Source organism: Chiloscyllium plagiosum, chromosome 22, assembly GCF_004010195.1.
Source record: "Chiloscyllium plagiosum isolate BGI_BamShark_2017 chromosome 22, ASM401019v2, whole genome shotgun sequence".
NCBI lineage: Eukaryota > Metazoa > Chordata > Chondrichthyes > Orectolobiformes > Hemiscylliidae > Chiloscyllium > Chiloscyllium plagiosum.
In genome coordinates, this window is record NC_057731.1 from 5,652,496 (window position 1) to 5,724,584 (window position 72,089).

The window sequence follows — 72,089 nt, forward strand, 5'->3', positions numbered from 1 at the left end:
GTGTAAACAGTGCAGCAGTTAACTTACAGACTCTGAGGAAATGCCTGAGTTTTATTTTTAAACACAAAGATCCATGGTCAGTTCAATTATTCTCTTGTAAGAGATGCATCTTCAAGGGCTGGAGACCAAAGTAAATTTATAAGGACATGGAAGTGAGAGTTGTATATTACCCATAGCTGTGAAATAGGTCAGAACTTTATCAGCACTCAGAACTGGTATATCATATACTTTCTGCTTGTGGTTTTAATTTAATAAACCATGATATTTTTCCTCATTACATTTAATTTTTCTCTCTCTCTATTTTTCATCCTACTTTTATTAATCATTTTCTTGCCCTAAGCGTAAAACATTCCAATCCTGAATATGGATGTTTCTGACCCCACCAATATATACATCAATATTTTACCTTCCTGTCCTAAACTGTGATTCATTCCAGATCCTGCAAATTCCAAAGCTTGGGACAACAGTTCGTACCTCTCCCCCAAGAGATTAGACGCTGCAGAATAAAGCTTGGCAGCTCCAGAGTAAGACAGCTCTGCAGAGTGATATTAATTGAGGGTGGAATGTTCCTATTTTTTTGGATCGATGTGAAGGCGAGTGTAATAGGTGGCGACTGACACGCCATCCTGGCTGCTGGACAAACCTGACCAGTTGCCTATCAATGAGCTCACTAAGAGCGAACAAACGAGCCAAATGTTGCTGGCCTCTAGGTCCTAAAGTCTGCCAGTTCACTCTTACTCCTTGGAAGATCCAGTGGTGGAGGAGACAAATCAAAGGCAAGGGCAGGGGTGGCTTTCAGACTACAGAGACTTTGATTGGCCCCAGATTGATAAGGAAAACCTGAAGAAATAATAATGAGGTTAATAGAGCATAAAGAAGCTAATGAATCAAAACCAAGTATTTATCATTTATTTAGGTATTAAGAGCAATATACCCTTTAATCAAATAATTGCAGTTCCATATAAAGTCAGAGAACAAGATCAACACGTGACAAAATACAACTAGTGAATAATTACAATTACTGCAAATCGATGTGGTTACACCACAGTTATTTAATTTAATATATCTATTACTTAGCAGATCAAATAGTTAGTTAAAATGTAATCTAAGTTCAACAAATACATAAACTTGAATTGATCTTTCAGCCTTCCTGAAACACAGGGGAACTGGAGAATTGCAAACACTACACCATAATTCACAAAAGGTTAGAAGGGGATCATCATTCAGTTTAACTTTGGTGATGAGGAAGCTTATGCAAACAAGATAAAGCTAATATTTAAATAGAATAATGTGATTAAGATGCACTAACATGGATTTGAAAAGGGAAAATTGAATTTCGCTAACTTGCTGGTGTCTTGAAGAGATTAGACATATTGACTATCACAAAACAGACTTGTAAGAAATGTTAAAGAATAGAATGCAAGAGACAGTAGCAACATGGAAACAAAGCTGGCTGCATGACAGGAAACAGAGAGTGATGGTTAACGCAGATTTTTCAGATTGGAGGATAGTTCAGAAGGCAGATCCCCCAGCATCAGTATTGTAGCCATTGCTTTCCTATGTTTAAATGATCTAAATAAGACCACTGATGTGATAGAGTTATAAGCAGGGAAACGGACCCTTCGGTCCAACTCATCCATGCTGATCTGATATTGTAAACTAATCTCGTCCCATTTGCTGGCATTTGACCCATATTTCTCTAAACCATTACTAATCAGATACCCTTTTAAATGTTGTAATTGTACCAGCCTCCACCACTTCCTCTGGCAGCTCATTCCATACATCACTCTTAGTGAGAAAAAGTTGCCCCTCAGGCCTCTTTTAAATCTTTCCCCTCTCACCTTAAATCTGTGCCCTCTAATTTTGGTCTCCACCATCCTGGGCAAAAGACCTTTGCTATTCACCCTATCCATGTCCCTCATGATTTTATAAGTGTCTGTAAGGAAGAGGATAGTATGGATCTTCAAAACTACTTTGACAATTTGGTGGAGTGGGAAGGTATATGAAGGAGCAGCACAATGGCTTAGTGGTTAGCACTGCTGCCTCACAGTCCCAGGTTCGATTCCAGCTTTGGGTGACTGTCTGTGTGGAGCTTGCACATTTTCCCCATGTCTGCATGGGTTTCCTCTGGATGCTCTGGCTTCCTCTCACAGTCCAAAGATGTGCAGGTCAGGTGAATTGGCCATGTTAAATTGCCCATCATGTTATATGCATTAGTCAGAGGGAAATGGGTCTGGGTGGGTTACTCTTCAGAGGGTCGGTGTGGACTTGTTGGGCTGAAGGTCCTGCTTCCACACTGTTGGGATTCTAATCTAATCTAAATCTCAATGCAGAGAAGTATGAGGTGATTCATTCTGGTATGTGACACCTCGAGAGACAACATAAAATAAATGATTCAATTCTAAAGGGGCCACAGGAGCTGAGAAACCTGGATGTATGTATCTATTACAGCTTTAACGACAGGTCAACAAGAGAGAGAAATTATTGAAGCAGAAAGTATCCTGAATTTATTAACAAGGGCATAGTGTAGAAGATAAAACTGATTCCATTTAATTTGTATAATCACTTGTTAGACTTCACCTGGAGTATTGTGTACAGTCCCTGGGCACCACAGTACAGGAAGAATGTGAATGCTTCAGAGAGAGCTCTGAATAAGTTTATTAATATGGTTCTGGATTGGGAAATTTCCATGCCCACTCCCTCAGCACTGACCCTCCAACAGTGTGGAGCTCTCTCAGCACTGACCCTCCAACAATATCCCCTCCCTCAGTGCTGACCCTGCAACAGTGCAGATACCTCAGCTATGAAGAGAGATTGGAGAAGAGGGGCCTTTTCTCCTTGGAGAGGTGAAGGCTAAGCAGATTTTAAAGTTGTGAGAGGACTGGGCAGAGTTTGTAGGAAGAATTTTTCTCTTAAGATATTTGAGAATGAGAGGGCACAGATTTAAAATGATATGCAAAAGATGAAATAAATGAGGAAAAAAGAGTAATTCAGATCTGGAATGTACTGCCTGGAACTGTATTGGAGGCAGGTTCAATTGAAGCATTCAGGAGGGACATTCAATGATCATTTGGATAGAAATATGTGCAGGGGTAGAGGGTAAAGGGAGGAGATTGGCACTAAGATTCAATGTTCCCATCGAGAACTGGCTTGGACATGATAGGCCAAATGGCCTCTTCCTGCTCTATTACGCTTCTGTGATTTTAAAGCAACCATTCACTTGTTCACTGATGGGATGTGGGCTTTGTTGGATGGGCCAGCATTTACTGCCCATACCAAGTTGCCCTTGAGAAGTTGTTAGTGAGCTGGTTTCTTGAACTATTACAGTTCTTTGATGCACAAACATCCACAATGTCATGATGGAAAGACTTCCAGTGACATTGAAGGAATGCCAATATATTTCTAAGTCAGGATGGTGAGTGGCTTGGAGATGAACTTGCAGATAGTGGTGTTTCCATGTATTTGCTGCCTTGGTCTTTCGAGACGGGAGTGGTCTTGTATTTGGAAGGTGAATTAATGACAAAACAAGATTACATATGATTGACTGGACAGGTAATAATGTCTTACAACTGTAGCACTTTTGGTTTTGGAGAGCACTATGATACCAAAAAAGCACATTTTCAGAACAGCCCAAAAACACAGCTGTAGTTAAGTGTCTACATCACTAGAAACTTCACTTCAGAGTTATTGAGCCAAGTTGTATACTCTGCAGGGCATCAAGAAAGGGAGATTTACCTAGATACAGTGTATATGAATCCCTGAGGCGTCGGGAGGAAGAATGCCCCATTTTCCATCTTGGGACCCTTCAAAATATGGCATCAATGTCGACTTCACCAGTTTTCTTGTCTCCCCTCCCACCACTTTATCCCAGATCCAACCCTCCACCTCAGCACCGCCCTCTTGAACTGTCCTACCAGTCCATCTTCCTTCCCATGTATCTGCTCCACCCTCCCATCTGACCTATCACTGTCACCCTCCATCTGCATCTACCAGGGCCACTCAGCTCCTGACCTCATTACAGCCCTGGTTCAAACATGGACAAAAGAGTTGAATTCCAGAGGTGAGGTGAGAGGGACACATTCAACTAGTGTGGCATCAAGGAGACAGGTGACCGGAGACTCTGAGTGGGTCCTGCCTGGCAACGTTCTGGAGGCAGTAGGAGCAGATTGGAAGCAAGCTAAGAGGAGGAGGTTGGGGACCTACTATGGCAAAGCACTTAAGGAATACTGTTGAAATTTTAGTTTTAGATTCGATTAGATTCCTGACAGTATGGAAACAGGCCCTCCGAAGACTAACCCACCCTGACTCATTCCCCTAACTGATGCACCTAACATGATGGGCAATTTAGCATGGCCAATTCACCTAACCAATTCACCTAACCTGCACATCTTTGGACTGTGGGAAGAAACTGAAGCAACCAAAGGAAACCCACGCAGCCACGGGGAGAATGTGCGAACTCCACACAGACAGTCGCCCGAGGCAGGAATCGAACTCGGGTCCCTGGTGCTGTGAGGCAGCAGTGCTAACCACTGAGCCACCGTGCCACCCCTTTCTTTAGTTTTCTAGTTTATGTTCAGAAGGACTTTAATGTTAACTATTACCTCATTTCTTTATTTTTCTATTTATATTATGATGGTCTGTAATGCTTAATTTTTTAACTTTGTTTCTCTCTTTTATGACTTTGTGCCTAAGTTGTTTGTGCCTTGGTACCTTTGTACCTGGGATGGCGCCTTGTGCGGTGACATTGTATATTCTTTACTGTACTCCTGTACCTGAGTACATGCGACTATAAAATTTAAATCATTATCTATTCAAAGAGCTTTTGGAGACCCTTGGAAACAATGTGCAGTAATAAATATAACATTGCAGCAAGCAATTAAAAAAACAATGACATGTTGGAAGTTTTTCATTGACAGATAATTGGAGTACAGGAACAAGGCTTTGGTACAGAGCTTTGATGAGACCACCCACCTGTGTTAATGTGTATAGCTTTGATTCCTTTACAAAAGGAAAACATTTGCCTTTGAAAAGTACAACAAAGATTTATTAGATTGATTTCTGGGATGAGAAGGGTGTCCTATGATTAGAGATAAGTAATGTGTGCCTATATTCTGTGGAATTTAGAAGAATGACAGATGATCTCTTTGAAACCAGTAAGATTCTGAGGACATTTGACAAGATGATTCCTCTCAGGTAGAGATTCTAGAATGAGGGAGCATCATAGAATCATAGATTCCCTACAGTGTGGAAACAGGTCCTGTGGCCCAACAAGTCCACACCAACCCTCCAAAGAGTACCCACCCAGACTAATGCACCTAACCTGCACATCCCTGGGCACTATGGGCAATTTAGCGCGGCCATCTTAGATAAGAGTTGGCCATTTAGCAATGAGAAAAGATTGCTTCCCGTAAATGGTTGTAAATCTTTGGAAATCTTTGCCCAAAGGGGAAATGGATATCAATTGTTGAATATGTTCAAGGGTGGGATTGAGAGATTTTTGGTCTCTTAAGGGAATTGAACAATATTCTCGCTAAACTGCAATCCTTGAGTTCCATGTGCAGGCTGTGCTCAAATTGGCCTCTTTAATTTGGTGCCTTTGTGATGTGAAAGAAATTCTAAAGAAATTAAACCAAATTGTTCCAGGGCAACAGCACATCTACCATCAATTGTTGCAAAAACTCATTTTATTCACTAAAGCCTTTTTGGGGAATAGACACCATTGTCCTTACCTGGTCTGACCTACATGTGACCCTAAAAATCACAGCAATCTGGTCATTCTTAACAGCCTTCTCAAATGACTTCGAGAACCACTCAGTTTTTAGAAATGGCATCAAATTTTGATTTGATCTACTACTGTCATGTATGCCAAAGTACACTGAAAAGTGTTGTCTTACATGCTTTACAGGCAGATCGTACAAGTGCATCAGGGTAACAGAACAGAGTGCAGGATACAGTATTATAGCTGTCGAGAAGGTGCAGAGAGAGATCAACATGCACATTAAAGAGGTCCATTCAAAAGTCCGATAACAGCGGCAAAGAAGCTGTTCTTGAACCTTTTCGTACGTGTATACAAACTTTTATATCTTCTGCCCGAAGGAAGAGGATGGAAAAGAGTATAACCGGGGTGGGAGAGGTCTTTGGTTATGTAGGTTGCTTTCCTGAAGCAGAGAGAAGTGTAGATGGAGTCAATGGGTTGGGAGGCTGGTTTGTGATGGTCTGGGCTGTGTTCAAGACTCATAGAAAAGTCTAGCACAGAACAGGCCCTTCGGCCCACAATGTTGTGCCGAGGATTAATCCTAATGTAAAATAAAATAACCTAACCTACATTCTCCTCAAGTCACTGCTGTCAATGAGCATGTCCAGCAGTCACTTATATGTCCCTAATGACTCTGCTTCCACCACCACCACTGGCAATGCATTCCATGTGCTCACAACTCTCTGCATAAAGAACCTGACTCTGATGTCTCCTCTATACCTTCCTCCTAATATCTTAAAACTATGACCCCTTGTGACAGTCAATCCTACCCTAGACAAAAGTCTCTGGCTATTGACTCTATCCATGCCTCTCATTTGCTTGCATACCTCGATCAGGTCACCTCTCTTTCTCCTTCTCTTCAGAGAGAAGGGTCCAAGCTCAGTCAACATCTCCTCAAACGACAGCCCTCCAGTCCAGGCAGCATCCTGGTAAAACTCCTTTGCACCCTCTCCAAAGCATCCACATCTTTCCTATAGTAGGGTAACCAGAACTGGACACTATTCCAAGTGTGGTCTCACCCAGGGCTTTGTAGAAATGCAGCAAAACCTCGCAGCTCTTAAACTCGATCCCCCTGTTAATGAAAGCCGAAACACCATATGCTTTTTTAACAATCCTATCCACTTGAATACCAAGATCCTGCTGTTCCTCCACACTGCCAAGAATCTTCAAAAATGCATCACTTCACATTTATCCAGGTTGGACTCCATCTGCCATTTCTCAGCCCAGCTCTGGATACTGTCAATGTTGCGCTGCAACCTGCAATAGCCCTTGATACTATCAACAGCACCTCCAGCCTTTGTGTCATCGGTAAATTTACTAACCCACCCCTCAACCCACTCTCTGCCTCTGTCAGCCAACCAATTCTGAATCGAGACAGAATAGCCAAATCTCCCTGTATCCCATACCTCCTGACTTTATGAATGAGTCTACCATGGGGAACTTTATCAAATGCCTTGCTGAAGTCCAAATACACCACATCCACTGCTCAACCTTCATCAACCTGTCTCATCACCTCCTGAAAGAACTCAACAATTTCCTGTAGTAGGGCAACCAGAACTGGACACTATTCCAAGTGTGGTCTCACCAGGGTTTTGTAGAGCTGCAGCAAAACCTCGCAGCTCTTAAACTCGATCCCCCTGTTAATGAAAGCCGAAACACCATATGCTTTCTTAACAACCCTATCCACTTGGGTAGTAACTTTGAGGGATCTATGCACTTGAATACCAAGATCCTGCTGTTCCTCCACACTGCCAAGAATCCTGTCTTTAATGCTTTACGCAGCACTCAAGTTCGACCTTCAAAAATGCATCACTTCACATTTATCCAGGTTGAACTCCATCTGCCATTTCTCAGCCCAGCTCTGCATACTGTCAATGTTGCGCTGCAGCCTGCAATAGCCCTTGGTACTATCAACAGCACCTCCAACCTTTGTGTCATTAGTAAATTTACTAACCCACCCCTCAACCCACTCTCTGCCTCTGTCAGCCAACCAATTCTGAATCGAGACAGAATAGCCAAATCTCCCTGTATCCCATACCTCCTGACTTTATGAATGAGTCTACCGTGGGGAACTTTATCAAATGCCTTGCTGAAGTCCAAATACACCACATCCACTGCTCAACCTTCATCAACCTGTCTCATCACCTCCTGAAAGAACTCAACAAGATTTGTGAGAGATGACCTGTCCCTCACAAAGCCATACTGACTGCCTTTAAGTATGCTATGCTTTTCCAAGCAGTCATAAATCCTATCCCTTAGAAGTCTTTCCAAAGCCTTGCTGATGACATATGCAAGACTGCCAGGGATTTCCCTATTACCTTTCTTGAAAGGACGAACAACATTTGCTTCTGTCCAATTCTCCGGTACGACTCTTGTAGAGAGTGAGGAAGCAAAGATCTTCGTCAGCAGCTTAGCAACTTCCTTTCTTGCTTCCCAGAGCAGCCTAGGATAAAACTGGTCTGGCCCTGAGGACTTACCAATCTTAACGTTTGCCAAAATTTTCAGTCCATCAACTTCCTCAATCTTGATTTGTTCAATCCTATCCCCCAAAACCACAAAGTTCTCATTCACAACAAGGTCACATTCCTTAGTGAAAACTGAAGCAAAATATTAATGTAGGATTTCCCCTTTCTGCACAAATTCCCTATGCTATCCCTGACAAGAGCTGAAAATGTGTTGCTGGAAAAGCGCAGCAGGTCAGGCAGCATCCAGGGAACAGGAGAATCGACGTTTCGGACATAAGCCCTTCTTCAGGAACGTTAAGATTGTTCCAGCAACACATTTTCAGCTCTGATCTCCAGCATCTGCAGACCTCACTTTCTTATCCCTGACAAGCCCTACCTTCTCCCTGATCATTTTCCTATTTCTCAGGTATGAGTAAAATGTCTTTGGGTTCTCCCCAATCCTTCCCAACAAGCCATTTTTGTGCCCGGACTCACTGTAGTTTCTTTCAGTCTTGGGCAGAGCAGTTGCCGTACCACGCTGTGATGCATCCAGATAGGATGCCTTCTATGGTGCATCTATAAAAATTGGTAAGAGTCATTGTGGAATTACTGAACTACCTTTGCATCCTGAGGAAGTTAGAGGCATTGCTGTGCTTTCTTGACTATAGTGTTAACAATACATACGTCCCACGAAAGAATAAAACTAACATTAAATCACAGTATATTAGTCAACTTAGTAACATCAGTAGTTCTCTGGTATTAGCGTATTTCATTTCCACTTCCATTGATGAATATGCTATAATTGAGGACCTCCAAAGTAAAATAATTTTAAGTACTTCGGTCAGTCGTTTTGCAGTTGATGACCTTTCTCTTTTTTTCTCTCCTTTGCAATCTCCCGGGAGTGAGAAGGCTTAAACAGGAAGGGGCGAAGAAGAGGGCAGTGCTTACAGAGGGGCAGGGTTGACCTCAAGGCATTAAACTCTCTCCCCCGTTTGCGGCGAGCGAGAGTCTCCAGACCGAGAGAGGAAGCTTTTAGGATCAGGCTGCAGGGGAGAACACCATGGTTCTGACTGTCTATCTGAGCGCAGTTGTTCCCCGACTGATTTTTGTGCTGCACACCGTGTTAGCGGTTTGGAGAGTGACTTTAGTGAAGAATGATCCCATATACTGGCTGCTGCTGCTTTTGATCTTGTTGACACTCGTCGAGATGACCGTCACTCTAACCATCCAGAAAGGGAAAGATTACAGCGGGTAAGGACGACTCCTGATGAATTGATCCATTTATATATAAATTTTAAAAAAAAAGAAACTGATTAAATTGCGAAGAACAACCTGCTTTTGCATTTGCTTAATTGTGGTCATTTGTTTATAAATCATTGTAATTATACAGATCCCTGTTATTATACAGTTTATTTACTGTTGTAGACTAGCCCAGTGCAAACTGCAGCTAACACTAACGGTTGCTATCCCAGACCGAGATTCAGGCTCCCGCCAAAGGGAACGCTTAACCTCGACAAACCACACAAAAACCTCAGGGGCGATTCCTACCTTGCACCTTTTAAATTGGCCTGCCAAAATTTATCTGAGGGAAAATCCTGTCGTTTGGGATGAAAATTCCTCCCCCTTCACCTTTCACCAATTTAAGGCGATGTCTGTAAAGGGCTAAGAATGGATCTCAGCAGTGGAGGGTATTCCAAAGTTGCATGTTTTAAACATCTCATTTCTAATTGACACGTTGCAATTGAAGCTGCCAGAAGCGATTCAATGTCACCCCGAGAAAACCCAGCCGGCAGCTGTGAGATGGATCGACATGGAGAAAACTCAGCTCACACATTCTCCAGGCCATCAAGGGTTAAATTCTGAGGACCGAGTTGCATAAACTTTGGTTTGTGTGCCCTGGAGTTCAGAAAGTTGGGCTGTGGATTTCTTAAGATTATACACGAAACGGTAGAGAATACATGGGGAAATTATTACCTCTGGTGGTAGAATCGGGGACCAAAGGATATCTTAGATTGACCAGGCAGAAAGCTGGACAAATAAGTTGTGGAAATCTGGCACCCTCTCCCCAAAAATGCTGCATCAACCAAAGTTTTCAAAACTGTGATGAACAGACTTTTCTTCTGGGTAAGAGGACACGAAATAAGGGCAGGTAAATAGCTACATTCAATCAGGTAACACTTGCTTGATGGAAACGTTCCTTGAAAATGGGGTCTCAGGTAGATAGGATAGTGGAGGTGTTTGATATGCTTTCCTTTATTAGTCAGAGCATTGAGTACAGGAGTTGGGAGGTCATGTTGTGGCTGTACAAGACATTGGTTAGGCCACTTTTGAAATATTGTGTGCAATTCTGGTTTCCCTCCCATCCAAAGTTGTGAAACTTGAAAGAATTCAGGAAAGATTTACAAGGATGTTGCCAGGATTGGAGTATTTGAGCTCAGGGAGAGGCTGAATAGGCTGGGGCTGTTTTCCCTGGAGCGTCGGAGGCTGAGGGGTGACCTTATAGAGGTTTGTAAAATCAAGATGGATGTGGATAGGATAAATGGACAAGGTCTTTTTCCTGGGGTAGGGTATTCCAGAACTAGAGGGCATAGGTTTAGCGAGAGAGGGGAAAGATTTAAAACAGACCTAAGGGGCAACCTTTTCACACAGGATGGTACGTGTATGGATTGAGCTGCCAGAGAAAGTGATGGAGGCTGGTACAATTACAACATTTAAAAGGTTTCTGGATGGGTATATGTATACAAAGGGTTTAGAGGGACATGGGCCAAGTGCTGGCAAATGGGACTAGCTTAGGTTAGGATATCTGGTCAGCATGGACGAGTTGGACCGAAGGGTCTGCTTTCGTGGTGTACATCTCTGTGACTCTATGACTTTATGACTGTATGGCTTACTCCTATGTTCCATTGGTTGTGTTTCTCCCTTGAGTTCCAGTTGTTCATGCGAATCTCTCACCTTCAAATATGCAAGATAAAGTTAATAATGCAATCAAATTGGGCAAAATATGAACTTAAAATGACTACCAGAAACTTGTGGGGATGGAACTGGGTTTTGCCGGTTCTGTGACGCAGGAGTTGTAATGAGTCAGCAGCCTCTGTTATACATCCTTGACCTGATACTGCTGTGATCCCATTCTTCACTATGGACAAAAGTCAATTTCATTCCTTTTGTGGTTAGAAATGATGAGCAGTTGGCATGGTTACTCATGATATAGTGATGAAATTTGAGCTATACCAACTGGCTGAAAAGAATTGGATGAAAAGATGGGTTTATTAAGGCAACTTGAGGCTACAGCATTTGGGTGATAATGTAATTCAAAACTGTCAAAAGTAAAGTCAGGTATTTTTCTAAGCAGCAGGAGGAAGTTCCATTCTCTTGAAAGGATGTACCTACATCCTGTTGTAAAATTACAACATTATTTTGAAAACATGGAGAAAAGTCAAGATACAACTCTGTGAAGTATATTTTGAAGGGTTTTTCCGGTTTGATATGCATAATGGCAGGATATCCACATAAGAAATCAATATAAGGATGATAACACAAGCCAGGCTTATCTAGTTAAGCAATTGATAGACCAAAGTTGTCTAAAATGCTTCTCACTAGTTATGTAAAAACAATGACTGCAGATGCTGGAAACCAGATTCTGGATTAGTTCATCCCCTCCCCCACTCACCTATTGTACTCTATGCTACTTTCTCCCCACCCTCCTCTCACTTATCTCTCCACACTTCAGGCTCTCTGCCTGTATTCCTGATGAAGGGCTTTTGCCCAAAACATCAATTTTACTGCTGCTCGGATGCTCTTCCAGCACCACTAATCCAGATTCTCACTAGTTATGTCAATGTATTAGGAATCCAGATATAATGAACTGCATTTAGAATTTACAAATAGAAAAAAATGGCATGGTTACTGTCATTGGGCATGTGATCTCAATACTCATATTTGCAACAGAAAGTGAACTTGAATGTTTTTATAGATTAGCTGAAAAAATGGTAAGAGGAGAAACAATGTCCTTGTGTTTTTTTCATCTTTGTGTTTTATTTTCTTGGTTACTGAACAGTGCGAGTTGTTTGTCAAGTAAATACACATTGTGATGTACTTTTAGTTATGATTGGTAAGTGTGTGTGAAGTGTTTTTCTTAAGTAAACTGGATGAAATTGGCACCATAGAAGAGACCACATCTTACATACTGCTTGCCTCACTTAAAGAAGGACATAAAAGGAGGCCATTCCTAGGTTTACTAGATTGAGACCTGGAATGAGTATATTGTTTCTGATGGGGTTTAGAAGTGTGAGGGATGACTTGATTGAAGGCTGTTAGATCCTATGGGAGTTGATTTGCCCAGTTGACTGCATAGTAGGTTTGCTGAGCAGAATAATGATCAACAGCACAGGATCTGTTTCTGTACTGGTTGAGGTCACCATGTAGACCCCACCTTCTTAACATCACCCCTCACCCGAGGCATAGTGACCCTCAGGTTAAAGCACCACTAGTCATCTCTGTGTAGTGAGAGAGCAGCCCTATGGTTCTCCGAGGCTACGCTGACTTTATCTAAAAGATCCTGAATTGTCTTGAAAAGGTGGATGTAAAGAGGAAATTTCCTCCTGTGGGGGAGATCAGGAGTAGGGAACACTGTAATAAAATTTAGATTAGATTACAATGTGGAAACAGGCCCTTCGGCCCAACAAGTCCACACCGACCCGCCGAAGCGAGACTCACCCCTACCCCTACATTTACCCCTTACCTAACACTACAGACAATTTCGTATGGCCAATTCACCTGATGCTGCACATCTTTTGGATGGTGGGAGGAAACCGGAGCACCCGGAGGAAACCCACGCAGACACGGGGAGAACGTGCAAACTCCACACTGTCAGTCGCCTGAGGCGGGAATTGAACCCAGGTCTCTGGCGCTGTGAGGCAGCAGTGCTAACCACTGTGCCACCGTGCCGCCCAAATTAATGTTGCTCTTTTAGAGATAAGGGGGAATTTGAAATTTCTGTTCTTGGGGTTTTGTGATATGGTCACTTTTTATCTCAGAAGGTGGTGGAGGCAGGGACACTGGATATTGTAAAGACAGACAAATAGATTGTTGTTAGGGAGGAGATTCAATGTTTATCAGAGTGGATGGGAATGTTTGTATGTTCATGTGCACTTCCGGAGTGGGGCATTGGGAGCAGAGGGAATTGAGAGCAGAGAGAATAGGGAGTTGGGAGGGAAGCAGTAGGGAATTGGTAGGAGAGGGAGCGGGGAATTGGAAGGAGAGGGAGTGGGGAATTGGGAGAAGGAGCAGGGTATTAGGAGAGAGGGAATGGGAAATTAGGAGCAAAGGGAGTGGTGACTTGGGTCCAAATGAATGGGACATTGGAAGCAGGCTTACCAGATCCTACCCACAAATAATGAAGACAAAAGTCAAATCTCTGCCTGATGATTGCTGGAAGTTACTCTGCTGTTCCTATTGGTCAGAGTCTCCCACTTTGGTCTTTGAAAATGAGAGAGCTTAAATTTTAAAAATCAAGCACATACATTTTGCAAAGAATATACGAGACCATAAAACGAAATCATTTATAGCCTTCTCTTTATAATCAATTGTCCTTTTCTATCTCCAATTTCTGAAGTAGTAAGGTCTCAAATTGAAGAATGAAGTAATTCTTTTTGAATGATGATGAGATAATGTTTTTCACAGGCTACCTCAAGAAGATTAAACTGTCTCCTCTATCCTTTTACTTGTTCAAAGCTGTTGAGATAGAGAGGTTGCCAATTGAACATTTCACAGTTGAGGTTGCTAAATATTGTTGGGTCAGGGTTTTTTTAAGAGTGTGGGACAAGACAAGTGATGGAATTAAGCTACAGATTCACTGTGATCTAAGTGAATGATAAAACAGGTTCAAGCAGCTGAATGGCTTCTTCGTGTTCCAATGAGCAGCACTAACCAGTTACTTCTCTGCGATTTTTTGATTACCCATGATTTAAACAACCTTTAAAAAAAAACTCTGAAAAGATTGATTGAGACAGCCTGGATTTGGAGCACACCAGTATATTTATTAGATACCTTCCATCTCGGCTTCAGACTGACCCACAAATACATCCATAATAAGTGTGTCTGCAGCATTTACATTGGATCCCTGGAAATCTGCGAGCTACTTCACAGACGCCTTCACAACCCATGCTTTGACAAGGGAAGCCTTTTTAATTTGGGTATTCAGATGCTATTTTCTGCAATTGGTAAAGCAGCTTTGAGATGCTGCAAGTTGAAGGAGTAGATATAGAGTGGCAGAAATGTACAACCTATGGGCTATGCTGAGAATTACTAAGTGTCTACTTCTCATGCAACTTGTGTCATAACCTCATTATGTACGGTACTCTTGGAAGAAGATTTCAGCTAGAATTTCAGTCATACACTAAGTTTGGAAGGTGTGCCTCACTGAGATAAAAGTTTATATGTGAGAGGAAATGAAAGGATTGCCAATAAGTAAAGGATAGGTTGACCATATGCAATCTTCAATCTGCCTGTTACATGGTGAGATTAAAGACCATAAGATGTAGGAATAGAATTTAGGCCATTCAATGAAATCATGGATAACTTGAAATACCTCATTTCAGCTTCCCTGCCTTTTCCCCATAACCCTCGATTCCCTTACTGGTGAAACATTTGTCTGTCTCAGCCAAATTAGTAAAGAATTTTACTCTGCCAAATTTCTTGGAGTACGATGATATTTCAAAGATCCTAACAGCTGAGCTTTATAATGACAAGAATGGTATGAAACCAGTATGAAATGTGGACAACTACATTTTACTATCTGTCTGTATAAAGATCAAAGGCTTGGGAAGTGTGGAATAATTATTAAAATGAGCTGCACACAGGTTCCTGGCATTTAAAGGTATTTGTTTACTGTTGGCAATAAGCTGACTTTTCTTAAACATTCCTTGTCTCTCCAAATGCAAATAAATCCTATCTTTCAGAATCACTTTCAATAACTTACCCACCACCGAAGTCAGACAGACAGGGGTATAATTCCCAGGTTTCTCTTTACTCACTTCTTAAATAAAAGCACAACATTACCCAGTCTCCAGTCATTTGGTACCTCACCCATATATTTCTGCAAGGGGTCCTGCAACCTCTTCCCTAACATTCCCACAAATTCCTGGGGTATACTTGATCAGGTCACAGAGCTTCATCCATTCTTATATTTTCTAAGATCTTCAGCACCTCCTCTTCTGTAATGTGAACTGTTTTCAAAACACCAATATTTATTTCCAAGTTCTCCACCCTCCACTCCTTTTCCACAGCAAAACCTGGTGCAAAATATTCATTTAAAATCTCTCTTATCTCCTGAGATTCAACACAAAGACAACCTCTTTCAACTATTAAGGGCCTCTACTCTCACTGTCTTGCTGTTAATGTACTTGGAGAATCACTTTGGATTATCCTTAACCTTGTTTGCCAAGGCTATCTCATATTCCGTCTTTGCCTTCCTGATTTCCCTCTGAAAAATATCGACCCTTACTGATGACAGTCTGTACGTCAGCAAGTTGAGGATCTATTTGCAGATAGGGAGCAGAGCCCCAGGTCTCGGAGTTTGGAGATGAGGTTTGTTGGAATTATGGTGTTGAAGTCAGAGCTAAAGTCAATAAATAGGAGCCTGATGTAGGTGTCCTTGTTATCCAGATCTTTCAGGGATGAGTGTAGGGCCAGGGAGATGGCATCTACCATGGACCAATTGTGATGGTAGGCAAATTGTAGCAGATCAAGGCAATCTGGGAGGCTGGAGTTGATGAGTGCCATTACTCACCTCTTGAAGCTCTCCATAATGATGGATGTCAGAGCCACTAATTGGTAGTCATTAAGGCATGTTGCTTGATTTTTCTTTGACACCAGGACGCTCGTGGTCTTTTTGAAGCAAGTGGGAACTTCACATTGTAGTAAGGTGAGGTTAAAGATGTCTGCAAATACTCCAGACCCAAATCAACATAGTGAACTTCAACTTCTTTCCATAATGTCCAAGCAACTTATTCATCTGTATCCAACTGCTACAAAGAATTTCACATGGACTGGAGCACGGTTTAGGAAAATAGCTTCCCACCATTAAGATGTTTTCCCTGGAGTGTTGGAGGCTGAGGAGTGACCTTATAGAGGTTTACAAAATTATGAGGGGCATGGATAGGATAAATAGACAAAGTCTTTTCCCTGGGATCGGGGAGTCCAGAACTAGAGGGCATAGGTTTAGGGTGAGAGGGGAAAGATATAAAAGAGACCTAAGGGCAACTTTTTCACGCAGAGGGTGGTACGTGTGTGGAATGAGCTGCCAGAGGAAGTGGTGGAGGCTGGTACAATTGCAACATTTAAGAGGCATTTGGATGGGTATATGAATAGGAAGGGTTTGGAGAGATATGGGCCAGGTGCTGGCAGGTGGGATATCTGGTCGGCATGGACGGGTTGGACCGAAGGGTCTGTTTCCGTGCTGTACATCTCTATGACTCTATAACGAGAGAAATGCATTAAAAACCGACCTTGCCAGCAATGCCCTCACCCAAAAAATAATTTCAATTGATAACAAAAGGGAATATGAAGCTTGAAAGCAATCTAAGTTTAGTTGGAAGACCAAGATAGTAACAAAGTTGATGAATGAATAGCGCAGATAGAAATAAATAGGTTTGATTCAGAGAACTGGTTGAAGGATGAACAAGACTGGGACAATTCAAAGTTAATTGACATTTTAAAAGATTAGGAAGAAAGGAAAAGGAGGTGAGGTAGATCTATTAATAAGGGACAAGAAAGACATCTTGGCTCAGAAGACCAAGATGTAGAATAATTTGAGTAGAATTAAATATCAAGCAAAAGAAGTGAAAGTAATTTATAAGCCCCCTAACTGTTGTTATTCTGTAGGACAAAGTATAAGTCAAGAAATAATGGGAATTTACAAGAAGGTAATGCAACAATAGTGGGTGATTTTAACCCTTGTATACATTGGACTTCTCCACTCAATAAAGAAAGTCTTCAAGCTGAGTCCCTACAAAATACTGGACGCAGCTTATTAAGGCAGTACATAGTGGAAACAACCAGGAACAAAAGGCTATTTTAGACCTGGTAAATTATAATGAGACAGGATTAATTATCACAAAGCAATAATTCCTTAAGGGAAGACCGATTATTACAGATTTCACCTTCAATTTGAGGGTGAGAAACCTGGGTCTGAAACTAGAGTTTTAAATGTAAGTAAGGGCAATTATAGTGGTGTAAAAACTTTAGATTAGTTAAAGTAGATCGGAATGATAGATTAAAAAGTAAGATTGTAGCTAAAGTTGACAGGCATTTAAGGATGTATTTCATAAATGTGAACAACATACACTGTTTAGAATGAAAGCCTATGAGAATGATGCATTTGATTTTAACCAAAGAAATTGAGGATAGAGAAACTATATATAAAGCTGTGAGGATTAATGGTTTGCCAGAAGATTGGGAAAATGTTAAAAATTATCAAAAGGTGAATAGAAAAGCAATAAGGGAGAAATAAGAAAATGAGAATAAACTTGTTGAAATAGCAAAACAAACAATAAGAGTATCTCCAAGCATATAAAAGTAAAGGAGTTGCAATAAACATTCAAGAGCACCCGGACAAATATATGAATAGGAAGGGAATAGAGGGATATGGATCCTGTAAGTGAAGACAGTTTTAATATGGAAGGGCAAAATGTGTTGGCGCAGGCTTGGAGGGCCGAAGGGCCTGTTCCTGTGCTGTATTGTCCTTTGTTCTTTTGTTCTAAACATTCGTCTCTTAGAAGACTGCACTGGGAAATTAATAACAGCAAAGAAATAACAGATACTTGGAACAAATATTTTATATCTCTCCTCATGGTAGAAGATACAGAAAATATCCCAATAATTTTAGAAAACCAAGGGTGGTTATGGTCGGGGATTTTAACTTTCCAAACATAAACTGGGACTGCCATAGTGTTAAGGGTTTAGGTGGAGAGGAATAAGTGTGTACAAGAAAATTTTCTGATTCAGTATGTAGATGTACCGATTAGAGAAGGGACAACTCTTGGAAAATAAGGCAGGTCAGGTGACTGAGGTGTCAGTGCGGGAGCACTTTGGGACCAGCGACTATAATTTTATTAGTTTTAAATAGTGATGGAAAAGGATAGCTAACTTCTAAAGTTGAAGTTCTAAATTGGAGAAAGGCTAATTTTGATGGTATTAGGCAAGAACTTTCAAAAGCTGATTCCGTGCGGATGTTCGCAGACAAAGGGACGGCTGGAAAGTGGGAAGCCTTCAAAAATGAGATAATGAGAGCCTAGAGACAGTATATTCCTGTTAGCGTGAAAAGAAGGGCTGGTAGGTGTAGGGAATGCTGGATGACTAGAGAAATTGAAGGTTTGGTTAAGAAAAGAAGGAAACACATGTCAGCCATAGACAGCAGAGATCAAATGAATCCTTAGAGGAGTATAAAGGCAGTAGGAGTATACATAAGAGGGCAAACAGGAGGGCAAAAAAGGGACTTGAGATAGCTTGGCTAATAGGGTTAAAGAGAATCCAAAGGTATTTTATAAACACGTTAAGGACAAAAAGGTAACGAGGGAGAGAATAGGACCCCTCAAAGATCAGCAAGCAGCCACAGGAGATGGGGAGATACTAAATGAGTATTTTGCATTAGTGTTTACTGTTGAGAAGGACATGGAAGATACAGAATGTTGGGAAATAGATGATGACATCTTGAAAAATGTCTATATTATAGAGGGGGTGGTGCTAGATGTCTAAAAATGTATACAGGTGGATAAAACCCCATATGTGATCAGGTGCACCTTAGAATTCTGTGTGAAGCTCGGGGAGTGATTGCTGGGTCCCTTACTGAGCTAGAGGTGAGGTGCCAGAAGACTGGAGGTTGGCCAACGTATTGCCGCTATTTAAGAAAGATAGTAAGGAAAAGCCAGAGAACTATGGACTGATGAGCCTGGCGTCAGTGATAGGCACACTGTTGGAGGGAAACCTGAGGGATAGGATTTACATGTTTTTGGAAAAGCAATGACTGATTAGGCTTTATGCATGGGAAATCACGACTCATGAACTTGATTGAGTTTTTTGAAGAAGTAACGAAGAGCATTAATGAGGGCAGAGCGGTGAACGTGACCTATATAAACTTTGGTAAGGCGTTCGACAAGGTTCCCCATGGGAGACTGGTTAGCAAGGTTCGATCTCATGGAATAAAGGGGGAACTGTTAAGTTCTTTTTATTAAGATTCTTACACACTTGATGCAACTGCAATATGCCAACTTCTATGAATAATAGCCAAAAATTTATGAAGCAAGTACAAGTTATGGAGGAACTCTTAACTTTTTTTTTATTTCAAAAATATACTTTATTCATAAAATATTTTGATGATCTGCACAATTGGTCATGCTATACATCCGTAAACATTCCATTTCTTGGTACACAGAGACAGAGTAATCATTCATATATACAGGTCTGTACCATTACATTTTTAGCTGAGGCGTCAGCAGAGCCCAAATGACTGCGTGGGCCCCCTGTTCTTCTTCAGGCAGGCGGTGGTCTTTCCCCACCGCGCCTTGGCGGCAGCTGCCCCAAGCTTCAGTGCATCCCTCAACACGTAGTCCTGGACCTTGGAATGTGCCAGTCTGCAACACTCAGTCGGGGTCAACTCCTTCAGCTGGAAGATCAACAGGTTTCGGACCGCCCAGAGAGCGTCCTTCACCGAGTTGATGATCCTCCAGGCACAGTTGATGTTCGTCTCGGTGTGCGTCCCGGGGAACAGGCCGTAGAGCATGGAGTCCCGCGTCACGGCGCTGCTCGGGACGAACCTCGACAAACACCACTGCATTCCTCTCCAGACTTCCTCTGCGTAGGCACATTCCAGAAGGAGGTGTGTGACAGTCTCCTCCTCCTTCGAGAGCAGCGTGCGGTGCGACTGAGAGTCCGGGTGTGCATAAAGGATCTCACTGGCAGAGCCCTTCTCACCACCAGCCAAGCCATGTCTTGGTGCTTGTTGGAAAGTTCTGGCGATGAGGCATTCTGCCAAATGGCTTTGACAGTCTGCTCAGGGAACCGCTCGACAGGATCCACCCTCTCCTTTACCCCAAGGGTCTCAAGGACACTACGTGCTGACCACTTCCTAATGGACTTGTGGTCAAAGGTGTTTTCCTTCATAAACTTCTCCACGAAGGACAGGTGATATGGAAAGGTCCAACTACTCAGAGCGTTCAGCGGCAGCGAGGCCAGGCCCATCCTTCGCAACACCGGGGACAGGTAGAACCTCAGTACATAGTGACACTTGGTGTTTGCGTACTGGGGATCCACGCACAGCTTGATGCAGCCACAACACAAAGGTGGCCATCAGGGTGAGGGTGGCATTGGGTGTATTTTTTCCCCCGTTTCCCAGATCTTTATACATCGAGTCCCTTAAGACCCGGTCCATCTTTGACCTCCATATAAACTGGAAGATGACCTGGGTGACTGCAGCGGCACAGGTTCTGGGGATAGGCCAGACCTGTACCACGTATAATAGAATGACAGTGCCTCACACCCGATGACCAGGTTTTTTCCCGCGATGGAGAGCGACCGTAGCTTCCATCTGCCCAGTTTCTGCCTCACTTTGCTGATACACTCCTCCCAAGACTTGGCGCACGCCCCAGCCCCTCCGAACCAAATACCCAGCACCTTCAGGTGGTCGGTCCTGACGGTGAAGGGGATCGAGGATTGGTCGGCCCAGTTCCCGAAGAGCATGGCCTCGCTCTTGCCTTGGTTTACCTTGGCCCCTGAGGCCCGCTCGAACTGGTCACATATGCACATGAGTCTGCGCACGGACAAAGGATCTGAGCAGAAAACGGCGACGTCATCCATGTACAGGGAGGCCTGAACCTGCAGGCCCCCACTGCCAGGAATAGTCACCCCTCTCAGGCTCGCATCTTTCCTGATGGACTCGGCAAATGGCTCTATGCAGCACACAAACAAGGCAGGAGAGAGAGGGCAGCCCTGCCTGACTCCAGATCTGACTGGGAAGCGATCTGATTCCCACCTGTTGATTGAGACTGCACTGACCAGATCTCTAAAAAAAGGATTCCATTTTGGCCGGCCCCTCCTCACAATTCTCAGACTGATATAACTTAGAGTAAAATCTCTGGAACACCACATTAATCACATGTTAGGTTCCCAGACCCCTCCCTAATCACTGTAATGGTTTGTGGGGCACTCCTCTTTCTGGCAAGGTATGCTAAGTGTTTGCCTGGCTTGTCACCATGCTCATATAATCTTTGCTTTGCAAAAGCCAGCTCCTTTTTTGCCATCTGCATGAGCACGGAATTTAGTGTAGACCGCAGCACCGTAATCCTCTGTAGTTTGACCAATGAGGATCTGTCAAAGTAGGCCTTCTCGGCTGCCTTCAACCGTTCTTCAAGAAGACGTTGCTGCTCACCCTTCTGCCGCTTCCTACTGGTGGAATATGAAATAACTAACCCCCTACCATAGGCTTTGGCAGTTTCCCAGGAACGGATGAGCTATCAACCGAGCCTATGTTGATGTTTAGGAACGCCCAAAATTCCCTAGAGAAATACTCCACAAACTTCCTATTCATGAGGATAAAGGGATCCATTCGCCAGTACATTGAACCCACTGTAATGTCCTTAGTCTTAACCATAAGGTACACTGGAGCATGATCAGAGATGGTAATATTTCCAATCGTGCAAGATGCCACCAGATCCAGGGTTACCGCAGGGGTCAGAAAAAAATCAATCCTTGTGTGACATCTGGGTGGATTGGAGAAAAACGTAAAATCCCTACCTGTAGTGTGGAGACGCCTCCAGACGTCCACCAACCCTAATTTTCCACACAGACCACTAACTGTTTAGTTTGTTCAGAGGGTATCGAGGGATCTTTAGGCAACCTGTCTACTGTGGGATTCATGAAACAGTCAAAATCTCCCCCTACAATGATGTGCCAGGACTTGAGACTTATCAGTTTAGAAAAAGCATCTACCAAACATTTAAGGGGATGAGCTGGGGGGCAATAAACATTTAAAACACTGTATTCTTCCCCATTTATCAAGGTTTTAAGAACTACAAACCTCCCGTATGTGTCTTTAACGCATTCCAACAATTTAAAAGCGAGATTTTTCCTAACCCATATAGCCATTCCCCTACATCTGGTATTGAATGATGAAAAATAAACTCGCAGTCAAAACCATTCTGCTGTAATTTCAGATGCTCCTTGTCATCCAAATATGTCTCCTGTATCCACCTTCTCCTTTCAAAGACTCGAGTACCTTCTTCCTCTTAATTGGTTTGTGACTTACCTTGATATTCCAGGTACACCATTTAATCAAATCATTAGCCATAATCTTCTGCAATTTCATTTAAATTCCAGAGAGGAGGAACCCGAACCACAAACTGCTGAGCCTTAGTGTCACATGATCTACCAAATATAAAAACTACATAAACTAAAACCACCACATTTAACAAACCTACAAAACTATTATAAATTAAAAAACAACAAAAACCAGAAAACAAACCAACATATAAAGCACCAACAGCGCCGAGTAGGGGAATTCATCCCCTGCCCAGAGGGGGCAGCCACCCATCCTGAACTGCCCATAAGTAGGCATCTAACCATCCCAATCACCTTTATTTCTCCCAGCTAGAGCCGCACCACAAACACAAGCTGAAAAGAATAAACACATAGAATATCGATATGAATAAAAAAAATGCTTTTTTTTAAAAAAAGGGGGAAATAAATACCCCATCCATCCTTTGGTATATCCTAACTTAGAAATTGAAAATGTACATCTTAACCAGCGCCAGACATAGTTTAAACCAAATTATTACCAATAGAGGAAAAAGAAAAGAAAAATAAAGCTCCAACTGGACTTCCTCCATTTCTTTTACCGAATGATAGACACATATCCAAACAACACTATTTATACATACTACAATTGTTCAAAATAGGTTAGTTTATCCACAAAGTCTCTTGCCTTCTCCGATGTGTCAAAGAGATATATGGATCCATCTAAGGTGTTGCGAAGCACTGCCGGATATCTCAGGAATCCCAAGCTCCCTCAGTCTTCTCTTGACACCGTTGTAAGATTTTCTTTTCTGGATTACCACCGCTGAGCAGTCCTGAAAAAACATGATCTTAGAGCCCTTGGATCCTTCCCCTGGAGTCTGGAAGCCTCCATGACTCTCTCCTTATCCCGGTAATGATGGAACTGCACCAGGAGAGGACAAGGACGTTGACCCAGACCCAATCACCGCACTGCGAACCAGTGAGCCCTCTCTATCTTCAATCCTCTCATGCCAGCCTCCAAGTCAAGGAATTTCAGAAGCTAGTCCTCAACAAATTCCGCAGGCCGCTCACCTTCCTTACTCTCAGGCAGACGATGATCCGAATGTTTTTTCTTCTGCCCCTGTTTTCAAGATCATCCACTTGGTAACGCCGACCATCTCCTGTAGCTGCTGAGGTGCGGTATCCCACACTCCTGCAGGAACAGGACGTCGGCTTTAACGTTGGCCAGGAAGGCCTTCGTAGAAACACATCGCGTAGCCGATTTGATGCTACACACATTGAAGCTGGCAACTCTTATCCCCATTTTAACAGTTTACAAGGTTACAAGTGTCCATTTGCTGCTGGTCTTGCCCCTCTGGGGTAGCTGTGTGCATCCCCGTGGTGACGGCAAACTGCTGGACCCTCCCAGGGCTGAGGTAGCTGTCCGGCTCCACGCTGGAGCCATTTCCCTGCTCTGGTGTCTTCGGGTCGGGCCCAGGGTCCGCACAGTCCAGTTCTCCATCTGACAGCGGGGCTGTCACAGGACCGCTGCTCCCAGTTACCTGGAGCTGTGGGGCGGTGGGTACCTCGTCGTTCTCACCGGGTGTGGGGAGGCCTTTATCCATCCCCTCAGAGGGACCGTCTTTTCCTGTTTGGGCGGTGCTGCCCTCCTTTCTCCCCGCGGCGCTCTGTCTCTTCCTCTGGTGACGACCCTCCTTGCGCCCGTCCTCACCGTCGGAAGAGCTGCCTGTATCCTCGTCGTGTCGGTGTCGCTTCCCCCTTCGCTGGGTGGTTTTGGGGCCCTTGAGAGGTTTCCTCTTCCTGCTTTTCACGGTAATCCAATCCTCTGCCTCCTTTGTTCCCTCCTCTTCCCTTTCCTCCGTTTGTCTTGAAGGAGCTTGGATCGGCTGCTGCACCTCCCCGTTGTCTGCCGTCTGCTCCGCTCCAGCCTGCCCTTCCTTCTGGGTGCCTCCAGACACCGTTCCCGTGCTGTTTTGTGGTACCTTGCTGGTCTTAGGCAGTCCACGGCTTGTGTTGCCACCTCCGGCCATCTGTGCGTGGGTGGCGGTCCCTCGTCTTGGGCAGGCCTTGTACATGTGGCCCGCCTCTCCACACAGATTACAGTTCTTGGCCTCCTTACATTCCTTGGTCGGGTGGCCTTCCTGCTTGCAGTTTCGGCAGACGGTCACCTTACACTCCGCCGCCATGTGGCCTGACTTCCCGCAGGTTCGGCACAATCTCGGCTGCCCTGCGTATGTCAGGAAATCTCTGCTTCCTCCGATGGCAAAGCTGGAGGGTGGGTGGAGGATGTTCCCACTTGCATCGACCCTCAGGGTTACCCTGACCTGTCATTTGCTGGTCCAGATCCCGAAAGGATCAACCACATCGGTATTTTCTCCCTCGACTTGGACGTATCTTCTCAGGAAGGTCAGGACATCTGCTGCTGGGACATGAGGGTTGTACATATGGATTGTTACAACCTGACTCCTCTGTGCAGGAAGCACACACAACGGGACCGCCAACAAGATGGAGAACAGAGGTGCCCCTTCCTTCTCCTTGAAGACCTTCAGGAGCTGCTCGCAATTCTTCACGCTCCTGAAGGTCACGTCGAAATAGCTTGCCGCAGGGAAATCCTGCAGGCAGTACACGTCCGCTGCTTCAAACCCGCAGCACTCCAGCAAAATCTTCTTCACACACACCGTCCGATCGACCGGTGTGCGCTCCTCCACCTTCTCCACAGTCACCCTGACTGTGTTGCGAATGCCCTGGCCTGGGCTGCGAGTGGCTGCAACATTCCGCAATGCTTGCGAAGCGTGTCGCGAGATCTCCTGATCAAAGGAAACAGTCCATCTTTATACATGCGTACCGGGGATCCACGCACAGCTTGATGCAGCCACACACAAAGGTGGCCATCAGGGTGAGGGTGGCATTGGGTGTATTTTTTCCCCTGTTGCCCAGATCTTTGTACAGCGAGTCCCTTCGGACCCGGTCCATCTTTGACCTCCATATGAACTGGAAGATGGCCCGGCCTGGCCTCGCTGCCGCGGAACGCTCTGAGTAGTTGGACCGTTCCGTATCACCTGTCGTTCGTGGAGAAATTTATGAAGAAAAACACCTTTGACCACAAGTCCATTAGGAAGTGGTCAGCACGTAGTGTCCTTGAGACCCTTCGGGAAAAGGAGAGGGCGGATCCTATCGAGCGGTTCCCTGAGCAGACTGTCAAAGCCATTTGGCAGAATGCCTCATCGCCAGAACTTTCCAACAAGCACCAAGACATGGCTTGGCTGGTGGTGAGAAGGGCTCTGCCTGTGAGATCCTTTATGCACGCCCGGACTCTCAGCCGCACCGCACGCTGCCCTCGAAGCGGCTGCGATGGGGACAAGACTGTCACACACCTCCTTCTGGAATGTGCCTATGCAGAGGAAGTCTGGAGAGGAATGCAGTGGTGTTTGTCGAGGTTCGTCCCGAGCAGCGCCGTGACGCGGGACTCCGTGCTCTATGGCCTGTTCCCCGGGATGCACACCGAGACGAACATCAACTGCGCCTGGAGGATCATCAACTCGGTGAAGGACGCTCTCTGGGCGGTCCGAAACCTGCTGATCTTCCAGCTGAAGGAGTTGACCCCGACTGAGTGTTGCAGACTGGGGTGTTGAGGGACGCGCTGAAGCTTGGGGCAGCTGCCGCCAAGACGCGGTGGGGAAAGACCACCGTGTAACATCTGCCTGCCTAATGAAGAACCGGGGGCCCATGCAGTCATTTGGGCTCCACTGACGCCTCAGCTAATTATATGGGCATATGATCAAAAAATGTACAGACCTGTATAAAAATGATAAATTCTGATCTCTGTATGTACATGTATACATACGTATGGCATGACCAATTGTACAGACCATAAAATTATTTATGAATAAAGTATATTTTTGAAAAAAAACAGTCCTTTCTTTATACAGTACAAGAGTTTTACATTACAGTCAGTAATGTCCACAAGACAACCCCCAGCCACTCCCCCACAATCACTTGCCACTCAAGACACAATGCAGTGACTTGATTATCTCCTGAAACAATATAATGTAAATCAGCCCTTCATGGCCTGACCTGGTGTGAATCTTTTTTTAACTACAGGGTGTGGTCAGAATTCCAACTGCAATGTTCTTATTGATTCTGAATAAGAGATGATGACAATGTAAATTAACTCTGAATAGTTGTAGATGGCGATGTAATTTTTTAATATTCTACTTGCAAGACAGACATACCACCCTGCCCTCGGGACTTCCAATTTCCTGCAGGTCAGCAGAGCAAATTAATCCTTTAATATCTCATTCCCTCCTTTTATCATTCCATGATAAGCACATAAAAAGCTTATTCATAAGAATCTGACAGCCAATATTTAAACAAGTTATTGACACAATTATTATAACAACAAGAATTACTAGCCTATGCAGTAGATAGGGTTTGCAGGATCCTCCCACATGGAAAAAAGTGTTCTCCAGTAAAGTTCTTAAATCCACAGTCCTTAGTGCCCACTCCAACCCTCCAAATTGAGTGGAAATGAGCCAGTTATCCAAAATCTCCTTCAGTAAACTCCAACCTGAAAACAAAGTCCAGACTGTCCTTGCACACCACTCCACAGATAAATCTGAATTCTTTGCACATCTGAGCGTGCAGTGCAGCAACAGCAGCAGCAGCAGCAGCAGCAGCAGGCTAGGTGAATGCAGCATTCTTTGCTGCTCCTGCTCCCACTCTGCTGTCAAATGTAACAAACCAACTAGCTGTTGTGATGTTAGCTTGATCAGTGAGCCTTCATGCCCCTTAAATGATCGAAAGACAAGGTAAAGCTCACATGGTTTACTATCCATAGGAAGGCCACTGACAAAAAGCCTACGGACCTCCTTTTCACTGTTGTCAGCTTCTTCACTTTACATGCTCATGACTGGGGAGCTGATCGAATCCATTGGATCAGTTTGTGGGGGGACAGGCAGTGGTCTGAAGGCATGCTTTACCTGTGAATGGAGAAACTCTAGAGACGATGTTGGCTGCTGAAAGCATCTGCGCATTTCCTCTCTCATTCCTTCCTTGCCAAGGTGGGTATCAGTATGAAGACAGTCACGCTTTTAACTACACTAGATTGTGTCTGTTTGTTTCAACCTTCTCAGTCATCTTGAAGTCTGGTAATCTGATCACTATTTATGATATTATAAAGTTTTATACAATCCATAAACTTCTAAATTGTACTGCGTAAACAATTCAGTCAATTTTAAACAACAATCATGGTCCTAAAATAAAACCGTCGGGGACCTCATTCAGGTTATTCAAAAATTACTTTCCTTTGAGAAATTAATACTTGGCTAATGTGAAAGTTATCAGGAAAAGTATTTCAAAAATCTGGAACAGCAAGCAAACAACAAAATGTTTCCTGTGCTTTAACAATCGAAGAGGCAGTTTCAGTTCAGATTTAAATCTCATATATTCATGGCAAGCAAATGCAGAATATATTAAAATACGTTCTCCAAATGAGATTTCCCAAATAAAACAGTTGGAATTATGATGGTTACAGACCACTAACTGTACCACTTTGGTAGAGGTCAACATTCTTTGAGTGTGCAATATGAAGGGGGCCAATAAGGTCTTAACAATAATTAACAGAATTTAAACAGCTCAGCCTCAATTTCTAATATTCTCTAAAATCTTAACAAAACATCAAAATTAAAGAGCACTCTTATTTCTGTGAACACTCTGCATTAAAAAATAACAGCAAAGATATTATAATACAATATTCTCATCTGGCTAAAGCACAAGGACTGACACAATTCTTTTTTCCTGATGAAGGGCTTTTGCCTGAAATGTCGATTTTACTGCTCCTCGGATGCTGCCTGATTCCAGCACCACTAATCCAGAATCTGGTTTCCAGCATCTGCAGTCATTGTTTTTACCTACAATTCTTTTTTGTAACAGGCATTGTAGGATTTCAAACAAAACATGGGCTCAAGGCCCTCAATCAATTTGTTTTAAGGTTACATGTTTGATCATTTTAAAAATGACCTAATGTTATATAATATTAATGTAAAAACAAAATCTGCCCTATTACATAACCCACAAAACACATTGAATTGAGATTCTAATTCAAATAAGGCAAAACAGTTACTTTGATATTTTCTGAACCAGTATTTTAACAAACCAAAAAGTTTAGATATCAAACACTTTCAGTATGGCATAATTTATATTGAAACTTCCTTTTTTGACCCAAGTGTTGGTACAACCTTAATTTCAGCATTTCTCATTTTTTTTCTCGCATCTTCTCGATTACATTACATTTATAACAAGAGAATATCCTCGCAGCAGACCATATGGTGCTGCAATCCAAGCCACACCCTCCCCCAGAAGACAGACTTGCCAAGTCAAGTGTACAGCCCAGAAACTGAGACTCCCACAACAAAAGCCAGGACACTGCTTCCCTGGCAGTCTATGCACTTCACTGTTGGGATCTGAGTGGACTGGCTCCACTTTTTCCCGGTGATGCCATGTTGTCCTAAAAGTACTTCTAAGGGGAGGTGTTGGGAATACAGGCGATAACTTGAAGAAGTATTAAATTTTGATTAGATGTTTTTCTTGGTTGAAGTTCCTGATTTCCAACTTTTTTTCTTTCACTTCTGTTACCATTGATTTTATGCTTAGTTGTAATCAAGTTTAATTTCAAGTCATCTACTTTCCTGATCACTTAAGCAAGGCTTTACCAGCAGTATTCACATGTAGATTTTTCCTTGAAGTTTAATTTCTTTTTTGTATCTACGAGTCAATCTTTAAACAGTCCTGCCAGCTGCAAATCATTCAAATGAAACCAATAGCCGATTGCTGGACTCATTGTATTGTGGTAAAAACAATGACTGCAGATGCTGGAAACCAGATTCTGGATTAGTGGTGCTGGAAGAGCACGGCAGTTCAGGCAGCATCCGAGGAGCAGTAAAATCGACGTTTCGGGCAAAAGCCCTTCATCAGGAATACAGGCAGAGAGCCTGAAGGATTAGATTAGATTACATTACAGCGTGGAAACAGGCCCTTCGGCCCAACAAGTCCACACCGACCCGTCGAAGCGCAACCCACCCATGCCACTACATTTACCCCTTACCTAACACTATGGGCAATTTAGCATGGCCAATTCACCTGACCTGCACATCTTTGGACTGTGGGAGGAAACCAGAGCACCCGGAGGAAACCCACGCAGACACAGGGAGAACGTGCAAACTCCACACAGTCAGTCGCCTGAGGCGGGAATTGAACCCGGGTCTCAGGCGCTGTGAGGCAGCAGTGCTAACCACTGTGCCACGTATTCCTGATGAAGGGCTTTTGCCCGAAACGTCGATTTTGCTGCTCCTCGGATGCTGCCTGAACTGCTTTGCTCTTCCAGCACAACTAATCTAGAATCATTGTATCGTGTCCTGTCCGAAATTACTGTAAGCACCATACTAAATACGTTCTTGTGTCACCTCACACACAAACATTTTGGAAATAATTGATAGTAATAATATGTTTTACATAGAATATGAAATCAATACACAAATATTTCAATTTTCCAACAGCTAATAGTATTTTGTAAACTTATAGCAAACGGAAATGAGTAGTCACTTAACAAAACAAAGCAATGTATGAATATTTTCTCAACAGCTGCAATTTAAATTGACATTTGTGAACTGAAACTTAAAATGACATAAAAACAGAATAAAATGAATATTATTTGGTATTATTACCATTAGTAACAAAGTATCAGGTATACACACTTGGCCAACTGGAGTGATCCCGAGGTCTTTTGACGCAGAATGTGAACACTCATACATCTTCCATATTTGTTTTGCTGAGTCAGGGGTGTCCCCCTGTAAACACTGCACAGTGACAATGTCTGGTATGCCTATTGTTTTTGAGGCAGGTCATTCATTTAGTGCCAGCCTGGTTCACAGAGGGCAGCACATTTGATTATGTCATTTGCTTGGGGAGGAGGATGGCTTTGAGAAGATTTTGGACATATAATGAGTTCTGAATAGTTGTCCCTGAGGAGGTCAGAAATCTGCATTGTGACCATAGCTGGTCATTGGTGTCATTATTTTGAAACATTATTGGCAGACCAGACATGTCAGGGGGGAAGAAATGTGGCTGAGCAGTTTGTTATTTAAATGGGAACAGACTAAAGAATGCAGTTTTACAGACAGATCCAAGAGTCTTTGATTCACAAAATGTTAACGTGAAGGTAGGGCAGGTAAATAGAAAGGCAAATGGAATGCCAGCCTGGATAATAAGCATGTGTCTTTCTATAACTGTACACAGCATTGGAGAGACCACATCTGGAGTTCTGTATACAGTTTGGTTTCCTTCTCTCAGATTGGACACAGTGCATTGGAGACAGTTCAGTGAAGGGTCACAAGGTCAATTCCACGGCCAGTGAGAGGAGTGTCTTTTTCGGAAGGTTTGAATAAGTTGACCCTATAGGCAATGGAGTTTAGAAGAACAAGATTTGAATTATTGTAACCTATAAGACTGTGAGGGCATAGAACAAGGTGCGTGCTGAGAAGATGGATAAGTTACCCCGAGGCAGTAGTGATCATAACACGATATAACTTAATATTCAATAGACAATAGACAATAGGTGCAGGAGTAGGCCATTCAACCCTTCGAGCCTGCACCACCATTCAATATGATCATGGCTGATCATCCTTAATCAGTATCCTGTTCCTGCCTTATCTCCATAACCCTTGATTCCACAATCCTTGAGAACTCTATCCAACTCTTTCTTAAATGAATCCAGTGACTGGTCCTCCACTGCCCTCTGGGGCAGAGCATTCCACACAGCCACCACTCTCTGGGTGAAGAAGTTTCTCCTCATCTCTGTCCTAAATGGTCTACCCCGTATTTTTAAGCTGTGTCCTCTGTTTCGGCACTCACCCCGCAGCGGAAACATGTTGCCTGCCGCCAGAGTGTCCAATCCTTTGATCATCTTATATGTCTCAACCAGATCCCCTCTCAGTCTTCTAAACTCAAGGGTACACAAGCCCAGTCGCTCCAGTCTTTCAGTGTAAGGTAATCCCGCCATTCCAGGAATTGACCTCGTGAACCTACGCTGCATTCCCTCAATAGCCAGAATGTCTCTCCTCAAATTTGGAGACCAGAACTGCACACAATACTCCAGGTGTGGTCTCACCAGGGCCCTGTACAGCTGCAGAAGAACCTCTTTGCTTCTATACTCAATCCCTCTTGTTATGAAGGCCTGAATGCTATTAGCCTTCTTCACTACCTGCTGTACCTGCATGCTTACCTTCATTGACTGGTGTACAAGAACACCCAGATCTCTCTGTACTGCCTCTTTACCTAAATTGATTCCATTTAGGAGTATCATTCAATTTGAGAGTGTAAAACAACTGTGTGTAACTTCAAGGAAATTGCAATGAAATGGGGATAGAGTTAGCTAAGGTGAACTGGGTAGATCGATTAGCAGGAAAGACAGTAAGCAAGCAGTGGCAGGTATTTAAGGAGATAATTCATGACTCAGCATAAACATATTGCAGTTAAGAGGAAAGATCCTAAGAATAAACTTGGAGGAAGGAAGTCAATGTACTGTAGCTAAATTTGTAGACAACAAAAAGGGATGGAAAGGCAGGTTGCAAGAGAGATACAAACAGTTGACAGAGATATTGATAGACTAAGTAGGTGGGCAAAAAATTGGCAAATGGTGGGTCATGTGGGAAAATGTTAAGCTGTTCATTTTGGAATGCAAAACAAAAGAGTGGAGTATCATTTAAATGGAGAGAAACTGCAGAAAGCTGCAACACAAAGGGACGTGGGGTGACTTGTGCACAAAGCACAGAAAGCTAACACCCAGGTACAGCAGAGAATCGAGAAGGGTAATGGAATGCTTATGTCAAGGGGTTGGAGTACAGAGGAACCTTGATTATCCACAGGACACGGGCAGGGAGTCTTTTGTTCGGTTAATCAAATTCCGGATAATTAATGCTAGGTAAGGTAGTTAGCTATGCATCGGGACCTTGCAATCTTGTTCGGATCATCCAAAGTTTGGTTAATCGAATGTTGGATAGTCGAAGTTCCACTGTATAAGAGTAGGGAAGTCTTACTGCAATTGTACAAGGGACTGGTGAGACCACATGTGGGGTATTGAGAGCAGCTTTGGCCCCCTTATTTAGGGAAAGATACTAATTCATTGGAGGTATTTCAGAGAAGGTTCACGAGGATGACCCCTGACTGTGGATGGGTTGTCTTTTGAGCAAAGGTTAAACAGGTTGGGGCTTTACTTACTGAAATTTAGAAGAATGAGAGGCAACCTCGTTGATACATAGAGGATACTTCAGGGGCTTGATAAGATAAATGCTGAGAGGATGTTTCCCCTCATGGGAGAGTCTAAAACCAGACAATATCGTCTCAGGATAAAGGGGTGCCAATTTAGGAGGAATTTCTTCTTTCAAAGGGTTGTGAGTCTTTGGAACTCAGACATCTGTGGAGTTGATTATTTAAAGCTGCAATAGATAGATTCTTGATCAGGAGGAGAATCAGGAGTTATGGGGATAAGGCAGAAAGTGGACGTGAGGAATGTCAGATCAGCCTGGATCCTATTGAATGGCAGAGCAGGCACAAGGAGCTGAATGGCCTCTTCCTGTTCCTATTTCTTCTGGTCTTATATGGTCATAGGATTGTTGCAGAGTTTGAGGACACAGTTTCAGATTAAGGGATCTCCCACTTAAAGTGGAAATGATTCTTTTGGACAGCCGTTAATCGGTGGATTTCTCCTGAGACCAGTGGATATATTCAAAGCTGAGTTTGACAAATCCTGTACTTAGTAGTCGAGAGTTATAAGCCAGTCAGGCGTGTAGAGTTGAGCCTCAGTCAGATTAACCATGATCTTGTTAAACTACAGAGCTGGTTCAAAGGCCTGGTGGCCTTACTCTTGCTCCTATTTCTTATGCTTTTGTGTAAATAAAACTACGGATTTCCACAGTATAATGATACAGAACTAATAAAATATGATAGAGTCACAGAATCATAGAGTTGTACAGCACAGAAACAGACGCTTCAGTCCAATTTGTGCACGCTGACCAGATATCCTAAATTAATTGAGTCCTATTTGCTAGCATTTGGCCATATCACTCTGAACCGTTCCTAGTTATCTAACGTCCAGATGCCTTTTAAATGTTGCGATTGTACCAGCCTCCACCACTTTCTCTGTCAGCTCATTCCATACACAGGTCACCCTGTGTGTGAAACAGTTGCCCCTCATTTCCCTTTTAAATGTTTCCCCTCTCACCTTAAACCTGTGCCCTCTAGTTTTGGACTCCCCTACCCTAGGGAAAAGACCTTGACTGGAGAAAGTGAGGTCTGCAGATGCTGGAGATCAAAGTTGAAACTTTATTGCTGGAACAGCACAGCAGGTCAGGCAGCATCCAGGGAACAGGAGATTCGACGTTTCGGGCACAGGCCCTTCTTCCTGAAGAAGGGCCTGTGCCCGAAACGTCGAATCTCCTGTTCCCTGGATGCTGCCTGACCTGCTGTGCTGTTCCAGCAATAAAGTTTCAACAAAAGACCTTGACTGACTATTCAACCTATCCTTGCCCCTCATGATTTGATAAACTCTATAAGGTCACACATGAGCCTCCGACACTCAATGATTCATTGATTTAATTCTGTTACTAGATGATTAGGGGGTTAGATAGGGTCGACAGTATGAACCTTTTCCCGCGTATTGAGTCGGGTATTACAAGGGGGCATAGCTTTAAAATAAACTCTATAAGGTCACACATGAGCCTCCGACACTCAATGATGCATTGATTTAATTCTGTTACTGAAAACAGTCAGAGAACCAAAGACTTAAATTACTCGAGTGCATCTGACTTCATTATAGCAATAGTTCAGTTTAGATTGTAGGATGTCTGAATTTAGTACGAAACTGCATATTATGACAAGAGTATTAGTTTTCAATGTCCAAATGTATGTTTAGCATAAAAGGTTAGTTAGCAAAATTGATGAACTTCCAATGTATTCTTGGACGTCAACAACAATTTGACCTTTTCATCAGCGTTTGGAATTGTGACTTATGTAAAACTGTGAGGAGATGTTAATAAAATATAAAAACACAGATTGCTGGAAGAACCCAGCAGGCTTGGCAGCATCTGTTGAGAGGAAGCAGAATTAATGTATCAGGTCCAGTGACTCCCCCTTCAGAACCCAGCCATTTCTGTTTTTGTTTCTGACTTCCAGCATCCACAATTCTTTGGGTTTCTTTTTAAGTAAAATATGAAATTGGCTTTTAATGAATAGATTATTCTCCCAATGATGTGGTGTTACATATTTAAACAAATATGTCTTTTTATTTTTAATAAGTTGCTTCTCCATCAAAAAGGTAGTGGCCACCAGTAGACCACATCTTCTAAGATATTAAGATCATAAGGTCATAATACTTGGAGGAGAAGTAGGCCATTCAGCCCATTAAGTCATTCAGTGGCTGATCTGATAATCCTCAACTCCACTCTCCTACCTTTTCCCTATACGCCTTGATGATTAAAAAACTGTGGATTTCAGCCTTGAATATACTAAATGTCACGGTCCCTACATCCATCTATCTCAAGGTTTTGAAAGATTCTGCCCCATTTGGGAGAAGAAGTTCCTCCTCATCTCTGTAGTAATTGTGTGACCCTTTATTCTGAGAATATGTCCTCTGGCCTTAGACTGTCCCACAAGAGGAAACAACTTTACCACATCAACCCTGTCAAATCCCCTAAGAATCTTGTATATTTCAGTAAGTTTACCTCTCATTCTTCTAAATTCTATCACTATAGGCCCAACTTACTCAACCTCCCCTCATAAGACAGTCTGTCCATATCCATATCAGCCTAGTGAACTTTTCTGGACTGCCTCCAATGCCAGTACATCTTTCATTAGATAAGGAGCCCAGAACTGTTCACAGTATTCCAGTTATAGTCTGATTCATGTCTTGCATAGTTCTATCAAAATCCCCCAACTTTTATACTCCATTCCTATTGAAATAAAAGCTAATAGTCCATTTGTCTTTTCTATTAACCACTGAACTTGGATGTTAGTTTTTTTATGATTAATGCATGAGGACTCCTAAATCCCTTTTATGTAGCTTTCCACAGTCTGTTTCCAATTAAATAATATTCAGTTCCCCTATTCTTCCTATCAAAGTACACAACCTCACATTTTCTCACAGTATATCTTCAATTTGCTAAGTTTTTGTCCACTGACTTTGCCTGTCTTTATCCATCTGCAGACTCTTTGTGTCATTCTCACCACTTGCCTTTCCATCTATTTTTGTGTAATCTACAAACTTAGCTACAGGATATTTATTTTCCTCATGAACGTTATTAATATATAATATAAGGAATTGTGGTCCCAGCACCAATCCTGTGGCACTGCACTATTATAGGTTGCCATCTTGAATATGACTCCCTTTTCCCAACTTCCTGGTTCCTTTTGATTAGCCAATCGTCTGTTGATGCTAATGTTTTACTTCCAATACTGTTGGCTCATCTTATTAAGTATGTGTGGTATTGTCCCAAACGTCTTCTGAAAATCCAAATATATTATATCAATTGTTTTCCCTTTATCTATCTGACTTGTTACCTCCTCAAGTGATTCTAATAAATTTGTCAGGCATGATTTCCCCCTCATGAAGCCATGCTGATTCTGCTTGATCATATTTATATTTTGAAATGCACTGCTCTTGGTATATTTTTATAGACTCTAACATTTTCAATAATAGACATTAAGCTAACTGACCTTTTGTGACCTGTTTTTTGTCTCCTTTCCTTTCTAAGGTTACTACATTGACAGTTTTCCAATCTTCTGGGACTTTTCTGAAATTTGAAGATTCTTGGAAGATTACCACCAATGCACAAACTCTCTCTAGCTACTTCCTTTAAATTGTTAGGGGACCTCTTGATCTTTAGCCCCAGTAGCTTCCCTAGAATGTTTTCTCTAGTGATAGTTATCATATTTATTTCCTCTCCTCCTTTCCCCCATGAATATTTCATAATTCTGGAATGCTATCGGTGTCTTCCACGTGAAAACCGATGCAAAGTATTTTTTCAGTTCTGCTGCTATTTCCTGGTTCTTCATTAGTATTTCCCTAGTCTCATTCTCCAAGGGGGCCTATGTTCACTTTGGCTTCGCTGTTTCTTATATATATTCAAATAAACTGTTTGAGTCATCTTGATATTGCTTGCAAGTTTATACTCAAAGTTTATCTTCACCCTCATTTTTTTGTGGTTGTCTTTTGTTGATTTTCAAAAAAATATTTCCAATTCTCTGAGTTACCACTAGTCTTTACCAAACTGTATAATTTGTTAAATTTGATGCGACCCTTAACTTCCCTGGTTAACCGTGGGTGGCTTCTCTCCTTTGTGGAATCCTCTTAGTCATTGGGATTTATATTAGTTGTGAACCATGAACATTTTTTTTAAAACATATCCCATTGTTCCTCAACTGTTTCAACTTCCTACTCCACTCACTCCAACCAGCTTGACCTTCTAATTGCCCTCATTTAAGCTTAACACAGTTGTTTCCAACCCAAGTTTAGCCCTTTCAAACTGAATGCTAACTCCTACCATGTTAGGGTCACTCTTTCCTATGGACCTTTTGCTCTGATATAATTTATTAAACCTGCCCCATTACACATCACCAGATCGGAAATCGCCTAGTCCCTGGTTGAAACACAACATATTGTTCCACAAGATGTCCCAAATGTACTCTCTGAATACTTCCTCAAGTGCCAATCTGACTATGCAAATCAATAGGAAGATTAAATTCACCATTGATTAATGTATCATCTTTGTTACAGGCCCTCATTGTCTCCTGATTTATTCTCTGTCCCATCATATAGCTACTGCTAGTGTGATTATGGACTATTCATACCACTGTCATCTTTCCCTTTTCATTTCTTACCTTCAACCATATGGATTCTACATCGTTTGGTCCAAGATCATTCCTTGCTGTTGTATTTTTTCCATCCCGGACTAACAATGCTACCCCATCAACCTTTCATTCCTGCTTCTCCTTTCAAGAAGTCATATACAGTTCCCAGCTTTGATCCCCTTGTAACTATGTCTCCATTAAGGCTATGAAATCATATCCATTAACCTTTCTTTGTACCATGAATTCATTTACTTTAATTTAGATTTTATTGTCGTGTTTACTCAAGTATAGCTGTACAATGAAAAATGTGCAATGTTGTAACACATGGCGCCATCTTAGGTACAAGGTTACTTAGGTACAAAAAGCTTAGGTACAAAGGAGAAACAAAGTTTCAAAAGTTAAGCATTACCTTTATAGAATAAGTAGAAAACTAAATAAATAAGAAATAGTTAACATTAAAGTCCTCCTTAATATAAACTAGAAAAATAAAGGAATAAATTTAAATGTTCAACAGTCTTTGATGAGTCCTCCACTTAGCTCGCCCCTGGGAGACCTCAGCTGCCTGTTCTCGATGCTGCCACAGATACCAGGGGAGCTCCCTCACCGCTCGCTCTTCCTGAACCGGGCCATGATGCCAATGCTGCTGCTGACGTTGCCACCTCCCTGCAGACCTCACTTTCTCCTCCAAGATACTACCAGACCAGGCGGAGAGATGTGGCTGAGACACTGCCACACCAGGCTGAGAGACCACCATGGGCCCAACTGGGCCAGTGGGATGCCTCGCTGGGTCTGCGCTGAGGCCGGGAGTGAAGAAAAGAGGAAAAGAAACACTAAGAATGAAAAAAAGAGAAAGAAGTGAGAAAGAAATAGACAGAGTGGATGAGCTGTGGCTGAAGCATCCTACTCTGTCACCAAATTCTGTCTGCATTCAAGTAAATCACCATTAATTAAGCCTTTTTACCTTTGTTTGACCTTATTTACTGCTCTTTTTCGAACACTGTATACTCTGTTCCACCCTGTCCCACTCTGCCTAATGTTAACCAAATAGCTGACCTGTAATGCTGTCACATCCTCTTGCTTTGAAAACCTACATTCCTCTCTCCCAAGCACTCCCTCCCTCTAAATAGTTTAAAGCCTTCCCTCCAGTCCATATTGAAGTTTTTCTCCTACTGAGCCTATTGTTGATACTTATTCCTTTAATTATTATCCAGTAATTATTATCTGTTTAAAGCTGCCACATTCTCCTGACTGTGCCAATCGGAAGGCATGATATATCACTGTTAGCCAAGTATGTACAGGTTGAATTTAACACCGATCTATTTACATAGGAACAACACACAGGAGAACACGACACAACAAAATGATGAAGGATTCACCCTGCTCCTCCTGGCTCTTCAAAAATAATGTAGACTTATTTTTGCTCAGCTTCATCAACTCTAACCAGCTTCCTCCTGAAAAAAAACAATTGGCGAACTCTGTATGCTATAGGACAGTGGGTTGTTCTTTAAAATGGGTCTCATACACAAACAAGGCAGTAACAATGTATCTCCCAAACCTTCAGCCTCTGATCCAACCTCTCTGCTTCCTAACTTGCCATTACTTTCTCAATTTAATTAGACATGATATGAACTCAAAGTAGGGACAAAATAGATAACTTTAAAAACAATTGGCGTACATAGTGCCCTTCATTGTCACAGGTTGTCCCAAAGATCTTTACAGCTAATTGCGGCTCAGTGGTTAGCACTGCTGCCTCACAGCACCAGGGTCCCAAGTTCGATTCTAGCCTCGGGTGACTGTCTGTGTGGAGTTTGCACATTCTCCCTGTGTCTGTGTGGGTTTCCTCCAGGTGCTCTGGTTTCCTCCCACAAGTCCAAAGATATGCAGGTTAGGTGAATTGGCCATGCTAAATTGCCCATAGTGATGGGTGGATTAGTCAGACGGAAATGGGTATGAGTGTGTTACTGTTCGGAGGGTCAGTGTGGACTGATAGGCTGATGGGCCTGTTTCCACATTGGAGGAAATCTAATTCAGTAACTTTAAAGTGTTGTCCTGTTACAATGCAATTAATGTGCCACACAGCAAGCTTCCATTAAGAACAATGTGATTCTGACCAGATCTGTTAATGAACTGTTGATTGAGGATAAATATTGGCCAGGATGCCAGAGATAGCTGGTATATTTTGTGGTTATGCCCACCAGTACCATCCGAGTTCCATTGTGCAGACTCGCTGCCACCAATTCCTCTTACTGATTTTGGTCAAAGTTACTGATGCCAAGTGTTAAAGTTGGCCCACACAAAGTCTTCAGCAATAACAAAGTTATGTCTTGCTTACCAGGTTTATTACGTAGTACTTAATAGCTAGTTACATTACACCTGAATTACATGAGAGTCTCTTTTAAGACCTAAGATTTAAGAGTGGTTTGTTTTGTTACATGCAACTATATACTCGAAAGCTGGTAAAGGTAGATAGACTGATTGGTTCCTCCCAGGAACAGTCCTTTATATCCTGATAGATGGAGTTTATCTTGTGGTAACAATTGATCATCTCAGATATCAACTATCTGAGATATTTTTCATCAATCTGCTCAGACGTTATCACTTCTGGAGCAGGTGGGACTTGAGAATCTGAACCTCCTGGCTCAGACGTAGAGGCACTACCACTGTGTCACAAAAGCCCCCATCAACATTCTTCAATATTTTTTCATCAACCTGACTGTGAGGGCAAATAGGACTTCAGTTTAATGTTTGATCCAAAACATGTGTTATGGACCAGACCCCCTCAAAATATATTCAGAAGATAGCCTAGACCCTAACTTTTTTCTTATTTTAAAGGTAAGTGTAATGTGTTGCCTTCCAGATGCAATTTCATTGGTCAAACCACTCAAGGTTAAGCAAAACACACTTTTAATTTTCCAGTACAATTAAAATATAGACAGAAATGAAATGAAAAGAATAGGCTTAACTGTAACTTTATCAAAATGCTTAACAAATCAATATATTCACATTAATTATTACTAATTATCTGTTCCCATATAGTAAATCCCATAAACATACCCTTGTCAAAGGCAAATTCAGTAATATAGACTGTCCCACATGCAATTCTAGCAACAGGAAAAGAGCATTTAGCCGCAACAAAGAGAGGAAAAACAGCTTCCTCATCCAGCTTCATGACGTTATCAGCTGCTAATGAAAAACTAAAACTAAAAATCCTGGTTCAGTGGGAGCTTGCTCCAACCATTAAAGCTGCTTCTGTTATAGAGTCATAGAGATGTACAGCATGGAAACAAACCTTTCGGACCAATTCAGCCACGCCGATCAGATATTCCCAACCTAATCTAGTCCCACCTGCCAGCACCTGGCTCATATCCCTCCAAACCCTTCCTGTTCATTTACCCATCCAGATGCCTTTTAAATGTTGCAATCGTACCAGCCTCCACCACTTCCTCTTGCAGTTCATTCCATACACGTATCACCATCTGTGTGAAAAAGTTGCTCCATAGGTCTCAAGTTTTGATTCATTAATATGTAAATCCCAGAACTTCTGGAATTTGCATATTAATGAAAGAAGTTTTGGGATTTACATATTAATGAGTCAAAACCTGCAACCCCATTTTAAAAGATGAAAGACTTAACAGCAATCAAAGTTTGTTCAATACATCGCATCAGTTAAATGACACTATGATCCTTTGCTATGAATTCTGTGTTCTATGATCCTGCACCACAGCTACCTGATGAAGGAGCAGTGCTTCGAAAGCTTGTACTTCCAAATAAATCTGTTGGACTATAACCTGGTGTTGTGTGATTTTTAACTTTGTCCACCCTAGTCCAACACTGGCACCTCCACACCATGAGTAACAATACAACCATTGTCTGATATCATAAAACCCTTTAGGGAAGGAGATCTGTCATCCTTAACTGGCCTGGTCTGGCCAGACCCACACAATGTGATTAACTCTTAACTGCCCCTTGAAATATCCTAGAAAGCAACTCAATTATATCAAAACTGATACAAAGAGTAAAGAAAAGAATGAAATGAGACAAATTACCATTTGTCAACCTGGACACTGGAAATGACAATGGCAAACTCAGCCTTGTTGACCGTCCATTTGATGGAAGCAATGAGGGTGGCAAGGAAGTACATTGTTCCCTGGGGTGGGGAATATCAATGTCCCATCACCATCAATGACGCTGCAGCAACACTATTGATCGAGCTGGTCAGGTCCTAAAGGACTTAGTTGCTAGACTGGGTCTGTAGCAAGTGCTAAAGAACCAGAACAAGGACACTTTACCTCATCCTCATTGATCTCTCTGCTCAGATGCATCTTTCTATGCCAGTAATGGTAAAAGTGATCATTACAAAGTCTTTTTGGAGATGATATCCCGTTTTTACATTGAAGATTCAACCTATCATGTTGTATGGCACTATTGCTGTGCTAAATGGGAGTCTTCAAACAGACACAGAAACTCAAGACTGGCCATCCTTGAGGTGCTGTGGGCCATCAGCAGCAGAAGAATTGCATTCAACCATGATCTACAAATTCACAGTCAGGAATATCTCCCATTTTACCATTACCATCAAGATGGGAGATCAAGCTTAATTCAATGAAGAATGCAGGAGGGCTTGCCAGAAACAGCACCAGCATAAAATGACGTGTCAACCTGGTGAAGCAACCAAACAGAACAACTTGCACGCCAACCAGCATGAGCAGAAAGTGATCCTCTAACCAATGGATCAGATCTGAGCTCTGCAGTCCTGTCACATCCAGACATGAATGGTGGTGGACAATTATTCAACTCACAAGAGGAGCAGGTCCCAGAAATATCCCCTTCCTTAATTTTGGGGGAGCCCAGCACATCAGCATAAAAGACAAGGCTGGAGTATTTGCAACAATCTTCAGCTGGACGTGCTGACTGATCCAACTCAGTCTCCTCCAGAGGTCCCCACCGTCACAGAGACCAATCTTCAGCCAATTTTGATTCACTCCTCATGATTGCCCAGGTATGTCCTGTACACACAAAGGAACACACCTAAATTGGTCAATTACCATCCTGTTAGTCTCCCTTGATCCGTAGATTATAGAAGAGCTTGTTGACGGTGGCACTTTCAAAGTGTCTCTCACTGACACTGATTTCTGCCGGAGCCACTGAGCTCCTGACCTCATTACAACCTTGGTCCAAACATGGACAAAAGAGCTGAGGCAAGGTGAAGGTGAATGCCTTCGACACCAAGATCGCATTTGAATAAATCTAGCATCAACCAATATGGTTGACTCTTAACTGACATCTGGGCATCTGTGCAATAAATTCTGGCCTAGCCAGCAATGCACAAATCCCGTGAATGAATAGGAAAAAAAGGTGGCCTTAATGATACTGGAGTCACTGGGTATCAGGAGGAAAACTCTGTTGCCTGAAGATATAACTGGCACAAACAAAGAATCATTATGGTTGTAAATCATCTCCGCTCCAAGACATCTCTCTAAGTGTTCCTCAGGGTAGTGTTCTAGGTCCAAGCATTTTCCACTGCTTCATCAATGACCTTCCCTCCTTCATAAAGTTAGAAGTGGGGATGTTCACTAATGATTTCACAATGTACAACATGATTCACAATACCTCTGACACTGAAGCAATATCTTCAGGCATGGTAGGAAGAACCAGGAGGGGACATGAGAAGTTGTTGGCAGAAAGGATCAAGAAAAACTCTAAGGCCTTTATCAGTATATCAGGAATAAAAGAATGACTAGAGTAAGATTAGGGCCAATCAAAGATATTAGTGGACAGTTGTGTGTGGAATCTAAGGATGTAGGGGAAGTGCTTAACGAATACTTTTTGTCAGCATTCACATTGGAAAAGGACAATATTAATGAGAATATGGAAATACAGGTTACGAGATTAGATGGGATTGAGGTTGACAAAGAGGAGGTTTAAGCAATCTTGAAAGATCTGAAAATAGATAAGTCCCCAGGGCTGGATGGGATTTATCCACGGATTCTCTGGGAAGCCAGGGAGGAGATTACAGAGCGTTTGGATTCAATCTTTATGTCATCCTTGTCAACAGGAGTAGTGCCAGAGACTGGAGGATAGCAAATGTTGTTCCCTTGTTAAGAAGGGGAGTCAAGACAAGCCTGGTAATTATAGGCAGTGAACTTTACTTCGATTGTGGGTAAGGTGGTGGAAAAGATTTATAAGAGATAGGATTTATAATCATTCGGAAAGGAATAATTTGATTAGAGATAGGGTAGGTCATGCCTCACTAATGTTATTGAGTTCTTTGAGAAGGTGACCAGACAGGTGGATGAGGGTAAAGTGGTTGATGTGGTGTGTATGAACTTCAGTAACGTGTTTGATAAAGTTCCACATGGTAAGCTAACGCACAAAATTCGGAGTTTCGGGATTGAAGGTGATATAGCGGTTTGGATCAGAAATTGGCTAGCTGAAAGAAGACAGAGGGTGATGGTTGATGGGAAATGTTCATCCTGGAGCTCAGTTACCAGTGGTATGCCGCAAGGATCTATTTTGGGACCACTGCTGTTTGTTAATTTTATAAATGATCTGGATGTGAGTGTAGAAGGATGGGTTAGTAAATTTGTGGATGACACTAAGGTAGGCAGAGTTATGGAGAGTGCCAGAGGATGTTGTGGGTTACAGAGGGACATAATTAAGATGCAGAGCTGAGCTGAAGAGGTGGCGAATGGTGTTTAATGCGGAAAAGTGTGAGATAGTTCACTTAGGAAGAAATAACAGGAATGCAGAGTACTGGGCTAATGGTAAAATTCTTGGCAGTGTAGATGAACAGATCTTGGTGTCCAAGTGGATAAATCCCTGAAAGTTGCCACCGAGGTTGACAGGATTGTTAAGAAGGCATATGTTGTGTTGGTGTTTATTGGTAAGGGGATTGAGTTTCAGAGCCACAAGGTCATGCTTCAGCTGTACAGGACACTGGTAATGCCACACCTAGAGTATTGTGTGCAGGTCTGGTCAACGCATTATAGGAAAGATGTGAAAACTTTGGAAAATGTTGCCTGGTATGGAGGGAAGGTCTTATGAGCAAAGGCTGAGGGAACTGAGAATGTTTTCATTGGAGAGAAGAAGGTTGAGAGGTGACTTAATCGAGACATATAAGATAATCAGAGGGTTAGATAGGGTGGACAGTGAGAGCCTTTTTCCTCGGATGGTAAAGGCTAACATGAGGGGACGTAGCTTTAACTTGAGGGGTGATAGATAAAGGACAGATATTAAGAGTAGTTTCTTCACTCAGAGAGTAGTAGGGAGTGGAACAGCCTGCCTGCAACAGGAGTAGACTCGCTGACGTTAAAGGCACTTAAATGGGCATTAGGCATACACATGGATAATAATGGAACGATGTAGGTTAGATGGGCATCAGATTATTTTCACAGGCTGACGCAACATTGAAGGCTGAAAGGCCTGTACTACGCTGTAACGTTCTATGTTCTATGTAATACACCCTCAAGTGTCGCCTCATCAACATCCTGTATAACTGCAGCATAACCTGCCAACTTCTATACTCAGTGTTCTGACTGATGAAGGTCTGTGTGCTAAAAGCCTTCTTCACTGCCCTGTCTATCTGTGTCTTCACTTTCAGAGAACTGTGCACCTGAACTCCAAGGTTTCACTACACTCCTTAAGGCCCTACCATTCACCATGAAATTCCTACCTTGATTTGATTTTACAAAATGCAAGATCTCACATTTATCTATTAAATTCCATTTGCCATTTCTCGGCCCACTTCCTCAGCTATCAAGGTCCTGCTGCAATTTCTGAAAACCTTCCTCACTGTCTACGTTACCACTTATTTTAGTGTCATCTGCAAACTTACCAGTGATGCCTTGAACATTCTCATCCAAATCATTGATATAGATAACAAGCAGCAATGGGTTCAGCATTCTCCATTGTTGGAAAATCCCATCTGGTTCATTGATGTCCTTTAGAAAGAGGAAACTCCATCCTCACCTAATCTGATTCCAGACCCAAAGCAATGTGGTTGACTCCTAACAGTTAAGGATAGGTAGTAAATGCTGGCCTAGCCAGTGCTGACCTCATCCTGTGAATAGATAAACAAAACGCAAAGTACTGTGAATGCTGGAGATGTGAAATAATAACTGGAAATGGTGGAGAAACACTGTAGGCCTGGCAGCATCTGTGGAGAATGTTTCAACTCCACTATAACTCTTCATTGAGCTAAGGGCAATAGTTGGGAAGCTCATTTTAGCCCTATTGTTTAACACAACATTATCATATGAATTTGTGTAAAGTTGTTCTTTGGGTCACACTGAAGGTGGATTTCCTGTTTGGAGTGGCTCAAATATCCAAAAATACAAACACATTTCCTGAAGCATTCTAACATAGATCACAACTACAACTTCTATTTATGCATCATAGTAAATGGCTCAATGTGCTTGATTAGAGACAAAATAAAATGCAGATGTTGGAATCCAAGGCAGGACACAGAGAGAACACAGCAAGCCAGGCAGTATCAGGAGGTGGAGACATTAACATTTCAGGTGTAGCCCTTCTTCAGGACTGGGAGTGGCAGTAAGGGAAGCTTTAGATAAAGGGATTGGGGCAGATAGCAGCAACATCGAACAAATGTCTGATTGATCTGCATCAAGTTCTACTAGGACAGGTGAGCTTTGTCTAAGAGGTTAGATTTAAGACAGTGCCTTCAAAGAGGAGGGAGCGATAGAGATGCAGCGAGATTTACAGATGGAATCTCTGAGTATACTAAACACCTCACTGTGAAACAAGCTGTATAGTTGATTTGAAGTAATTTATCAAGTCTCCAACTGAGCAGAACTGTAAATGTATCATTAATGTATCGAAGGTACATTTTAGAATTGATAAATGAAGTAATCAACTTTACAAATTGGATTCCGCCACACAATTTATAAGGAAAGATGCATGAATAAAAATTGGCACTGGAAAGACAGGAATGATTATTAATTATTCTCTTAATGTACTCTAATATATTTGTTTGTTCATTTGGACAGATTTTCTCCAGCACTGTTTTTTTATCTGATCAATATAATACCTCCAGTGTGGATGCTTGAACTGTATCAGCTTGATAAACGGATACACAGTGAAGAATGTAGGTCAATGAACTCCTCTATGAAGTGCACGGTATGGATACCTACTTATTTGCACGATAGATGCTGATATTTCATTGACTGAACTTGTGTTCCAGGACATCTCTATAGGGGTTCCTCAGGGTTGTCCCCTGACCCAACCATCTTCAGCCACTTCATCAAGGAACCTTCCTTCCATCATGAGGACAGAAGTGGGGATGTTCACTGATAATTGCACAATTTTCAGCATTATGCCCTCCATCTTAGACACTGATGCAGCTCAGACAACGTCCAGGCTTGGGCTTATAAGTGACATTTGTCAAACATTAGAGAATCTAACCACGTCCCCGTTCAATGGCAGTACCATTGCTGAGTCTCCCATCATCAACGCCCTTAGGATTACAATTGGTTAGAAATGGAACTGGACTACCCATATAAATACAATGGCTACAAGAACAGAGTCTAAGATTCTGCAGCACCTCACCTCTTGTCTCGCCATAGCCTATCCACTATTTACAAGGTACGAGTCAGGAGTGTGATGGATTATTTTCCACTCATTTGGATAATTGCAACTCCAACCCCACTCAAGAAGTCCAACACCCATCCACCCATTGACACCCATGTGGTGTGGGTAAACCCATAGTGCAGTTTGGGAGGGAGTTCCAGGATTTTGACCATGCAACAGTGAAGGAATGGTGATACAATTCCAAGTCAAGATGGAGTGCAATTTTGGGGGAATCTTGCATATGTTAATGTTTCCATGCAACTACTGCACTTGTCTTTCTAAGTGCTAGAGGTCATGGGTTTGGAAGATCCTGTTGAAGGAGCCTTGGCATGTTGCTACAGTTTATTTTGAGACACTGTTGCTACTGTGCATTGGTAGTGAAGCAGTAAACATTGAAGGTGGACAACATAATGCCAGCAGACATTCAGGTTTTGACTTGAATTATGTCAAGCTTCTTGAGGACCTGTACCCATCCAGACAAGTGGAGAGTATCCAATTGCACTCCTGGCTTGTGTCTTGTAGATAGTGGGTGAGTTAGTTGCTGCAGAATTCCCAGCCTCTGATTTACTCTACTTGCCTTAGTTTCTCATTGGCTTAGGTTTAGGCTTTTGGTCAACGGTAACTGGCCCTGCTTCCAAGGCTATTAATCTAGGAGATTCAGTGAACATTAAGGCTAGTTGGCTCAACGCTGTCCTGTTGAAGATGGTCATTGCCAGTCATTTGTGTGGTATGAATGTGTTTTCTGCTATCACTATGCATGAACATTTCAACACACTCCTAGTTGGTCTCCCATACTGTATCTGCGGTGAGTTTCAGTTCAGCTAAAACTCTGCTGTTGGTCTGCTAACGTGCGTCAAGTTCTGTTCAGCTATCACCCTTGTGCTCACTGAGCTAAATTAGTTCACAAACAATCAGCACCTCAATTTATAAATTCTTTATCCTTGTTTTTAATCCCTCCATGGCTTTGTCTCTCATTATCCATGTAGTTTCCTTGAATTCTGTAATTCTCCAGACTATCTGTACGGATCTGTGAGGCTCTTGAGCTACCTCATTTTAACTGCAACACGATTATTTGCCTTGCCTTGCTCCTAAGCTAACTAAGCCACTCTTTAATCCTTTTCTAAAACCTTTCTGTTTCACCAAGCTTTGGCTATCTCCTCTGATATCATCTTACATGGTTGTGTCAAATCTGTCACTGTGATGAAGCACCTTGGGCTATTTTATTACATTAGAGGCACCATATAGATAGGATTTGTAGCTCACCTTCCAGCAGCTTTCCCACACTGGCAACTCACCAAAAGACTTGGCATTAAACATGCAGAGCAACGTGAAATTCTTCAAGTTACCCATAGGTACCCAATATATCCACCAGCTAAATTTCAGGCTTACCCATTCTAATGGGTGTACTTTTAATGGTACAATAAAACTTAATTATTGCTGAACCAACTCACTATAGCTCTGAAAAATAACTTTTACAAGTGTGAAGACTAATTTATTGTTGAAAAAATATTTTTCTGTTTCCTCTAACACTTATATTATCTTCTTTATTTCTCTTATATAACTTATTTGGCATTGAATTAAAAATTCCAACATATATTGGCAGACATTTCAGTGCTCATAATAGAAGTGCTATCTGTCTGCCTTGTTCTTCATTATTGACCATAAAATGCCATGATATGTTTTGAATGTATATGCTTTTCAATGAGTGAAGTCCAGCTGAAAGGTGCAATGCTGACATTTCACCCAAACTAATTAGACTGTAAAGGGGAAGAAGATATGCCTGAATTATATTATTCCCTGGTTTGACCAGATCTGAAGTACTGCATTTAAGTCTAAGCATTAAACCTCAAGAAAAATTTTATTGGTGCCGGAAGATTCACGAGAATGAAACTATGGCCTAGTGGGTTAAATTATGAGGTGGTGCAAGTCTATCGTGAATCGATGAGTTTAGAAGGTTGAGGGATGATCTGTTTGAGGTGTTTCAAACATTAAAAGGTTTTATCAGGGTAAAGTTATGGAAAAATGGTTTCCTCTGTCCAGCAACACAGCCACAGAGTTCTGAAGAAAATTCATTTTCAACATGGAACATTAATTCTGTTTCTCTCTCCACAGGTGCTGCCAGACCTGATGGGATTTTCTAACGTTTACTGCTTTTATTATCACAGCCACTATGTCAAGATACCTGCATATGCATATCTGCATAAGATACCCATTACAAAATCTTTAATTTACATACAGAAACATCAGAATATATAGTAACAGGAGTGGGTCATTGTCTCTTGTCTCTCAGCCAATTTCCTAAATAGGCCAATAATTTGCTTTCAGTTCCATGAATTTCCACTTTAGCTGATAAAAATAGGTGGCCTGTTTAAATTAAATACACAGTCCTCTGTTCTTTTTTAAAAAAAAAATTCAGATTCCTCATGCATTATTCACAAACATATGCTCTCCGACCAGTTGAGCATTTTCAGGATATGATCAGTCATCCTATCCTCAATTACTGGTTCTAACAATTTCCTGACAACGAATACCAGATTATCTGGCCTACATTTTAAATGACTGATTTCACTCTCACTTTTATTAAGTAGCAAAGTGGTATGGGCAGTTTTCCCATCCAAAGGAAAGGTTCCTTCTTTCCAACCTGCTGATTCATTCAATTCACGCTCATCTTTGGTACTGATTCAATCATGTGTATTTAACTAATGTATCTTGTATCCTACTCAGATTCCACAAACTACAAAAGAATATGTAACTATGCCAGTTGAGATGCTCATTACCAGTTGCAAAGATCCAAGATGGTTCTAATAATTGGTACAGGAGTTTAAATGCACACAACATTAGATTAGGCTATGAACAAAACTGATGAAAACTGGTTCCCAATCATATGGGGTGGCACAGTGGCTCAGTGGTTAGCACTGCTGCCTCACATTGCTCGGGACCTGGGTTTGATTGGAGCCTTGGGTGACTGTCTGTTTGGCACATTCACCCAGTGTCTGCATGGGTTTCCTCTGGGTGCCCTGGTTTCCTCCCACAATCCAAACACGTGCAGGTTTGGCAGATTAGCCAAGCTAAATATTCCTGTAATGACCAGGGATGTGCAGGCTAAGTTGGTTAGTCTCTGGGATTTGAGATAGGGTTTCCAGCCTTGGCCTAAAGAATCTGGGTTCTGCTCCACTAGACTTCGGTTGTCAGGTGTTTAGTGGCTTAACTGTTTGTCACAGGGTTAGGAAATTACAGGGCAGGCAGCCTGATATGCAGTCAGGATGGGCAAGTCAGTGAGAAGCTTGAACCAGGTGGTCACTACACCACACAGGGAACAATAAGGATGGCAAGCTGACCTTTGAGGTTAAGGAGGCATGGGATACAGGGAAATCTGGCTGTCTGGATACAGAATTTGCTGGCCCACGGTGGTGGTAGATGAAAAAGTATATAGCCTGGAGTTTGGTGACCAGTGGTGTTCTGCAGGGTCGGTTCTGGGACCTCTGCTCTTTGTGATTTTTATAAATGACTGGGATGAGGAAGTGGAAGGGTGGGTTAGTAGGTTTGCTCATGACACGAAGGTTGGTGGAGTGGTGGGTAGTGTGGAGGGCTGTTGTATGTTGCAATGGGACATTGACAGGATGCAGAGCTGGGCTGAGAAGTGGCAGATGGAGTTCATCCTGAAAAAGTGTGAAGTGATTCACTTTGGACGGTCGAGTTTGAATGCTGAATACAGGGTTAAAGGCAGGATTCTTGGCAGTGTGGAGGAACAGAGGCATCTTGGGGTCCACATCCGTAGATCTCTCCAAGCTGCCACCCATGTTGATGGGTTGTTAAGAATGTGTATGGCTTTCATTAGCAGGGGGATTGAGTTTAAGAGGTGCGAAGTAATACTGCACCTCTATAAAGCCCTGGTCAGACCCACACTTGGAATATTGTGTTCAGTTGTGGTCGCCTCATTATAGGAAGGATGTGGAAGCTTTAGAGAGAGTGCAGAGGAGATTCACCAGGATGCTGCCTGGACTGGAGGGTATGTCTTATGAAGAAATGTTGAGGGAGCTAGGGCTTTTCTCATTGGAGTGAAGAAGGATGAGAGGTGACATGATAGAGGTGTACAAAATAATGAGAGGTATAGGTAGAGTGGATAGCCAGAGATTTTTTCCCAGGGATGCTTTGTGGAGATGTCAGAGGTAGGTTCTTTACACAGAGACTGGTGGGTGCATGGAATGCACTGCCAGCAGTGGCTTTCAGAGATCTGTGTACATGGACACCAAGATCCCTCTGCTCATCCACACTACCAAGTATATTTAAGTGACTTTTGGATTGGCACATGGATGATAATAAATTGAAGGGTATGTAGGTTAGTTTGATCTTAGATTAGGATAAAATGTCTGCACAAGATCTAGGGCTGAAGGGCCTATAGTGTGCTGAACAAATATATTTTTTAAAATCCTAGGACTGAAGGAACTCCTGAATCTTATCCTGTGTCCAGTGGTTTGTCATTTATTCTCTGACTCATACCCAGAGGTATTGTGGAGTTAACACTTTAAGCCTACAGCTCTTTCCAAAGTTGCAAACAGTATCGATAACGTGTGAAAATTAATTTGCAGCATTTTGTCCAATCAACTGAAGCACCAACTATAAGGCTCAGGAATTCCAGTAACACTATCAATGTGGTAAATCTTTTCGCTTTTAAAGTTTTAGTGACGATCTGTAGCTCGGGTTGTGGTTGGAGTTGTTGGTCGGTTCAGTGAGCTGGTTGGTATTTTTGCAAATGTTTCATCCCCACCTGAGTGACATCCTCAGCTCTGTGTAACCTCGGGATGAAGCGCTGTTGTTGTGATCAGCCCAGAATTTATACGGTTGTGTCTGTCATGGCAGGTGGCTCTATTTCTGGCTTTGTGCTGCAATAGTCTGTAGGTGGGGTCGATTCCAGCATGTTTGTTTGTGGCACTAGTGGGTAAACACCAGGCCTCCAGAATTCCTGAGCTTGTCTTTGTTTTGCCTGTCCCAGTATTCTAACGTTGTCCCAGCTGAAATGGTGTCCTTCGTTGTCAACGTGTATTGACATGAGGGAAAACTAGTTGTGCCGTTTTGTTGCAAGCTAATGCTCGTGTTTTCAGGTGGCGAGAATACCAGAATTTCACCACCAGAAAACGCGAGCATCAGCTTGCAACAAAATGGCACGACCAGTTCTCCCTCATGTCAATACACGCTGACAATGAAAGACACCATTTCAACTGGGACAACATTAGAATACTGGGATAGGCAAAACAAAGACAAGCTCAGGAATTCTGGAGGCCTGGTGTTTACCCACTGGTGCCACAAACAAACATGTTGAAATCGACCCCATCTACAGACTACTGCAGTGCAAAGCAACAGCGCTCCATCCAGAGGCTACACAGCGCTGAAGATGTCACCCCCCCCCGAAGGGGGAGGAAACATTTGCAAAAAAAAATCAAGCAAACCAACAACTCCTTTTTGCTTTTACTTTACATATTTCCAACCATTATGATTATGAATTTCATCTCATTTCGATATTTCCTAATGCCAGTAAATAAATCATATCAGTAAAACAAATTTGCACAATCAAAAATCTGCCTTGCAACCTCAGATTTTTGTCTGATTTTATTCCTTAGTTTTACTGGATCTGTGGACATAAGTTGAAATTGCATTTATCTCTTGAATCTCTGACATACATTGTTGAGTGACGTCTTCCTTTAAATGCTTTTACAGGTCATTGACTTTTTGAATAGCACACTTGACTGGACACTTGGCTTTCACCAGACGCTTATGATTCTGCTCATTGTAGGGAAATGGATACTTCCGATGGGAGCGGGTGTCAGACGAGACCAGTTGTCCCAGCTCCTCCTGACGTTTGTAGGAATTGCGGCTGATATCTTAGAATTTAAGAGTGAAACCCTGTCAGAGAAAGGGGTCAGGTGAGCTTTGCATTCAGTGGAATATATCATCAGTGCAACAGGAATTTTGCCCCAATAATTAATGAGTTGTCACACTGATTTCAGATGCCATCCTGAATTGGTATATGCAATTCTGGCACTTTGGACATGGAGTATGTTGCAGTTCCCTTTGGACCTGACAGGTAAATCTTAATGGTGCTTTCTAGGTGAGGAGAAGCACTTTTCTCACTGGGGGTTGCGTGAAGGTCTAAAATTTGAATTTAGGCTGTTGTCAGAAGTATATGTAGATTTTTATTAACCAGAAAGTGGCTTTTCAATTTAAACTAACACAACAAAATGGCTGAAAATAATGATTTAATTATGTGAACTTGCACTGATGTTTTGCTAAATTGGTTGTATTTAGAGATAGGAGAAAACAATGGAGTTTTCATAATATGAATCATAAGACAGTGATTTGGTATTTGAACTAACCTTGAACTGCTACCGTGACATGACTATTTATGTAATTAAGACCCCTTTCCCAGGGAATATCATTGGATTAGCCTGTTGTCAATCATGTCGCCACATTACAGTTGATTGGACTTTTCTTGTAATTAAGAACCCTTTCCCAGGAAATATCATTGGATTAACCTGCTATAAATCGTGTCAGCTTATTATATGAGATTGGTTTTTTCTTGTAATGAAGGCTATACTATCTCTTAAAAAAAGCATATAAATAATGTGTAATTTTCAAGTGTAATTGCGCCATTTCTCTGCGGAACACAGAAGCCTTTAACCCCCATGTTGCTGGACAAATCTGCGCCAGGCTGCCTTAATTTATTAAACTGGTAACCTTGCTTTAAACAGACTGTACTCCTAGTGATTCTTTTGACCGATCCCGAGACCGAGAGGCCCTGCAAGGAGGTCTAGATCTTCATGCGGAGAGGGGGGTGTGGGGGAATGGTGTTGTGAGTCTGTGGAACTTGCTTCATTAAGGCATATGGGAGCAGAATCTTTAGCCATTTTTAAGCCAGAGGTAGATAAGTTCTTGATAAGTGAAGAGGGTGGAAGCGGTGGACAGGCAGGAATTGGAGTAATCATACCAGCCATGATCCTACTGAGTGGCGAAGCATGGACCGAATATCTGTAGAACTAAATAAAAAGGCATAAGAGTTATACTTCAGCTATACAAATCACAAAGTATAGGGTTAGGACATGGAGCTAAGATCACTGATAAATCGCAGTTTAATTGAAGAACCTTTCGGTCCATCTCATCCATGCTGACCAGATATTCTAAAATGACCTACTCCCATCAGCCACCATTTGGCCCATATCCCTCCAAACCTTTCCTATTCATTAACCCATCCAAATGCCTTTTAAATGTTGTAATTGTACCCACCTCCACCACCTCCTCTGGCAGCTCATTCCGTACACACACAGCTCTTTGCGTCAAGCAGTTGCCCCTCACGTTCCTTTTAAATCCTTCCCCTCTGACATTAAACCTATGGCCTCTAGGTTTGGACTCCCCTACTCTAGGATAAAGACCTTGGCTATTCACCTTATCCATGCCCCTCAAGATTCTTCAATTAAACTGCGATTTATCAGTGATCTTAGCTCCATGTCCTAACCCTATACTTTGTGATTTGTATAGCTGAAGTATAACTCTTATGCCTTTTTATTTAGTTCTACAGATATTCGGTCCATGCTTCGCCACTCAGTAGGATCATGGCTGGTATGATTACTCCAATTCCTGCCTGTCCACCGCTTCCACCCTCTTCACTTATCAAGAACTTATCTACCTCTGGCTTAAAAATGGCTAAAGATTCTGCTCCCATAGGCCTTAATGAAGCAAGTTCCACAGACTCACAACACCATTCCCCCACACCCCCCTCTCCGCATGAAGATCTAGACCTCCTTGCAGGGCCTCTCGGTCTCGGGATCGGTCAAAAGAATCACTAGGAGTACAGTCTGTTTAAAGCAAGGTTACCAGTTTAATAAATTAAGGCAACCTGGCGCAGATTTGTCCAGCAACATGGGGGTTAAAGGCTTCTGTGTTCCGCAGAGAAATGGCGTGATGTTTGTTAGTGACTTGCTTTTTTCTTTGTGGCATTAATTAGTGGATTGACGTGTGACAGAGACGTACTTTTTTGATGTTTGGGATGTGCTGGGTCTTATTGTGTGTTGTGTGGTTTGAGATCCTGTACCACCTCAGAAGATGTGGTGTTTGAAGAATCTTGTCAGACGTAATGAATGAAGACCAGCACTCTGGCTTAACACACAGTGAAATTCTTGTGCAGAAAGGATATTGATGACCTTTTATTGTGTGGATTTCTAAGTCAATATAGTTTGTTGTGTGTATGGGGCCATCCACCCCACAGAAGGGTATGGGAGGAGAGTTCACATTGTGGCCTGACAGACCTAAACAGGCTGCATATTCTCCCATTATCTCATACTGTTCTTCCATGAGTGAGAAGATACAAAACAACAGCAGGAAAAACATGTTAATGTTGAAACAGTTGTACAATTGCTGTTTGTTCATCAAATTGCAGTGCTTCAGAAAACAGAGGAATCACACCCACATGAGGACAAGCCAACAAAGAATGTGCACAAACACAGTGCAGACCTCTGGAATATTACCATAAGTATATTTATACAAGACGGACCCTTCTTCATCTTCCGATTATTCTTGATGTTCCATAAAGAGATTGTTCATCAGATGCTGTTGTTCTTCACAATCAAGAATGCTCTTGTGCTGACCTTACAGATTTATCGGTTGGCCCTGATATATTTGGAAATGCGGCAGTCAAATGGGAGGCAACAACTGACACCCCCTGAGGACAATGTTCCCACGTGCAACACCGAGATGGGCGACATCGCTGAGTAGCTGTCCCTCTTCTTGCAGAAGAGGATTGAAAAGGGGTGACATTCGATTCACTCTTCAATACTGTCCTGGGAGTACCAGTGGAGATTTTGTGCTCAGATCTTTACAGTCAGCCTTGAACTCAGACTCTCCTGACTTCAGTTGGAAATTATGATGTGTATGGATTATTATATACAATATACCCGATTTCTTTTATCACAGAGTTATACAGCACGGAAACAGACCCTTCAGTCCATGCCGACCATAATCCCAAACCGAACTAGTGCCACCTACCTGCTCCTGGCCCATATGCCTCCAAACCTTTCCTAATCATGTACGTATCCAAATGTCTTTTAAATGTTGTAATTATACCCGCATTGACCACTTCCTCAGCAAACCACCCTCCTCTGTGTAAAGAAATTGCCCTCATGCTTTTTTTTAAATCTGCCTCCTCTCACCTTAAAAATGTGCCCCTTAGTCATGAAATTCCCCATCCCAGGGAAAAGATAGCTAGCATTAACTCTATCCTTATGCCTCATTATTCTATAAGCTTCTATAAGGTAGGCTCTCAATATCTTACGCTCCAGTGAGAAAAATCCCAGCCTATCCAGCCTTTCTTTATAAAACCTTCCATACCCAGCAACATCCTGGTAAACCTCTCCTGACCTCTGTCCAGCTCAATGATATCCTACCTATAAATGAGCGACCAGAACTGGACACAGTACTGTAGAAGAGGCTTCACCAATGTCTTGTACAACGTCAACATGATTTCCCAACTCCTATACTCAAAGGACTGAGCAGTGAAGCCAAGCGTGCTAAACACCTTTTTAACCACCCTGTCTATATGCGATGCAAACTTCAACGAAATTTGAACCCCAAGATCCCTCTGTTCCACACTACCCAACACCCTACCAAATTTATCATGAGAAAATGTGCTCTGGAACACCCCATTCTCAAGATTTTGAATTAGAATCATTATTTCTTTATCGGGGTTCACAGATTGTACATGCGCGGTGATCAGACAGGAAGCTCAGAAAAGAAAGACAAACTTGTGTAGCTGCTGAGCAAAATAAGTGTTACATTCTGTACTTGCTCACGCTGTGCTACACCAAAGCAATGATTAGATGGAAACAATTCTATCATTGAATAATAGCATGTGCTGTATATTTTGTCAATGTTGTGAAACACATAGTATATCTTCTGAGCCAAGACAGCATGCATTCTGAGGAGAACAAACAAAACTTTGAAGTGATGCTTCAGTTTATTTTTTGACAACAAAAGGATACTAAAGAAACAGCAGTGGAGTAAAAAGTCCCAATTGAGTCCCTTTCTCCCACGATTGAGCTGCTGGTCTCAGGAACAAAATTTGAGGGACAATGACTCTTATTGGGATTAATTGGCTTTATGGGAATCCTGTGGTGTTAGAATTACCTGAACAGTGGGGAGGGAAATTCATCCGGTCTGTTGACCCTGTCTTATGCCATGAATTCTGCAAAATCTAGACTTGATATTTCCTACTCCTCTGACTCTTTTGATCATATAACCTGCCATCACCACCAATACCCACCCTCACACCAACATCTTGTAATCTCCTGGGAAAATAAAAGATACAAAACAGGACCACGGTTAATAGGTGAAAAATGTACTCTGGAAAATTCCTCACTGATACTCACAGAGGAATAAAGCCAGTCCAGGAGATGACACTGTTCAATCAGAAGGTGAGAATTAAAATTATATTCAGTTAACAGGTCATCAGTATTTTTGCTTTATCACACTTAGCATATTGAACAGGAACATGCTCAAAGGTAAACATGTTTGTTCAGTTCCTCTTGTGGTATTTTTCACATGCAAGCTAACAAAACTAAACATTCCTTATGGAATATGAGTATCACTGGCAAGGCTGGTATTTAGTCACCCACACCTAGTTGCCCTAAAAGTGGTGGCAAGGTTTCCATTGAGCCACCATGGTTCACGATTGCAGTGGTTAGAAGCAACGGAGTGACCAGCAGCCAGAGTAGGTAAGGATAGAGGGTTCCCTTCTGTAAAAACAGGGGTTCACAAAGCTTCTTAAAGCAGACCATTCACTTAAGTTTACAACAGGTGGAATGTAGAAGGAAGGCCAAGGGCTGACTGGAATGATTAAATCTGGAAGTCACAAAATGTTACATTTCCAGATAAAAGAAATGTCTTTCCTGATAGTTAGATATTATGGGAGCATATAATGACTACAGTTAGCTTTATTTTCTGATACCAACAGCAGTGAATATTGAGACAGACAATTGCACAGAAAGTGTAAATTTCCAATGAGGAGGGTGGAACTGCCCAGCTATCTCTAAGAATGTCTCAGGCACTGACCTCTCCGTCAGAGACTTGGGCCCGTTGTCTGACCATTGTCCGATACTTAGCTGAACACTTAAGCTTGTACAATCCCATTGTAAATTTTTGTCATAGTTCACTACAAGCCTTTAAAAGCTGAGTAGAACACAGTGTTGTGACAGAGGTGATCACTCAGCTGTTTCTCCTTGCTACGGCTGTCTGTAGGTGGCAATATTGAGAGTTTTCTGGCATAGGAATACCCAGCTAAGAGGCCAGATGTTTATTTGAAAGTATTAGCTTTTGGAGCGCTGCATCTTCATCAGGTAGCTGTGGAGCAGGATCATAAGGTACAGAATTTATAGCAAAAGATCACAGAGTAATGCATGCATGTCTGCTGAGTAGAGGCTGATAGCCAAGTTTGGTACCCATGAGGATGGCCGCAACTGGGACCTAGGGTTCATGTCACACTACAGGTGACCCCACTACACTATGCACACACACACACATACATGCACACTCTTACATACTCAGACACTCATGCCAACCCTTTCTCATACATGTGCTCTCTCTCAGGTACGTACATGTACACCCCCCCCACCGAGAGGTGCACACACACACAAACTCACACTTACATGCACGCACTTACACTCTCTCCCACACACATAGTCTCTCTCCTCCTCCTCCCCTCAGATGCACACACACACGTAAAACTCTGTGGGGTGAATTTGGATTTGCAGAATTGTAATTGCAGATACATTCTATTTTGTTCAAAAAGCACACAGCCTGCAGGCAGTCAATGCAGGCAGTCAATCCATGTAACATTTTGTAAATTCCTACTTTAGAGATAGAACCAGTCTGACTCAAGATCGAGATACAGACAGACTCTAACCTCACACCTTGAATACCTTGTCTGAGTTGAAATGTGGCCTTTTTTTAAATAAAACCTTAAGTTATCACAAGAATGTTATTTATGTTCTGGGGTTTACATATTAATGAACTGAAATTTGCAACCCATTCTAAAAGACTTAACAGCAATCGAGGTTTATTCAATATATCATATCAGTTGCATGCATGACACTGTGATCTTTTGCTATAAATTCTGTGCTTTATGATCCTGCTCCACAGCCAACTGATGAAGGAGTAGCAATCTGAAAGCTAGTACTTCAAATAAATCTGTTGGACTATAACCTGGTGTTGTGTGATTTTTAACTAGGAGGCCAGAAACAGAGCTGCTGTATCCTTCACAGTCCATGGTATGACCCCAATATCTTTGCATGTGCTGCCACCTGTATTTTGTAAGTGTGCGGGACTTCAGTGGCCCAGTGTAATGGAGGGTAGCCAATCTTTGATCAAATGAGAAGAATCTAGTGGCATAAACAAGATATAGTTTATTGCATTTCTGCAACTGTTTACAGATTATCAGATTATGTTTGATATTACTTCAAAGACTTTAGGCCTGTTTCCCATGACATCCTACTTCCCCAAGAGGTCCTCATGATATTGTCACAGTGGTTGGTGCTTATTATCTGCAATAAAGTATTAACCCTTTCAATCCCTTCCGAATATATATACAATGCTGCCCAGAAGACCTAACCGAGGGATGGCACTGCTTTTCATACGTCTTCGTTATTGGTCATTATCTTTACAGCCTTTACAACTATATGAAATTTTCTGAACGATATTGTTGTATGTGGCCTCACAGTGCAAGTATGTTTGCCATCCTGAAAATATGCTTATTGTCTGTCCTCAGAACAAGTTCTTTTTCTTCACTATTGCTTTATACCAAATTCAACTAGATTTGCCCATTTGGTTTTGCTTCTGCTCTGTTCCTAATGAGCTACTTAAGGACCTGTCCCCAACTTCTCATTGGCTTCAAATCATGTTCCCAACGTGTAGAACCCTCACAATGGAGAAGACAGTTGGAACTGTAAAGTATTCGCTGCTGTTCCACGATCAACAAGAGAAGATTTGTGAGACTAAATTCCTCAAAACATTTCAGTCTCTAAAAACTGACAGTGTCTTGAAATTGTGTACCATCATTGAGGAGAAAGTGAGGACTGCAGACGCTGGAGATCAGAGCTGAAAATGTGTTGCTGGAAAAGCGCAGCAGGTCAGGCAGCATCCAAGGAGCAGAAATTCCTGAAGATGGGCTCATGCCCGAAACGTCGATTCTCCTGCTCCTTGGATGCTGCCTGACCTGCTGTACTTTTCCAGCAACACATTTTCAGCTACCATCATTGAGGCTCCAGTTCTATGTCTTGATCAATATTTTTGCTTCCTTGTTATTTCCGGTCTTAGTGCTGTCCCATTCCAATCGCCTTGATGCTTCACATGGATAACTGTTGAAACTACAGACAAAGGCTTATTGTGTTGTGGTTATGTAACTGGACTGATAATCTACTGCTCTGTGAGTACAAATCCTGCTGTGGTCGTTTGAGAATTTCAATCGTATTAAAGTAAGAATAACCATGAAGCTGTTGCATTGTTCAAGGACCAGCTTATCACTAAAGGAAATAAACTTAACCTTGCAACTTTCAGCACATACCAAGGTTCTCTTGTGCAGTCATAATTTTTAATGCAGGAAATATGGCAATCAAAATGTCCACAGCAAGATCCCACAAAGAGAAATGTAATAAGAATGAAGTCATCTGTTTTTTGTGATGTTTTGATGAATATTGGCAAAAACATTGGGAGAACGTAGTGCTTTGAAAGACCTATTAAGACCCACATGTTTACGCTTTCCACATAGTCCTGCCAATGTTTGCTATTATTTCTCCAGTTCCCTTTTGAGAGTTACTATTGAGTCTTATTTCACCACCCTTTTCAGTAATCCTTTCTGAGTCATCATACGTTTCAGTGTAACAACATTTCGCTTAATTTTCCTATGAGTTAGCCACCCAGCTGCCTATGGAAATAGTTCCTCTTTCCATACTGTTATTGAAACACTTCAAAACTTTTGAACAGCACCCTTAATCTAAAAGAGAATTTTCTCTCATCCTTCATCACTGGTAATCATCTTCGCTCCAGCATATCACTGCAGGAGTTCCACAAGACAGCATCCTATCGATTTGAATATGGAAGTAGGGGCATAATCGAGAAGTTTGTAGATGGCACAGAAAGTTGGCCACATGGTTGATGGTGAGAAGGACAGCTGTAGACGGCAGGACTATATCAATGGATTAATCACATGGGAAGAAAAATGGCAGATGGATGAGGAGGTTAAACAAGGCAAAGAATTACACAAGTAATGGGAGGTGCAAAGGAAGTGAGGGACCTTGGAATTCATCTTCACAGGTCCCTGAAGGTAGTACAACAGGTCAGCACAGTGGCTCAGTCATTAGTACTGCTGCCTCACAGCACCAAGAACCCGGGTTCGATTCCAGCCTCGGGTGACTGTCTGTGTGGAGTTTGCACATTCTCACTGTGTCTACATGGGTTTCCTTCCAGGTGCTCCAATTTTGTCCCACAGTTCAAAGAGGTGCAGGTTAGGTGGATTGGCCATATTTAATTGCCCATAGTGTTCAGGGATATGCATGCTAGGTGTGTTAGCCGTAGGAAATGCACAGTCACAGAGGATGGGTTGGGTCTGGGTGAGATGTTCTTTGGATACAGATGTGGACTCGATGGGCCGAATGGCTTGCTTCCATACTGTAGGGATTCTAGGTGAATAAAGTGATTAAGAAGGCATATGGAATGTTTACCTTTATTGGCTGAAGTATAGAGTATAAGAACAGCATGTTGCTGGGATTAGATTAGATTACATTAAATTACAGTGTGGAAACAGGCCCAACAAGTCCACACTGACCCGCCGAAGCGTAACCCACCCATACCCCTACATTTACCCCTTACCTAACACTACGGGCAATTTAGCATAGCCAATTCACCTGACCTGCATATCTTTGGACTGTGGGAGGAAACTGGAGCACCCGGAGGAAACCCACGCAGGCATGGGAGAACATGTAAACTCCACAAAGTCACTCGCTTGAGGCGGGAAGGGATAAATTATTAGTTAAGCCACAATTTGAGTACAATTTGTGTGAATTTCTAGCCACCTCCTTACAGGAAGGATGTATGATTACGCTAGGCAGGGGACAAAGGAGGGAACAAGCTGGCACTGGGAAATGCACCTCTGAGAAAAGACTGGATAGACTAAAGCTGTTCTTAATGGGACGCAGGAAGCTGAGGGGAGATTGGATGAGTTGCCCAACATTGTGAGCCCCTGGATAGGGTGGATCAGATGGGATTATTTAACATAGCAGAAAGGTCTACAACACAATTTTCAAAGATCTACATACCTGAACCCCTAAGTCTCTCTGGATGACAACACTACCCAGGGCCCTACCATTAACTGTATAAGTCCTGCCCTTGTTTATTTTATCAAAATGTAATACCTCACAGTTATCCAAACTAAACTCTATGTGTGAAAGTGAGGGCTGCAGATGCTGGAGATCAGAGCTGAAAATGTGTTGCTGGAAAAGCGCAGCAGGTCAGGCAGCATCCAAGGAGCAGGAGAATCGACGTTTCAGGCTGAAGAAGGGCTTATGCCCGAAATGTCAATTCTCCTGTTCCTTGGATGCTGCCTGACCTGCTGCGCTTTTCCAGCAACACATTTTCAGCGCTAAACTCTGTGTGTCACTGCTCAGTCTGTTGGCCCAACTGATCAAGATCTCTTTGTAATCTTGATCTCACTCTTCATTATTGACTCTACCAGAGTCAAAAATTGTGGCACTATGCTCGAAACATTGACTCTCCTGCTTCTTGGATACTGCCTGACTAGCTGTGCTTTCCCAGTGCCACACTTTTTGACTCTGATCTCTAGTATCTACAGACCTCACTTTCTCCCCATTATTGACTCTACCACCAATTTTGGTGTCATCCACAAACTTACTAACCATTCCTCCTAAATTCTCATCCAAATTGTTTATTTAAATGACAAACAACAACGGACCCAGTATCGATCCCTGCGGCACATCGCTGGTTACAGGACTCCAGTCCGAAAAACAATCTGCAACCATCACCCTCTGCCTCCTACCATCAAGCCAACTTTGTATCCAATCAACAAGCTCTCCCTGAATCTCATGTGATCTCACTTTACTAACCAGTCTACCGTGCGGAACCTTGTCAAGCGTCTATCACTCTGCCCTCGTCAATGTTTTTGTACTCAGTCAAGTTTGTGAGACACAGTTTTCCACGGACAAAGCCATGCTGATTATCCCTAATCAGTCCTTGCTTCTCCAAATGCATGTAAATTCTATCTCTTAGAATCCCCTCCAAAAGCTTACTCAGCACTGATCTCAGCCTCACTGGTCTATAGTTCCCAGCCTTTCTTAAATAAAAGCCATCCTCCAATCCTCCAGCAGCTCACCCGTAGTTATAGATGATACAGATATCTCTGCTACGACCCTGCAATTTCTTCCCTAACTTCCCACCATGTCCTGGGATACACTTGATACTGATCAGGTCCCAGAGATTTATCCATGTTATGATTCTTAATAGCTCCAGCATCACCTCTTATATAATGTGGACTGTTTTTAAGACATCAATATTTACTTGCCTGAGTTCACTAGTCTCTATGTCTTTATCCAAAACTGACGTGAGATATTTGCTTTATATCTCTCTCCCATCTCCTGTGATTCCACGCATCGTTGATCTTTTAAGAGGCTCTATTCTCTCCCTCTTGCTCTTTTGTTCTTAATGTACTAGTAGAATCTCTTTGAATTATTCGTAACCTTATCTGCCAAGGCTATCTCATATCCCCTATTAGCGCTGCAGATTTCCCTCCTAAAGCTCCTACACCCCTTTTACTCTTCAAGAGATTCACTTTGTCACAAAGGTGGTCTGTTCTAAAAGCTCAAATATACTCTGTCCCTGATTTTTTCAGAGGGGTAATAAACCAGGCCGGGCTCCAATTAATCTGGTTTGGTATAGAGATTAAAGAGTATTGAGAGGCCTTTTTGTTTATGTGTAAACAGATAAGACTTCAGGCTAAAGTGGTCATGTTTTAGAATTAACCTGTATAATGAAAGGGGAATGGTCAGCTCTCTAGCTGAGCGGTTTCGGTCAGTCCAGAACTGGTTGGGAGTTCAACAGTGAACTGTGTGGAAACTCTTCTGCCCTTCTAACTTCAACCTGTAAGCATCTGGCCCTTTTTTGTACTGTGTTTTAAAGGGGGGGTTTGCTATTTGGGACTATTGTGTATATTCGGAACAGCATATTTAAGTCTAGTTTGAATAGACTGAGTTCTGTAGGGGTTCTTTATTCTGTTCTTCATGTTTCATTGTGTAATTTTGTGAATACAGTTTTTGTCTGTTTTAAACCTGGTAGTCAATCTCGCTAACTTAATCTGGGTAATTTTCACTATACACTTACCAAAACAAATTGCAAAGTTATGGCCTGCTTAAGAATGTTTTGAGAGGTCTGGCCAAGTCCATAACAACTTGATCCCAGTTGTCTAAACCTAATATATGCCCCCTTTTTATTTTTGACCAGAAGCTCAGTCCCCTTATTTATCCATTGTTCCTTACACTTACCAGCGTTATCTTTCAGTCTAACAGGAACATATTGCCTCTGAACTCTCACTATCTCACTTTTGAAAGTCTCCCACTCGTCCCTTTACCTGCAAACAGATTACCCCAATCAGCTTTTGAAAGTTCCTCTCTCATACTGTCAAAATTTGCTTGACTTCAATTAAGAACTTTAACTTTTCTCCAAGGCTAGACTTTTCCACAACTATTTTAAAACTTATAGAATTATGATTGCTAGTCCAAAGGTGCTCCCCCACTAACACTTCGGTCACTTGTCCTGCCTTACTTCCCGGGAGAAGGTCAAGAACTCACATCTTGTTTCTATAAAGTACAAGTCATGGGTTTGGTGGAAAACTCTACACTTGTCTGGATGGGAAGATCTCCAATATCAGTCAAGGACAGAGCAGCCCACTGGATTAGCTCCCCATCCATCAGTCTAAACATTCACTCCATCACCAATACACAGTGGCCGCAGTATGTACCATTCACAAGATACACTGCAGCAAAGCTCCTTTGATTGTCATCTCTACTTGAAAAGTGCCAATGGGCAGCAGGTGCGTATGACCACAATCATCTGCAAGCTCCAGTGTCAAATGTTATTCTAATCTGAAACTGTATTGATGCCATTTCTTCAGTGCAGGTGAACTCCCTTTCTAACAGCACTGTGAATGTACCTACACCCATGGACAGCAATGATTCTGGAAGGGGACCTTCTCCAGAGCAACTAGAATGGGCAATAAACACTGGCATTACTAACATATCCCAAGAATGAATAATTAAAAAATAATAAATCTCCTTTGCACTCTTTCCAAGGCCTTGATATATTTAATAAGAGGTGATCTTATTGAGAAATATAAGATTCCTGGCAGACTTGACAGGATAGGTATGGAAAGGTTCTTTCCACATGTGGGAGAGTGTAGGACCAGAGGGCATAATCTCTGAATAAGGGGTTACACATTTAAGACAGAGGTGAGGAAGAATTTCTTCTCTCAGAGGGCAGTGAATTCATGAAATTCTTTATCACAGAGGGGCTGCCAAAGTTGGGTTCTTAAGTATATTCAAGGCTGAGACAGCCAGGTTTTTATCAGTAAGGGAATCAAGTGGTATGGAAAAAGCAGGGAATTGGACTTGAGGATGATCAGACCAGCCATGATCTCATTGAATAGCGGAACGGACTCAATGGGCTACTTCTGCTCTGGCCACTTAACATCTTATCAAGTTTAACATCTTATGTTTACTAATGTGCCTGCACAGAATTGAATTCAGTTTTCCAATTACTGCCTTACCAGTGATATGTAAAGACTTACTATAACATCTTTGCTTTTATACCTTACATTTCTAATTAAAGGCCAGAATTTTATATGCATTTTAATAGTCTTCTTAGTTGGTCCTCCCGACTTCAAAGACATTTGAACGTAAACTCCCAGGCTGTGCTGTTTCTACTGAAAAATGTATCATTTAGGTTATCTTTACTCTCATCGTTCTTTCAACCAAATGTACCTCTTCACATCTCACTGCATTAAATTTTACCCGCTAAAGTGTCTGCCAATTTCACCAATCTGTTGATGACCTCCTGATGTCTGTTCCCTACATTTCCACATATTATGTCATCTGCAAATTTTGCAATTACTTTCTGTGTGTATCCCAATGCAGGCTGTCAATGTACATCAAAAAGAGCAGAATTCATCAAGAAAGAACATGGAACTCATCATTTCTCTCCAAACTGTAATTAAGCATTCACTGCAATTTCTGTTTTTAGACAATTTCATATTCATGCTGCAATTGATCCTATAATACCATGGGCTTCAATATTGCTAATCCATCTGTTATTTCATAAATCTCTTTTGAAAGCCCATTTGAAACATACATCATCAACCACACTACCTTCGCTAACCAGCTTAGCTTTTTCATTAAAGAAATAAAATAAATTTAGAAACACAACTTGCTTTAATAGATTCATTATTGCTTGCCTCAGCAATGTAGGACATATCTCACTAACTTCTAGTTGCAAGATGCCACTCTTCCAAGTATCTCCTCCTGATTTAGTTTTACCCTGTACATTTTCTATACAATGTTTTTTTTTTGTATGACATTGGCAGCACTCTCTTCTTTGGTCTTTTTTTCTCTTCTGGCAATTCTCCTGTGTAATCTCTCTCTTTTGGAAATGAGCTGGGGTGGGTCCTGCTAGAGGGACTGTGCTGGATGGTCTTTGAATTGTCATAATGTTTGTAAGCTGTACCATGCTTGGATAATTTCAACTGTATGTTTAAAAATCCTTGAATCTGTGCCACTAAGGAACAGAATGTTTTTTTCATGTTTAATCTCACTTCTGTTGTTAATAAACTTTTATTTTGTTTTATTGTTGATGGCAGTTTCTTTATTTGTCTAATTTATTCCTATGATCTGTAATGCTGGACATTTTATTTCTTTATTTTTCTAATTTTTCTTCCCAAAGAATTTGTATTTAAGAATCTGTACCTAGGTACTTTTGTACCTAAGATGGTGTCATAATGGTGACTTGTAAACTTTTCACTGTTTAATTTCATTAATTCTAATTTCTCTCCCAAGTTATGAACCAACAATTATCATCAGCTTCCTTTCAGTTTGATTTTAATTGCTATATCTATGGACACTTGGGACTAGTTTTGGATATCCTTCTATTCTCTGTGAGAATGTAGAATAAAAACTGAGCTACCTACTCTTTCAAAACCTCCCATTGCTCAGTTTCTATTTTTTTATGGTAATATTTAATTCCACTCTACTTTGGTCAGATCTCTTCTCCACTCACTAAAGGAGTCTTCGAATATTTTCATGCCAGATTTTTTGTTGTGCTTTTCTGTGACTAGTTGAAACTCTTGTTGACTTCACCTGAATTTCCCAGAACAAGATCTATTACTACACCCTTCCTCATTGAGCTGGAAACAAACTGATCAAAAAAACGAGCTCTTGTGCATGGTTCAGGAATTCCTCACATTTGCCCTGTCGTTTTTCCAGTCTTGAATTGAAGTCTCCTGTTGTCACTACCCTATATTCTTACATCTTGCTGAAATATGAGGGCAGATTTTGCTCCACTGTCCCCTGCCAATAGTTTGGTTCCCTATGGTATACTGCCTGCAGTATAATGACTATTTTGTTGTCTAATTCAAAACAAATAGATTCTGCTTTTGAATTGTCCACACTATTCTTTCTTGTGCAGGAAGAGTAGGCACACTTGCAGGCAGGAACACCCAGTGTATCACCTTCTCACCCAACCCCATAATGTATGGGTGGGCACTCAAAATCACTAACTGGCCAGCTATATTTACATCAATTTTTACAGGTCTATTAAGCTTGTTAACATAGTGCGCTGATAATAACCTGATTTTATATATAAATGTAAAACTCTGCCTTCATACAGTTGACATGGGAGGTCGGTCAGCAGTTGGCTAACCATTTAAAAATAATTAAAATAGTGGGAAAGAAGGAGATTCTATTATTTGGGGTCGGGGTGTGTGCATTATACAAGGCATCTGGGATCTACCCTGGAAGTTGGCAATCCCCTTTCTTCTTATCCATTCGTCCATCCTTTATCTCCCTCGCTAATCCCACCCCACCTCACTCCCAGCATCCATTGGGCTTCTTCTTGAAACTAATTGTAGTCCCTCAATGGTGCCTGAAATAGCTCTTCACAGGCCGCATCCCATCACCTATCACCCTTAGTTTACAAAAGCATAGCATTTGATAATAGCACTGCCTCTCACTGAGTCAGGCATTCAGCATCTCAATACCCCTTGCGCTTATCCTTTTATGTCAATCAGGGCTCCCTGATGGGACCAGGTTTACAGCCCCAATCAGGGAACTCATATTCTATGATGTGCAGTTGGATGACCTCGTTACAATCACTACAGCACCCACTCCCAAGCTTTTGGAGCCATGACTGTCCGGATACCGGGGCTACCTCCCTGGAAGGGAGGTGAACATCCCACCCTCCACTAACCTGGCCCTCCTACAGCACATCATGACAACAGAACGGGCTCCTTCTCAGTCTCTCAGCTCCCTGTCTATTTTAAGGGAGCATGCAGTCTAACCCTCCTTCTCTACACACACACACACAGAGCAAGTAAAACTCTGTATGGAATCCTAGGCCAATCACTTCCTTTCTTCCTTCTCGATCTTTCTTGAATACACTGTAACCAGGAAAATTGAGCTTCCATTCTGCCTTGTGTTTGACTCTGATCTCCATTACTACCTCCAAATTACAATCACATGTGGCAAGTTTCACCCATAGCTTCCCAACCTAATTTACTCCTCTCTGGTTGTTTGCACACTCACTCAGGCTAAATCCAGTTTAATCTGCTTTAAATTTCCTCCTGTTTCTTATCCATTCTATTCTAATACTGTTGTCTCCTTCGGTGCTTTATGTAAATAGGACTCTCTCTCTAATACTCATCCATGGTGCCCTGTAAATACATCACCCCAACCTCTTCACCATAACTACCCCAATTAGTTCAAAATCTAACTGCTATCTAAATGAATATGCTGTTAAGTATTTCCCCCAAGTCCATAAATAGCAGCATGACTCAATGTCTACAATGGGTAAAAACAAGGACTGCAGATGCTGGAAACCAGAGTCTATATTAGAGTGGAAAAGCACAGCAGGTCAGGCAGCATCCGAGGAGCAGGAAAATCGGCGTTTTGGGCAAAAGCCGTTCATCAGGAATAGAGGCAGGGTGCCTGCAGAGTGGAGAGAAAAATGAGAGGGGGCTGGGGGTGGGGAGAAAGTAGCATAGAGTACAATAAATGAATGGGGGTGGGGATGGAGGTGATAGGTCAGAGAGGACGGTGGAGTGGATAGGTGGAAAGGAAGATAGGCAGGTAGGACAGGTCATGAGGCCGGCGCAGAGCTGGAAGGCTAGAACTGGGGTGAGGTGGCGGAGGGGGAAAATGAGGAAACTGGTGAAATCCACATTGATGCCCTGGGGTTGAAGTGTTCTGAGGCGGAAGATGAGGCGTTCTTCCTCCAGGCGTCGGGTGGTGAGGGAGCGGCGGTGGAGGACACCCAGGACCTGCATGTCCTCGGCAGAGTGGGAGTGGTAGTTTAAATGTTGGGCCACAGGGCGGTGGTATTGATTGGTGGGGTGTCCCGGAGATATTCCCTAAAGCGCTCTGCGAGGAGTCATCCAGTTTCCTCAATGTAGAGGAAACAATAAATGACATTGGTGGATGTGCAGATGAAACTTTGATGGATGTGGAAGGCTCCTTTGGGGCCTTGGATGAAGGTGAGGGAGGAGGTGTGGGCACAGGTTTTGCAATCCCTGCGGTGGCAGGGGAAGGTGCCAGGATGGGAGGGTGGGTTGTTGGGGGGTGCGTGGACCTGACCAGGTAGTCATGGAGGGAAAGATCTTTGCAGAAGGCGGAAAGGGGTGGGGAGGAAAATATATCCCTGGTGGTGGGATCTGTTTACGGGTGGCGGAAATGTCGGATGATGCGGTTTATGTGACGGTTGGTCGGATGGAAGGTGAGCACCAGGGGCGTTCTGTCCTTGTTACAGTTGGAGGGGTGGGGTCTGAGGGCGGAGGTGCGGGATGTGGATGAGGTTGGAGAGCATTTTTAAACACATGGGAAGGGAAATTGCGGTCTCTAAAGAAGGAGACCATCTGGTGTGTTCTGTGGTGGAACTGGTCCTCCTGGGAGCAAATATGGCGAAGGCGGAGGAATTGGGAATATGGGATGGCATTTTTGCAGGAGGTCGAGTGGGAAGAGGTATAATCTAGGTGGCTGTTAAAGTCGGTGGGTTTATAAAAAATGTCAGTGTCAAGTCGGTCGTCGTTAATGGAGATGGAGAGCTCCAGGAGGGGGAGGGAGGTGTCAGAGATGGTCCAGGTAAATTTAAGGTTGGCACCGACGCCTGGAGGAAGAACGTCTCATCTTCCGCCTCGGAACACTTCAACCCCAGGGCATCAATGTGGATTTCACCAGTTTCCTCATTTCCCCTCCCCAACCTTACCCCAGCTCCAGCCTTCCAGCTCAGCACTGCCCCCATGACCTGTCCTACCTGCCTATCTTCCTTTCCACCGATCCACTCCACCCTCCTCTCTGACCTATCACCTCCATCCCCACCCCCTCCTCTCATTTTTCTCTCCACTCTGCAGACACCCTGCCTCTATTCCTGATGGAGGGCTTTTGCCCGAAACGCCGATTTTCCTGCTCCTTGGATGCTGCCTGACCTGCTGTGCTTTTCCAGCATTACTCTAATCTAGACTCAGTGTCTACAATGGTCAATGCTTTAGGAATCAGCTATGCATTTTTGTTGTCCCGTCTCCTTCAAATGTCTCCTTTCCTACTTTAATATATGAAGCAATGAAGATAAATACAAGGACCACGCTCAGAAACATTGAGCAGTCAATTCCCTATACAATTTCGCCCCCTTCAGCAAACAGCGAGTAGTGCAGTTTACAGATATACGCTGCAAGATCGACATTGCAGTAAACTCCTGGCTCTTTCGCTCTCTCTTAGTTCTGCTCCCTGAGCTGAGATTCAATGTAGCAGTTAGTTTGTACTGTCTCCCCCTACAAAGATAGGAAGGGGCAAGGTGATGAAGGGACTTAGAAACAAGGGTGATCATTTTAAAACCATAGCAATGCATAATTGAGTGTCAGTGTTTGCGAGAGAGCACAGAGTAATCGTACATTTGAAGAATGGTGGATTTAGTGCAGATTAAGGAGCAGATGTTTAACCTGTCCATACATGTGAGGTCACACGCCTGCATTGCATCCGGGCCTTTCAAACTAGAGCATTAGCATGGTCACTGTGGCTCTAAGTTCCCATTGCATTCTTAGTACATGTAGATCAGATCACTTACAGTGTGGAAACAGGCCCTTCAGCCCAACAAGCCCACACGGACGCGCAACCCACCCAGACCCATTCCCCCTACAGCTACACCGAACAATTTGGGCAATGTAGCATGGCCAATTTACCTGACCTGCACATTTTTGGACTATGGGAGGAAACCGGAGCACTCAGAGGAAACCCACACAGACACGGGGCGAAAGTGCAAACTCCACACAGACAGTTGCCTGAGGCAGGAATTGAACCCGGGTCTCTGGCACTGTGAGGCAGTAGTGCTAATCACCGTGCCACTGTATCTCCCTAGCTCCCTGAATGAAGAGGACCTTCTTCATATTGTCATACATCAACAGCTCCAGTGCTGTATCAGAGACCTTTGGGTCACACTGTGGCTGGCTGAGACTGGTCCTGTTCTTTAACTCTTATGGTTGAGAGCTCTCCCTCTATTCACTTGTCCTTATTAAAGCTTTACCAGATCACAGCACTTATCCAATTGAACTCCACCTGCTATTTTTCAGCCCATTGACCCATTTGATCAAGATCCCTTTGTAAACTTCAAAAACCTTCTTCATTGTCATTATGCCACCAATTTTGGTGTCGTCCACAAACTGAATAACCATGCCTTCTATATTGAAGAATGGTGGATTTAGTGCAGATTAAGGAGCAGATGTTTAACCTGTCCATACATGTGAGGTCACACACCTGCATTGCATCCGG

At 42.5% G+C, this 72,089-nt stretch overlaps 1 protein-coding gene across 1 annotated transcript; it reads left to right on the forward strand.

Moving 5' to 3' along the window:
• The first annotated feature begins 9,201 nt into the window (after positions 1 to 9,201).
• tmem26b (transmembrane protein 26b) lies at positions 9,202 to 58,352 on the forward strand. Its single transcript, XM_043712323.1, has 6 exons — positions 9,202 to 9,450; positions 46,389 to 46,518; positions 51,558 to 51,623; positions 52,684 to 52,889; positions 52,974 to 53,050; positions 55,397 to 58,352. Exons 1-6 carry the CDS (start codon positions 9,260 to 9,262, stop codon positions 55,729 to 55,731), a joined length of 1,005 nt encoding a protein of 334 aa, XP_043568258.1. The 5' UTR covers positions 9,202 to 9,259; the 3' UTR covers positions 55,732 to 58,352.
• The last annotated feature ends 13,737 nt before the right edge of the window (positions 58,353 to 72,089 follow it).

Excerpts from the sequence above, each read along its gene's own strand:
- tmem26b (XM_043712323.1), top strand. The coding sequence starts at position 9,260 with ATGGTTCTGACTGTCTATCTGAGCGCAGTTGTTCCCCGACTGATTTTT. Across the intron at positions 52,890-52,973 it reads CTGTCAGAGAAAGGGGTCAG|ATGCCATCCTGAATTGGTAT; the intron begins GTGAGCTTTGCA and ends CACTGATTTCAG. Across the intron at positions 53,051-55,396 it reads GTTCCCTTTGGACCTGACAG|TGCTTCAGAAAACAGAGGAA; the intron begins GTAAATCTTAAT and ends ATCAAATTGCAG.